General features: G+C 44.1%; 1 protein-coding gene across 1 annotated transcript; it reads right to left on the bottom strand.

Moving 5' to 3' along the window:
* Nucleotides 1-20,341: 20,341 nt before the first annotated feature.
* BEST3 (bestrophin 3) lies at nucleotides 20,342-58,762 on the bottom strand. Its single transcript, XM_031463133.2, has 9 exons — nucleotides 58,508-58,762; nucleotides 55,259-55,353; nucleotides 54,545-54,778; nucleotides 42,016-42,170; nucleotides 40,635-40,712; nucleotides 40,384-40,536; nucleotides 36,099-36,179; nucleotides 34,110-34,261; nucleotides 20,342-22,517 (listed from the first exon to the last, which is right to left on the bottom strand). The coding sequence occupies exons 1-9, from the start codon at nucleotides 58,657-58,659 to the stop codon at nucleotides 21,578-21,580; spliced, it is 2,040 nt and encodes a 679-aa protein (XP_031318993.1). The 5' UTR covers nucleotides 58,660-58,762; the 3' UTR covers nucleotides 20,342-21,577.
* Nucleotides 58,763-59,759: the final 997 nt, after the last annotated feature.

The following is a 59,759-nucleotide window of genomic DNA, read 5'->3' on the forward strand; positions in this document are numbered from 1 at the left end:
TGCAGGATGCCCCACAACAGAGTCATCTGGCGCAGAAGGTCGGGAGTGCGAGGGGAAGGGCCCCTGGGCTATCCCGGCACCAGAAGTCCCCCCAGGGAAGCGCATCACTGTGGTTGTGATGGGTACAACGGCTCCAATTTTATCTTCTGGACTAGAACACCTTTTTTTTTTTTTTTTTTAAGCTGTAGGGAAGATTTTTTTTCCAACTTAATAAAGTGAGGTGGGACAAGAGAGAAACACCCCATAGATAATTATACTTTCAGGGATTTACTCTGCCATTTTTTGATATTCCTAGATCTTCCCGGTAAGTAAAGGGTGGATAACAGGAAAGCAGCGTTGGGTTTGGACCTGTGAAATCTGAGTCGACTATAAACTTTATGAAGGGGTCATGAAGTCTCTTGTAAGTTGGGTTTTTTTTTTTTTTAAAGTGAGGGTAAAGTGTGTGACCTTTTAGTGCATTTTCCAGTAAATTAAGCTATAAATGGTGATATTGCAGGTTAATCAAGAGTTCGCTTAATCCACAGAACAGTGGTGTGGTGATTACATGGCGACTGCAGTCTCACTGACTGTTGTGTGTAAGATGCTTTCTATGAGGAAATGGACTCTGAGCTATAGCTCAGGCATCGGGTCCAGTCACTAAACGTGACTTCAGAGGATGGTCAATGCTACTAAACTCTGGGGCCATCCGGACCTGGGCACCTTACTGCCCCTCAATGCAACCACGTCAACAAGGCAGAAAGGAAGTGTTAGGAAACCAACACCACCTGCCACAGGAAGGTCTGGCGGGTGCGGGTTGGCAGTGAGGTGGGTCTGGGCTGGGATGTGTGTGTGTGTGGTGGGGGGTGATTAGGTTTATTTACTTATTTTGTGAGGGGGTACTGGGGATTGAACCCGGCACCTTGTGCATGCTGAGCATGGGCTCTACCACTTGAGCTATATTCCCCCCAACCCCTGGGCTGGGATTTTGGTTCTACCACTTCCCTCCTTTCTGGCCTTGGGCAACTCACTGCATCTCTTTGAAAGTCTTTCTGCATTTGTCAACTGGAGATGATATTAATATCACGTGGGGATTAAATGACAGTAAATATCCAGAACGCAGAAGCTTAATACAGGTTGACTTCTCCTCCTTCCACTGCAAACTTTCTTAGCAATCCTTGCTTGAGGCCACCTCACATTTTTAATGAATGTCAGTATCTCTGCCTGAGTCTGTGGTCAGCTCCAGCCCCATCATTAAAACCACTGCCAATGTAGAACCTCCTGGAATTGATGGAACAGACTCACGACTTTGGGAACCAACAAGCTCTCAAAAAGCCCGGTGAGTAGTGAGCGACCCCTGCACCAGGCCAGTGAGGCTGGTCCTGGTGGCGCTGGAGTGCCTTCAGGTCATCGTGGCACCGAGAGGTAGGGGCACCTGGACACAGCCGGAGGCTGTGACATCATCTCTCCTTGACTGACACCTACCGTCCACCACACCCTGCTGAGTTGACGCTGGAATGAGATGAACTGAAACTCAGGCTGGGACTGACACCACGCGCTTACCCCTCCCTGTCTGTCTTTGCAGGATTTCTTTGATCCGAGGCGAGTCCAGCAGACCTCATCTTGGAATCTTGGAGAAGCAGGGGCCCTGCAGGAGTTCACGGAAGCCCGCCAGCTGTAAGTTTTTGCTTGTAGACACCTGCGATGCTGCCCTCAGGAAGTATGTTTATAGGGGAGGATGACAAGTGAGCCCTTGTGTGATTACGTGACTAGATCATATGGGTAAATTGGCTCCGAAAGGCCACAAACCAACCTGGACTCCTCTGTGCCCAGGATAGGCTGTGCTTTGCTTTTGTTGGAGAGTTTCTCCCGTTTACTCTGGGTATGCTGGTGGCATTGGCCCAGTACTGCCCTATCGCGCATGTCTTTCAGACAGTAAGGCTCAGTCCGGGTCTTGCCGATGGGGTCGGGGTGATGTCGTGGGAAGGGTCGCAGACTTGGACGCCACGGGGCTGTGTTTGAGTTTCTCTCATTGCCGTGTGACCTTTGTTGAACTTCTCACGCTCTTCTCTTCCTCACGTGGAGACAAGAGCATTGGCCAGGAGGGTCTCCAAGGTCCCCATCCAACTTGGAGGAGGAAACTTCCCACTGCGTGACTTTGGTGTCAGCAAACATGCATCACCCAGCCGCACGTGCAAGGGCAAATGGGGCGGGGACTGTGCTTGAGAAAAATACCATTATTTTGGTTTGAGTTTAAATTCTGAAATGCTAAGTTAAAACGACCAAGAGCCTGACCCAGATTTCCTTTGGCATAACCTCTCTCAGGCTCTTAGTAGGGCCGGCACGACAAACGCAAAGAGGATGCATGAGGTTTGGAGTCAGAAAAATTTGAGTCTGTGTATCAGCTTTGCTATCACTCGGGTTAGATGAACAACTTCTCTGAGCCTTAGTTCACCTCTCTGCAAAACTGAAAAGTAACATGGGATTTTGCCCCAAGGTCAATACGATAATGTGTTTATTTTGCAGATATAAGGTGTTTGAAAAGGGTCGATATTATTATCCCTTTATTATTATATTATTATTATTATTATTATTATTACTATCATTATTATCAGCTATTGGGCTGCGAATGTTCCAGGCAGTCCTAATGGATATCCACGTGAGTGGAGCCCTGAACCAGCTCTGGGGCTGCTTCGCTCAACCCCTGGGCCCGTCTGGCCTCCTGGCTTGGTGTAGGGAACACCTAAAGCTGACTGGGTCAACTAAGTGACCCAGCGTTAGTCCTCCCAGCTCCTAGTCCCACCACAATGATTAAAACATAAATTATTCCTATGGTCTCTCAAGCCGATATTTGGCTCCTTACAGAGGGAAAGAAAAGGCTTTTATGGACCTCTTTTTTTAATGTTTTATTTATCTATTATACTATTTAATTGCTTTGTTTTAGCAGAGGGGGGCGTAATTAGGCTTATTTACTTTTAGAGGAGGCACTGGGGATTGAACCCAGGACCTGATGCGTGCTAAGCATGCGCTCCACCACTCGAGCTATCCCCTCCCCCTTGGCTTTTATGGACTTTAAATGGTATCCTTTGAAATGTTGGCGAGCTGCTGTTGTCTGAATAGTCTTATGTCCTCCTTATGTACAATGTCTCATGTCCCCCTTTCCTGGCCTGAAAGCAATATCACACTGGGTTCTCCCCCTGGGGAATGAGCTGGCATGTTATAAGTCCCTTGGTGAAATACTTTGGATGGTGGTCTGCAAACCTGCCGAAAAACGAGCCCTCGGGCAAACCAGTGGAAGAGGCTTGATGTTCACCGGCTACACCCTGGGACAGAGCGGGCTTGCTCCTTTGTCGGGAGCACAGCCCTGGAAAGAATGCCTTTCTCTAAAAATAGGACAGTTGGAGGCATAACCGCACCAGCAGATAGTCTTCCCAGCAGCTCTGGGACCCGCCAGCTGATAAGCTTTCTGCTCTGGGTGCCCCAGATCACTCACAGCTGTTCTCCAGACCGAAGGGCCCCAGGGATGCTGGGCCGGCCTCATGCCACACGTCAGGGGCCCTTCATCACATACAACACAAAGGCAGCGGTCAGCTTCATCAGCCTTGAAGTCCTGCCTGCCCTCTGGAAAGGATGAGGAAGGGCTGGAGACCTGAACTGTAGGCACATTCCAAAACGCAGCAATCTCTTTGCTTTACTTCGTATGTACATTTTTTTTAAACTTCTTTCAAAAGTTAGATTTTTCCTTCCATTAAGAGGTGGGGGATGGTAAAGTCCAGTGGATATAGGGGTGCACCCTGGAGCCAACCTTCCTGGATTTGAAGCCTGTGCTTTTTTTTTTTTTTTTTTTAATTAAGAAATTGTATTTTTAAGAGAGGTCTAACATTCACAGAAAAACTGAGCAGAAAGTACAGATATATATATATATCCCCCTGTCCCCACAACCACACAAACCTCCCCCTACTATGGACATCCCGCACTACACGGTACATTTATCCCAGTCAATGAACCCAGATTCACACATCATTATCGCCAAAGTCCATAGTCTAATTGGGGTTCATTCTTGGTGTTGTACATTCTCTGCGTTTGGACAAATGTATAAGGACCTGTATCCACCATGGCAGTGTCATAAGAATAGATTCACTGCCCTAAAAATCCTCTTGGGTGTTGCCTGTTCATCTCTTTCTCTCCAGAAATGGGCAACCACTGATCTTTTCATTGTCTCCATCGTTCTGTTTTGTATGTCATGCAGTTGGAATCGTGCAGTATGTAGCCTTTCCAGATTGACTTCTGTCACTTAGTAACATGCCTTTAAGTTTCTCCCAGGCCTTTTCATGGCTTCACAGCTCATCTCTCTTTAGCATGGACTAGTATTCTATTGTCTGGAGGTACCACGGTTTATCCAGTCACCTACTGAAGGACATCTTGGTTATTTCCAAGTTTTGAGAATTAGCAATAAATATCTGTGTGGATATACACTTTCAACTTCTTTGAGTCAATACCAGGGAGCCGGATTGCTGGATTATATGGGAAGAAAAATGCTTAGTTTTGTCAAAAAACGACCAGACTGTCTTCTAAAGTGGCAATAACGTCTTGCATTCCCACCAGCAGTGAGTGAGAGTTCCCGTTGTTCCACACCCTTGTCAGCATTTGGTGTTGTCAGTGTTCTGGATTTTTGAAGCTTTTGATGATGAGGCCAGTTGCTAAACCTCTCTGCCTTGGCCTCCTGGTTTGTGAAACCCAGTGAACAGGAGCATCTCCACTATTGGGTTGTGATGAGGATTAAGTAAAGTAACCTATGCGAGGCATTTGGCCCAGGCTGGCCTGTGTAAACTCTCAAGAACCATCGGCTCTGATGTTTGGATTAGCTTGGATTTCTGTTCTAAAAAGCCCTTGAGATGCTTGGGCACAGCATGATGTTTAGGTTGGGGCTGGATTCCACAAAGTCACTTTTAATAATGAGTTGACTCCATGCCATTCACCATGCTGAGGACTTCATATACTGTCTCATTTGAATTCCACTTCTGTGCTCCGGAGTAGAAGCCAGCATTATTTTCCATTTTCAGATGAGGACACTACAGCCCAGAGAGGCTGAATTAACTTAGCCAAGGTCACCCAGCTCAGAAGGAGAGCTGGGACTTGAACGGGAGTTGATGTGATACTGACGTCCAGCACTTAGCCGCTTACGACACTGCCCCAACCTGGTCTCCCTGCCAACCTGATCTCTGGCTTGGAAATTTAGATTTACAGGGTTACAGTTGTCCCAAACCATTCTCTGGTTAAGCATGAAGCCAGGCCACATGTTAGAATTAACTGCACCCCAAACTTGACACATCAACACGATTATATTGAAGTTCAGGTCTATTTTGTTCTACTGGCAGCTCAGCCAGTCTCCAGTCTGCACGTGCTGCTCCCTGCCTCCCCCACCTCCTCATCTGGCTGGCTCTCACCCTCACATCTTGGCTTAGACATTACTTCCTGCAGCGAGACTTCTGGGTTAGGTGCACTCCTTTGCTCACTGTTGTGTGCCGTGCCCACAGGACAGCACCTGGCACTTAATGTGGACTTCACAAGTATTCGTAGAATAAAAGGCTGAACGGGCATAGGGGGCTGGTGTTGGGCTGCAGTTCTGGGTTTGGTGTACTCTTCTCGCAGGCCCAGGCTATGGGGCTGTTGGCACTGACACCCCAGCGTAGAAACTCACTATGGTGCTTGACTTAGCATAGTCCGTCTTCTGGGTCCCTGTCTCTACTGCACCAGCAGGGCATGCAGGAAGGAGTGACATGGATAGGGGTGTTTTAGCAGCTGAGTAGACACTTGAGCACTGAAGCCCTTCTCCCCAGCTCACTTACCCTGCAACAGGGCATGGGCTCCAGACGGGCTTAATACAGCCTGTGGTCTCTATGTTCTTCAGGGGTGGGGTCCCACCATGACCTTCCCAGGGTCTCAGCTGGGCATAAATCAGCCGGTACATGATGGTTTGGCCATACCAGTTGTTAAAATGTAAACCGATATGTCCATATCAGTGGTAAAGAGCCCTTGTCCAGAGGCAGCTGCATATTCTCTGCATTGCTCCAGCCTCCCTGGCCCCTTTCCTGGGACCCCTCACGTCCCCACAGTCCAGGATACAAGGTGGTAACACCTGGGGCAACAGGAGGCTCCCAGGACCCTGTTCCAGCTCCAGGGCTGGCACCATATTGCTTCAGCCTGAGTCTTTACACAGTCTGAGTAATATGCTCTTGGGAAATGGGACAAGGAAGAGGGAGAGAGGCGCGGGGGGGTGGGCAGGAGACGACTCAGGCAGGTCCTGGCTCCCCTGTCACTTGCAGAGAACTAAGGGAATGCAGGAATTTGAGTGACACTGCAGGTGGGTGATGAGTTGTTTGCACATGGTCTGCAGCGGCCCACAGATAGCTGCTCTGTCCCCTCCTTCACCAGCATCTGCAGAAGGTTTCTAGGACGACAGCCACCATCGGCTGAGCGCTCTCTGCGCGCCCAGTACTCAGCTAAATGTCTCTTCTCCCGACGACTCTGTGCGTCTGAGCAATCACTAGCTTCGTTTTCCAGATGAGGAAGCAGGTCTGGGAGGCTAAGCTGATGCCCGGGTCACGGAGCTCACAAGTGGCAGAGTTGGGAGTCTGACCCTGGAGGCCCCACGGGGACTGCACTGGTAGGAAGTGTCTTAGTTCTAAGGTGGAGGCACAGAGGCTTCCAGAGAGGGGAAGGCACTTTTCAGTAAACAGTGCCGGAAAGTGAAACATTCATGGAGACAGGGCTGCCACAGAGCCACATCCCTCTGGCGGCCAGAGGGAAACTTCCCAAGAATCTTAGGTCCTGTGGTTGGATGGGGCTCTCCATGCTCTGAGCCTCTGGGCTGACAGAGGTGAGTCAGCTGCAGTCCCCAGAGTTCCCTCTGGGACACCGGCCCTGAGGGCAGTGCACTCAGCTGACTGGCTCTGTGACCTGCCCTGAGGTTTCACACCACACTCGGTCTCCACAGCAACCCTGGCTCTCTGGGTAGCGCCCTGGGGCAGGCTGGGATGTTACAGAATTCCTGGCTGGGAGCTCTAGGTCAGTCAGCCTTCCTGGATGTCCAAGTAAAAGCCTGTTGCTTTGACTAAAAAAGTGTGAAAATCACATCTAAGAACAGAAAGTTCTTTTTGTTTTGTTTTTTGGTTTTCTTGTTTCTTTCTTTTTTTTTTTAAGTTTTTTTTTGTGTGTATATATGTTTTTATTGAAGTAGAGACAGTTTACAATGTTCTGTCAATTTCTCATGTACAGCAGATTTTCATATTCTAAAACAGAAAATTCTTGAAGGAAAAATATCTTAAAGAATATTCTTCAATGAAGAATTTATACCTTGCTTATGATTAAGGGCAAAAAAGATAGAAAGGAAGTATGTTAAAATGCTGACATGGTTTTGATAATAGGCAATTTATTTTTCTTCCCAGTTTTTCCAAAATATGTAATGTGTTTACTTTTTAAATGAAAAACATGTGTATTAAATTCCCCCTTTCCTTCTGGGATGGCTTATGTCTCTCTATAGGAGCTGGAGGGGAGAGGTGACCAGGAGGAGACCAGCCAATCTCCTCTACCCTTTGTGACTTTGAGCAAATCCCGATTGCTTTGATCAATTTCTCATTTATAAAATGGGGAAAACAGTAGAATAGCAGGACTTCATAAGATTAGGATGAGCAGTGAATGGGTTAATCTGGGTAAACTTTTTATTACAAGTCTGGCTCATGATAAATGCTCCTGGTAAGTGTTAGTTATTCTGATCACCAGCTAACGAGCTGACGGTGTTAGTCTCATAGTGGTCAGCGCTACTTTTGACCACCAGGGGGCACTCGTGTCTCTGGGAGTCCACCATGGGGCACCAGGATTCCAACACTGTGTGCCTGTCTTGGTGAGTGGATGTGAGAAGAAAGCACACAAATGCCCCTTTCTCGCTGGCTGATCTCTGAAAGTCCAACTATGTGCTGAGAAAGAAATCGGCTTTAGAGTTGGAGGTGGCTGGCTTTCTCTAGCAGTGGGAGAAGCTGACCATGTCCCTTCCAGAAATGCACACGATTCAGATCTTTCCTCTGGAGTCCCCATTGACAAAGAGGGCAGTACACTCCCTTGTGTAAAGGATGGGGACCTCCCAGGGATGGTGGATGGAGGGGGGGATGGGGAGCAAGCCTGAGGTCTCTACTGCTTGGGTTGGGGGTGGGGCACAGAGGAGAGGCCCGTGTCCTCTGTTCTGCTGGTCGCTGGCTCTGGAAGGCCACGTGGAAAGAGGCTGGAATCCTGGATCAGCTGAATTTCTAGGCAAGTTCATGCAGTGACGTAACTTTATTCTCTGTGAATTGGTGTCCGCATGCTCTCTCTCCAGCCCTGACCTCTCCTCTAAGCTGCAGATTTGTCTGTCTATCCAGCTGTCTGTTTGATATGTCTACTTGGATGGGGTTCGTATATCCAGAGTAAAACTGTTCCTCCTGACCGTTAACAACAAGCACCAACTACAACTACAACAAAACCAGAGTGAGCCTGTATTTTCAAAATGGCATTCATTTACTAAGCAAATACTCCTTGAGTGTCTAGCAGTGGACCAGACAGCAGACAGATCTTTGCGGGGCGGATACAGCAGTGAACAGAACAGGCCCAGGTCTCCCCATCATGGGGCCATGTGAACAGAAGCCCAGTGTCTATAACAAGGAAGCTGATTTGGATGGGGCCATAGTGAAACTGACACACCCAGCAGAGAGAGATCAGGATGTGAAGAGACTCAGGATCATGAGATGTAAAGAACAACTGGGGTCTTGGTTTGGCAAGATTTGGTCTCAAGAAAAGGGGTGTGTGTGTGTGTGTGTGAGAGAGAGAGAGAGAGAGAGAGAGAGAGAGAGAGATAGGGGTTATTAGGTGCAGCGTAATGGCATTCCTCAGACGTCTGGGGCTGGTCCTGAGTGTGGAGAAGGATGGGATAATTGGGGATGGACCCAGAGGCAGACTGAGAACCCATGGGATCTGGTTGCCAGGGGGCACCTTTCCCCTTGTTGTGGACAAGGCCGTCTCCCAAGTGTGATGCCCCAGCACACAGTAGGTCGCCTTGCAGAGGCGACTTGTCTTTCACTGGAGGGATTCGGCTGGATGAATCTTGGTAGGAAAGCTGTAGGCAGAATTCTATCACTCACGCTGGGGCACTGAGCTAGACGAGCCCTAAATTTTCTTCCCATCCCAAGGTTCTAGAAACTGGCAGATCGTTGGCAAGGAGACCCAACATGAATGTGTTTACTGTCACCTGCCTGGTGCTGGTAGGCCGACAGCAGCCTCTCAGGTCTGTCCCTGGATGTCCTGCAGACAAAGAGACTATTCCTAATGTCCCATTGATTCCAGAAGAGAGAAGCAGCTGGATCTGAGGGGCCTCGAGATGTGATGAGGCCGAAGCTCCCAGCTCTGCTCAGACTGGGGCGTCCGCCTCCCAGTGGTGCAGCCTTGCCCTCTCTGTCCGCACCCGGATCTCCCTCCTTGACCTGACAGACGCCCGCCAGCCCGAGTGCACCCAGGAGGGGGCTTGTTCAATCACCTCCTTCATCTCAGATGGCACACTCATCTTTATTACATTTTCCCTCCTGATAAGCCCCTTAGCTGCCAATTTCTTGGCTGTTTTTCTCTTTGGTAAACAACCTATTTGGGAGAGATTTTAAACGTTAACAAAAGTTTTAAGAAATAAAGTGTAGATGCCTGGGCTGTCCTTGGCCCCCATCTGGTAATGCCCTTGGATTGGGGGTGGGGGCTGCGGTTCAAATGAAAGGAGGGGCCCGGCCGCCCAGGGCCCTGGGGGTACCGAGTGGGCCCGGGAGGCAGTGTGGGAGACCCCTCCCCATTTTTGTCTTTCCCTCTTTCCTCACATTCTACACCCATGCTTCCTTCTTTTATTTTCCCTTTTGTCACCTTAGACCGGGGACCATTGCTCCTAGCAGGCCCCTCTGCCACCTGCGAGCCCCTCCGTGTTTTGGAACACCTCACCCTATGGTTTCTCACATTCAAGGCCTTCCCTGGGGCTGGGACTGCTCGGCCGGCAATGACACCAGGGCTGGGCGCTCACAAGCTCATGGGGGTGTCCTGCGGCCTGAGGCCAGGCCCTGGTTCCAGGAGGGATCTGCCTCACCAGGTCTTTTTTTTCGTTTCCTTCTTTTTGCTGTGAGATTGGGCCTTCAGAAAATACACGCTGATTGGGGGTGACTCGAATAGTTGTCTGACCCGGGGCTTCCAAAGCGCCACGGGCTAACTGCTGCCCCCTGGCGGCAGGCCGCGGCTGCGCCGTTAGGGGAAAGCCCGCTTTGGCCGTTGCTTCTGCAAGTGGAGTTGGCTCTGTGCTGTTTTATCAAATGGGCCGAAGGCAGGAAATTGAAGAAATTATGTACCTATGTCTTTGACTCAGCAGAGAGGTCATTTTTCTACTTTGGGGAAGAAACATTAAACATTCTCATATCTTACTTTTGTTCCAATGTCAAGCCCATTTCATTAAATAACAATAAAAATAGTTAACAATTACTGGGCTGTAACTTTGCTCCAGGCCCTGCCTTAATTGCTTTAAATCCACTATTTCATTTAATTTTCAAAACAACCCTACGAGGAGGGTAATGGCATTAATTTCATTTTACAGTTTATGAAACTGAGGCTGAGGCACGTCGGGTAACTCGACCAGGTCACTTAGCGAGTGTTTGAGCCTGAATAGAACCTGGTGTCTCAGCTCTTAATCACCATCCTCTTTAATACCACGATGATATAATAATGATAGCAAACATATAAAAGGGGGGAAGGGATAAATTAGGAGTTTGGGATTAGCAGATAAACGCTAATATATATAAAATAGATAACAAAGACCTGTATATAGCACAGGGAACTATGTTCAATATCTTGTAATAAGCTATAATGAAAAAGAATCTGAAAAAAAATGTATTATATATATAACTGAATCACTCTGCTGACACCTGAAACTAGCATTGTAAATCAACTATACTTCAATAAAATAAAATCAAAAATTTTAATTTTTAATATTAAAAATTCTAAATATAGAAATCACACACACATTTATTAAGTGCCTACTATATGACAGGCAATGTGCTATGAGTTTTGTATGTATTAACTCATTTAATACACACAGTAATAGTATTGCTATTATCCTCATTTTATCTGTGAGGTAACCAGGTCGGAGGTTAAGGAACTTCACAAACAGGGATGGATCCGGGATTTGAACCCACACAATCTGAGTCCAGAAGCTCACGTTCTTACCCTTATGTTCTCTTGTTGGCACACGGTGACTAGGCCACATTTGAAGTTTGGTTTTATGAGTGGAACATAAAGTGAAAATAAGAACTTTGTTTTCTGTGCCCTTGGTGTAGTGTGGACCACAAAAGACTATCAGTGTGTCTTGCCTAACCTTTACCATTGACACACGGAAGTCCATCCTGTGTGCCGAAAACTACACCGGAAAGGCGCGAGCCTGGTCCCCATCCTGCCTCGTGTCATGGGTGCAGGGCGGCAGTGATGCCCACGTGGTTCCCATCTGCTGTTTTTGATCCCAGGAGGCCCTGCGGGATGGGATTGTGTGTACCAGCAGTTTTCAAGATCTAGATGTCACCATCAGCCCTGGGCAGCTCTGGATCTTAGGAGCTGTGTTTATATCAGAATTGTATTGCGTATTTGATGGGGTAACAGCAGGGTGGGGTTTGCAAAAGCTGTGGCTGGGGGTGGCACCCACCTCGATGGCCTCGGGTAACAGGCAAGGCAGCTGCCAGCCCCCCAGGGTGGTGACGGGACAGAGGGAGAGGGTCATTTCCAGTCTGACACTGGGCTTCCTACTCTTGGTTCTTAAGCTCTTGGGCTCCTCCCACAGGCTCTCTGAGTAACCCTTGGCGTGTATTCTGAGGAGAGTGACTCTGGACTTAATGTTGGCTAAACACAAGCCAGTGCCCATCTGGGAAAGCGTGACCAGCAGGGGACAGTTCTGCCCTCTTGGATTTGGTGTTTTTCCCAACATCCGGTCTTTGATCAACTTCTGGCCCCATGTGGCTTTTAGAGGTTTTCTTTCCCAGGCAGTGAGTGGGTCTGATTTCTTCCCAGCCATCATTTCCCCGCTCCAACAGGGCTTACCAACTGTGGTTTAGCTGTTTCTCCTTCTTCCACTGACTGACTTGCCCTTTTTCTCAGGAACATGAAGCTGGCTTCTAAAAAGTATACATGCTTTCAGCTCCCCTCCCCCGTGGCGCTGCCCCTGTCACATTCAGTGCTCCGTGCCGCTGGCTCTGGAGCTGACCTCAGAGTGACTGATGGGTCCTGAGGCCGATGGCTGGAAACAGCAGGGGGGCTCCAGGCTGCCTCTGTCCACAGCAAGAGACGTCCCACCTGCCAGGGCCTGGGACTGGCTGCAGTGGAGAAGCTCGGGTCTCTCCAATGGGGATGACACAGATTCGACATGCTGTCTGACATCCCTGCAAGGCCTGCTGCCAGCAGGGCCTGTCAAGCTAGGTTGGTTAATGTCCTGAATCCCTGCATCTTGAAATGAGCTGCGCTGTTGGTGAGCCAGGGAGAATAAGACCAAACAGTTCACCCAGAGAGGCAGGTCGGAAAAGAAATACAGATTTAACGCATCTCAGCGGTCGCGTGGGGCTGCTGCAGTTTATAGCAATAAGTAGAAAGATGCTCTGAGACTGTTATTCTATTCTTCTTTGCACAGTTTAGGGAATTCACAGTCACTGAGGTCTCCATGGATCTGCTGGTGCTTTATTAGTAAAAGAACTGCAAATTCAAGATACCCAACAGGGCCAAGGAGGTAACCACTGATTGAAGCAGGCCTAGTGTAGGGCAATAGGGAGTGGTGGCGACTGTGGTAAATTAGAGAATCCTGGCCAAGCACGAGCTATCAGAAAATCAGATTCAGAACACCAGCCACCACTTTCCCACTGGGGCTCAAAGTTGTATATCTAACTTTGTCTCTGACTGCGAAGTCACAGAACTTATTACTTGTCATTATTCTGCTTAATGTGAAAAAAAAAAAAAAGAACAAAAAAGCAGATTCAGTAAAATTGCTGTAAGTGCTTCCAGTGTTGCACTTTCTCTTCATGGAAACTGTTACTTCTCAGATGCCCCAGTACAAATCCTCGGGTCATGATTATATCACTGTGATCTCATGCAGAACCTCAGCCCTGAAGTCAGGACATAATGAGAACATCAGTGGAATGAAAACGACCGTTGAAAATCTGTTAGGGAGGGTCCATGTCGGGCACTTTATTAGTACCTTTCTCAGGAAGTCCATATGCCTGGATGTGAAAAATTGTTGGAAGTCGTTCAACTGGATAGCAGATGAAATGGTAGGCTTGTGTTTAGGAACCAAGTTGTTTGGGAAATTCTCAGGGGAATCACTCTCAGTGCATTGGGACTGATTGAGTGGGATTTATGTCTTCCATCTCCCAATCACTCCGAGGGATGTGTTCCGCAGGGAGAAGTGATGAGGGCCTTTTCTTTATTTTTTAAACTGAAGTATAGTGGATTTACAATGTTGTGTTAACTTAGGTGTACAGCATAGTGATTCAGTCATACATATATATATTCCTTCCTTTTCATATTCTTTTTCATTATAGGCTATTATAAGGTATTGAATATAGTTCCCTGTGTTACTTAGTAGAAACTTGTTGTTTATCTATTTTATACATGGTAGTTAGTATTTGCAAATCCGAACTGTCAATTGATCCGTCCTCCCTTTTCCCCTGGTAACCATAGGTCTGTTTTCTAAGTCTGTGAGTCTGTTTCTGCTTTGTAAATAAATTCATTTGTCTCATTTTTTTAGATTCCATATATAAGTGACATCATATGGTATTTTTCTTTCTCTGTCTGACTTACTTCATTTAGTATGACAATCTCTCGGTTCATCCATGTTGCTGCAAATGGCATTATTTTATTCTTTTTTATGGCCGAGTAGTATTCCATTGCTCATATATATGCCACATCTTTTTTATCCAGTCATCTGTCGATGGACACTTAGGTTGCTTCCACATCTTGGCTATTGTAAATAGTGCTGCTAGGAACATTGGGGGCGCATGTATCTTTTCAAATTAGAGTTTTCTCTGGAAAACTCTACATATGCCTAGGAGTGGGGTTGCTGGATCATAGGGTAAGTCTATTTTTAGTTTTTAAAGGGCTCTCCATACTCTTTTCCATAGTGGCTGCACCAGGGCCTTTTCTTTCATCCTTTCTTCCTTCCTTCCTTTCTAACCTGTCTCAAATAGATTTACTTATTTATTTATTATTTTTATTGAAGCATAGTCAGTTTATTAGATTTTTTTTTATTGGAGTATAGTCAGTTTACAGGGCCTTTTCTTTATGCATGTGTATAAGTGCTTCTCTTCCCCTTGCCGAGCTCACATAATCAAATTCATGTAAGTCATACACGTGTAATATGATTCCAGCACACAGAAATGTTGGAACCAGCATTTGAGAGGGACCTTACATCACTTAGTCTCGCCACTCATTTCAGAGCTGAGCAAGATGAAGTCTGGAGTGTTCCAGTGACTTGATTGAGTCCACACAGCTCAGATTGTTGGTGACATTTGATTGAGATTTCCTGGTCTGCTGACTTTGGATCTAGATCTAGTTTGGTTTATTCATTCATTCATTTTTTTCTTTCTTTCAAGCACTCATTCATATATTTTTTTGAGCTGTGTCAGGCACTGTCCTAAGCATGGGGACACGTGGGTTGAACAAGACACTGAGTGGAAGTAACGTCCCAGTGGAAAGGGCATGGCTACCTCCTAGGACAGGTCAGCACATGCCCCATTTCGACTGTACCCATGAGGGTGGCATCACCCCGTCCGACCTCTCACAGCTTATTCCGAACCCTCTTCCTTGGCAGAGTAGCAGGGGACACACAGCCTCTGAATGGCGACCAGGAGGTGCAAGCTTATGTTGAAGAGAGGTGTACCTGTCATTCAGGAACTTGCCTGTGTTCTCACATTCTTTAGTGATGGACTCCATTTTTACTGGAAAAAAAAAATGTGATGGGTCCTTTGCTTGAAAGTGTTTTTCTTGGAGGAGGGTAGAGCTCAGTGGTAGCGTGTGTACTTAGCATGCATGAGGTCCTGGGTTCAATCCCCAGTTCTTTCATTAAACAAACAGACCAACCAACCTAATTACCCCCACCCCCCAAAAAAGAATTAAAAAAATAAAAGAAAGTGCTTTTTAATCTTGAGAAGTGTTCCTCCCATTGGAGTTTGTAAGGTCCCCTGACTGTGTGTGTGAGTAACAAGCTCACCATTAGTATCAAGAAGACTCCCTACAACCAATAAAAAGTATAGAGGCCCCCGTTAGCTAAAGGGGCAAAGAATCTGAAAAGGCAATTTTCAGAAGAGGAAAGAGGAGTCCTAAAAGAATTCAGCACGTGAAGAGACACTTGATGTCATTTGTAAACCAGGTGAATGTCGTATAGTCATCGGGAATGTTCAACCGGCGGGTGAATGCCGGGCAGACATCCAGCAGGCGCTACTTCACACTTGTGGGACTGGGAAGATTAGAAATCTAGGTGCTGCCAAGCATGTGGTGGGGGTGGGGAAGGAAGTGGAGATACAGCGAGCTGCTGGGGGCGGAGATGGGGTGCCAGTCTGTGCTGTCATTCTGGAGAGCCTTTCGGCAATAGAGTCAGGTTCAATATATTCAGACCCTGTGAGCCGGAGACTCTGCTCATGCATGTGCATCCCAGAGAAACTCTCCTACAGGGTTATAAAGGAACGTGTCCAAGGGTGCTTCTGTGGAGGGGATGGAGGCAAACTGGGAAGCAGATAAACCAGCTATAAGACACCTTAGAGCACACAGGAGTGAGTTAGAAACAATGGATTCGATGTACACAGGAAACTGGGGAGGATCTTAAAAACACTGTATGGAGTGAAAAACAATCCAACAAACCAACAAAGAAGCAAATGAGGCCTATAGTATGAACATCTGCATAAGCTGAGAATACTTGCACACAAAACACTAATATACTTTTTGTAAGAATGTACACAGACATAGGGCTTTACATTAAACACATTAGGATGGTTGGGAGGGAGAACAGGATTGGGGATGAAAGGAAACAGACAAACAAACATACAAACATTAAGCTGGTGGACTTCCGAGGGCATTTTGATATTTATCTATTTATCTGCAGAAGAGTGACAGATGGATGAGGGCGGGAAGAGGGGCCCAACACCCACCCACTCAGCTTTCACTGAATGCCTGACACACAGCAGTTGCTTAATGTTTCACGAAGGACTATGAATAAAAGTCCCCCTGGAGACATCACCCAGAACTTCACCAGTTTCCTCATGTTTTTCTCCTGGGAGTGCTGGAGGCATGCAGGAGGTGGGGGAATCCATGAGCTTCCTTGGCTCATGGGTTCACAAAGGAGGTAGACAGATCCTACCCAGGGCACCTATTTACTAGTAAAAATATAAATGCCAAATCATCTGCCAGAAAATACGGTTTATTTGGTCCTAAGTAAGACATATATAAAGGCCAAAGCTGGATCCGGTGTCCATCCAGTGTCTAGCAGTTTATTGGCACTAATTCTTATATAATATTTGGCATCATAAATTGTTGTCACCCTTTATATAAACTGCATTCTCAGAAGAGTCTAATCATGCTAGCGATGGCATTTAATCACTCTTCCTGGTGAGAGCCATCCGAGGCATTCCCTGAAGGTGCCCCTCGGGGCTCCCATCTGATTTTTCTGGATTTGATCCTTTAGCATCAAGGGAGAAATGGTTACTAGTTCATAGCCTGTGCACAGAATAGGAACTTCGCCACTCACTGGGTTTACCTGTTCTCTTCTAGTTCTGTTTCTTTCTCTAGTTCACCTCTCTTCCTTCATCTCTTTGTTGGTTGTCTCATTTTTACCTTCCCACTGGCCTAACTCAGGTTTCCCAACCTGTCTTGGGCTTGATGGTTGTTGTGGGCGTCTGTCCTGTGCTTTGCAGCATCTCCGGCCTCGACTCACCTAGATGCTGGTAACACTGCCCAGCATGACAGCCCTGAATGTCTCCAGATGTTGCCAAATGTTCCCTGGGTGCACAGTCACCTCAGGGGAACAGCCACTAGCTTGGGAAAGAACTTGGGACACACCCGCATTTCTGAACAAGACTCTGTTTTAGAAATGCTCTTATCTGTTTTCAGGATCCAGGAGACAACATGCCTTTGGCTGCCTCTGTCAGGCAAACGTCTAAAACGAGAAATTCAGAGACGATGCTTGCAGGGAACCACCCGGCCAGATCTTCCTGTGCTGAAAGGAAGAATTGGGCCTGTTCTCTAAACTAACTCAGACACAGAACACAAAACCTGCATCTCCAGTTGGAGTTAATTGAGTAATTAACTCAATTAACAAATACGTTATTTGTGCCTCTATTTCCCAGGGTCATTTTTTCAGTTTTCTTTTTGCTACAACAGGGGATGAGCTGGCCACACACACCCTTCTTCTGGGTCTTCTAAGATCAGTTCCAGTATTTGTGAACTGGTTCTTTCGACTCAATAGCCATTTCAGTGGAAAAGACTGTCCTAGAAGTCAGGCTTCATAGAACTAAGGAAAACAGAAAGCCCTGTGAAAGGATTGAGGACCCGAGATACGTCTGATAAGACAAAATGAGGAAAATTCTTGGTTATTCCTATTCAGACCACAGCACTTCAGAAAAGGACTGTGTCGACCATGGAGATGATGATTGTGAACAGGGAAGGGAATTAGGTTCTAATTTGCCTCTTGCTTAGGAACCTTTTTGGAAGTTGTATTTATTATTCCTACTTAGGACCAGGAGTAGGGAGATTTGATGCTCTAAGAGGGTCCTTGTCTAATGGCAAACCAAGGATGCTAAATCCTCTAGAATTACAGTGGAAAGAACAAAGACAATTAATTTTTCCCTAGTTCCACATTTGGATTGAGGGGACTGATACACACGATGGGTTAGGGGCAGAAGTGATCGCCGTGGTGCTGCGGCGAGTGAAGGAGTGAGAAATAACACTGGGGAGAAGGAGGAGAGGGGAGAGAGGTTGGGAAGTGTATGAAAGAAAAAAAAAATGAAGCCAAAAGAGAAATGGGGAGCATTCTGGATGAAAGAGATGAGAATCTTGGAGAAGAGAGGAAGGCGTTCCTACAAGCAAATGCCTGAATGAAGATGGGAGAACGAAGTCCTTTCTTCTGTAGTCGGTGGTGAATCCCCCAGGGCACCTGTCCCAGCAGTGTCCGGGGCTCCGCGCCTTTTCACATCCACTCCCTCCACTCCTCACCATGGCCAGCGAGACGGCGCAGAGAAGAGCCCATTTCCCAGATGAGAACGTGAGAGACTGAAGGGCGGGGCCTCGTTCAAGTTCATAAAGCTACTCGAGGGGAGTCACAGGCTAGGTAGTCCCCGTTCCATCACCCCCATGGCTGCCTGGGTTCAGCAGATTCTGAGGGGAGACTCCATTTTTAAGAAGATCTCAGAATGATGCTTGAGGATTGAACCACTTTCCCTGGAGACAGTGGAAGCTGGAGGGGAAACACTAAAAGAGAGGGCTGTATGTTTGAGTCTTCTCTAAACCCATGGTAAATTTGATATTTCCCCATTCTACTTGAAATGTGTTTTGCACAGCTTAGCTGACCTGGGCCGAAATGGATGCCTGCCCCAAGAAGCAGACCGTTAAAAGGGCAGGGAAAATAGCCTTCTTTGTTTTGACGGGAGGAGAAGCAGTCCTCCCTAAATTCTTGGAGGACAGAGAAAAGGTTCATGGGCCTTTATCTTTCTGGCCTGTGGACCCCGGCATCAGGGCAGAGTTCTCATCTCTGGAGTCGAGAGACTGCAGTAGGGGGCCTGGCCACGCTGCGCCCCTGGCTGGCGGGTTACTTTTAATGCAGACCAGCGCTGAGCCTGTTCTTGGAAGGAATAAGCCCAAAACACTAAGCCGCTGGACGCTGTGACCATTCACCCAATGGGTGGAAGTTTCCAGAGCTCAGGAGGAAATGGCCGAGGCAGTCAGTAAAACCAGGCACACGAGAAGAAATCGTTCTGTTTTTGCAGCTTTGGTCCGTGTCGGGTAAAACCTGAGTTCCACCACGTGGGCTCACTGAACAATCATCATCCAGTTTGCGGTGCAAGGAGTAAACGGAGGCCACCTCAGATGTTGACGAAATAGCAAGGAAATGAAGTGATTCTTTGGATGAAGGTACCTAAGGGATGGATGCAAGCAGAGTTACATGGACTCTCCTGGTCCTCACAAAACGTGTGACTCTGTGTGTAATTTATCACGTTGGATTTCGGAACAAAAATCGATTCTATTTCCAAAGCAGCTAAGTAGAGACTTATTTGAATTTGAGCAACAGACAAAGCCAAGAGAAGAGAGTAGAAAACTTCAGTTGAAATGTCCAGGAAGATAGGATGAAGAGGCTGGGAGAGGGGTAGGGTTCCTGCATGTTAGCCGCGGTGTACGGGGGCTTGAGCGCATAGTCCAGGCACAGTGCTTTGGGGATCTGGGTGCTTTCCCCGCTGCTGACGCCACAGACCGACACAGAGAACGACCAGTGTGTAGCATCTCTTCCAATAACGTACTTCCTTTCAGTGCTTTGAGAAAAGCCAGTTCAAGTAAATGTCGTTGCTGTCCTGCAGCTGCGGTGGCCCAGTCAGATGCGACGCCTTGTAACAAAATGTGCTAATTATAACATTGCATATTGGGAGGAGTTGGGGGAAGGGAGGGTCCTGCTAACTTTCTTCTGTTAGAAAAATAAAGGGGACCATGGCTGGGCTCCAAGGTGGGGCACTGCCATCCCGGACACATGCATAAAAGACCCAGGTAGACTTAATTAAACAGGGAGGACCCAGACAGGCCTCCAAGGCTGGAGAGATTTGGGCCTGGCTCCTGTGGGGCATTGTCCGGAATTCTGGGCAAACTGCTGGCAGGTCTGGGACCCTCCATTCAGCACAGCCCAGGGATGAAGTGCTCTGGGTGAAAGAGTGGGCTCTTCAGTCAGATGAACCTGGGCTTGAATCCGAGCTCTGCCATTTCTGGGCTGTGTGACTTTAGTCAGATTACTTGCCTTCTCTAAAGCCTCCGTTCTCTTCATCATTTTTTTTTTAATTTTTATTAAAAAAATTTTTTTTTAGGGGAGGAGGTAATTAGGTCCATTTATTGACTTACTTTTTAAGTGGAGGTGCTGGGGATTGAACCCAGGACCCTGTGCATGCTGGGCAGGCACTCTGCCACTGAGCTATCCCCTCCCCACTCTCCTCATCTTTAAAATGGACATAATGGTATATCAATTCTTAGGATTGCCGTGAGGATTAGTGGGATTATCTGTGAACTTTACACGCTGCTGCCTGGGACTCTGAACACTCAGTAAGTGGCAGTAATTAGGGCTAGTTTATTTCTTAAACCATATGCAGTCAAGCATCTTCACATGACAGAAATAGTGAGAGCAGCATGGCCTTCCAGACAAAGTTGGGAGACCCCAACACACAGCCACCCTAAGAGCTCCTCGGAGGAAGCGAGGCCTCCCCATGGTACGGTCCTGGACCGCCTTCACCTCCCAGCTCCAGTACCCTACCGCATCCCAGCCGACCCAGCCGGCACGTGGTCCCATGCCGCGACACGACCGGGACTCCTGCTTTATTTAAGAGCCTGAGTGAGACCATTTCAAGCCTTGCTATTTGGTTCTGTGGCATCTGGTTATGCAGGTTGCATGTCCTCTTGGCTTCGGTTTTCTCCAGTGTTCAAGACCTAAGAGATGACGCCTGGCGGCCCAGGGTGTGGTGGGCAGCCGCGGCATCCACACCGTTTCCGCCGCGAGGCTGGACGGTGTCAGGCTGGCTTTGCTGACATCTTGACTGCTCTGCGGGAGGCCTTGCCAGTGCCCGGGACTTTGAAACCCATGGCAAGAAGTAAGCAGCAGAGATGGACAGAAGAAAATATTATCACCTGAAAGGTGGGGCAGATGAGAGTCACTGGACGAGCAAGAGCAGGGAGAAGAGAGGACAAAAGGCCGAGAGAACAAAGGGGGGAGAGAGGAGCATGAAGTCGTGAAGGTAGAAAAGGAGACTGAAGGGAGATGGAGCTTTCTGATGCTGGCGAAGCTTAAGAATTAGGAAATGATAACAGATACAAAAGTGAGATTGAGATGGTTAGAAAGCCTCAAACAGGGAATCGTGATTGCGGAGGGGCTTTTGAGGCATCACATGATCCATCTCTCTGTCTTTATAACTGAAGAAAAGAAGAAAGAAAGAAAAAAAAAGGAGGAAAGAGAATTTTTTGCCTCCCTATTGGCAAAACTAGGGGGACTGGACTATGATCTGTAAGGCCCTTAGCACAGCTAACAATCTATGAATTTATAAGGCATGTGCCTATTTTTAAGTTCCCTTATTTGGTTAGGACACATCACTGTGGCCTGCTTAAGTTCCACGAATGTCACTTTGTGATAGTGCGAATGTGTTTGATTTTCTCAGTTCTCAAAAAGTCAGGATCATAATGCCCTTCAAAGTTTTCAGTAGCTTATACGGTGTGATCGTTTAGAAAAAAAATTAGCTGTCAGGTATGCTCTGGAACTAATGCTGAACTTTCGGGTAAGTAAGACTCAAGGCTAGAACCAGGTCCTAGAACGTTCTGGCTTTCCGTTGGGTGACTCCTCTGTCTGCTCATTGTTAAACTCGATGATGTCGGTTTCCTTGGTGTCCAAGTTTTCCATTAAATACAGCACATCAGGAGAGACTCGTGAGCCAGCCACAGTGTTGATTCCACTGGTCTCTGAGGATGTTTCTGTGTCAAGTAAAAGAAGGGGCTCAGGGCTCACGGGATGTGGACTTCGACCTGCCAGGGAGGTGCGGCTGGACCCCAGGAGCCCTGGGAGGCTCCACCGTTTGGGGGACATGTCATTGTCGTGAGGGTCTTCCTGGGAGGCAGACATGAGGATGTTTCTCTCATCTTTGGTTGAAGTTGTCTGGGAACTGGGGTCCGTCGGAAGTGATCCTTTCTCGGAGGCAAACAGGATCAACCCCACTGGGTCCTCCTGCTCAGTCCTGCTCGGCTGAACCCCAGTAAAGTCAGAGCTCTGGATGGAGGTGGTGGAGTCGTGGTGGTCGCCCTCCGCCGGGGGCACCCGTGCTGTGACCTGTACCTCGGGGACCCGTGGCATTTTGGTGGGGGAGCCCATCACACTGGACTGGGGAGTCAGGCTCTGTATCGTGCCTGTCTGGCTGGTCTCTCGGATGGTGGACAGCTCTCCGAGGCTGGAGTGCAGTGGGGGCCCCCCCTCGGGGGTGTGGGCTTGCTTCCAGGCAGCCGAGGCACGGTGGGGGCTTCTCGGGGGCACGGCCAGCAGATCCCTGGCCGGGCTGAGGTCGCTGTGCGGGAGGAACATGGAGCTGTCGCTGGCCTGCCTCCCGTAGCTTCTCCGCCTGGGGCTGGAGGGGTGCTCGTGGGCGCTCAGGAACCTCTTGACTCTTCTAATCACGGACCGGCGGTGGCCGGGCTTCTCATAATCCCACAGCCACTCCTCGCTGGGCAGGTCGGACCCGGACAGCCTGAAACACACAAGGACGAAATGCAGGCAGAGCAGCTTCAGGGGCCCAGCTCTGGGGCCGGAGTCTCAGAGTTTGGTATTTTTGCACTATGGTTTTTGACATGGAGGAGGGAGGGGGACTTCGGCTTGAGATAGTCTAGCAGAGGTTCTTAAGCTTTTTGGTCTTGGGAACCTTTTAAACTTTTAATAATTACTGGGTACCAATCAAGGTCCATACAGATCCAAAAGGAATCTGTTGGGAAGAGACATACCCCATACCACGCACGCATCTCCAGCTGGAAGTGACACTGTTTTACTACCATTGCCTGCGGGAGGAAGAACGGTTTCTTCCCTACCTGGCAACAGCTCAGCCAATGAGAGACCGTCACAGCTCAGCCAATTAAAAGCCATTATACTTTGAACTCCCAGTTTCCTCCAATGGACTTTTTATCAAAGCCTCTTCCAACCTCCCCTTCTCCTCATAAAAGAGTTTGCTTTGCTTTGCTTTGTTGGATTTGCATATGGTTTGCATAGTTGCATGTTCCGCATTGCAGTTCTTCACTGCTCCCAAATAAACCCATTTTGCTGGTTGAAAAAAAAAATTATTGAGTACCCCAAAGAGATTTGTTTATGCGGACTATAGTTACTGCTCGTTACTGTGTTAGAAATGATGACTGAGGGATATAAAAAAAAGCACAAGAAAGTACAGGCACACATTCCATTAACAAAGCGATGACATCACTGCACAGTGCGTAGCCTCTGGAGAATTCCACCTTACACTCAAGAAAGAATGAGAGTGAAAAAAGGCAAATAGCATTTTACTGTTTTTACAAAAATAGTTTCAACCTTAAGGACGTGGGTCTTGGCATCTTGATTCTTGGGGATTTCCAGAGATTTCCCAAGACTGTACTTTGAGAATCACTGATCTAGAGACTTAGACATAAAAAAGAAAAAGAAGATACAGTACGTTTTCTTTCTCCCTGTTACCAGTGCACTAGTCATGTTTTCCCAGGACCCGTGTGAACCCCCAAGACAATGGGTTATTGCTAAATTCAAGGCAGTCCGGATAACAGCTAACATTTCCTGGCTGCACCTCCTGGGTATTCATTCATTCAGTTATCACAGTAACCGTGCATGTTGGTATTGCTATTACTATGCACACTTTGCAGGTGAGGAAACTGAGGTCCTGAGAGATTCGTTAAGGCTGTGCAGCTAGTGAGGGCCAGTCCCAGAAGTCTGATTCCAAAGTCTTTGTTCCTAATCCCTTCTTTACAAAGCCGGCTGCATCAGTGTCAAGGGATGAGGTAAGAGTCCTGGCCCAGAGGTCACTTGCTAACATTCCTGGTTCAGGCTTCGCATTTCTGTCCGCTGACTCAGGGTCAAGGTAGTCTTTGTGGAAAGAGCACATCCCATGAGATGGTGTGGACTCACCACGCAATTGGGCTCCCCTGGCGATCAAGTTTGATGGATCTGGTATTGCTAAGAATATCCTGTTAAATTTCTAACATTTAAGACATAAAACAAAGAATCCTACCATTGTTAATCTTCTTCAAGGCTGCTATAAACGGATGGTTGAGATAACAATAAGGGCTACTGGGTAGCATCAGATTATATCTCTGTGGATTTGTGGTTTTTAACGAGGTTAAGAGGAACTACTCAAAGCCTTGCCTTTAAACTAGAGATGTTTCCGCTGGCCCTGGGAGCAACAGTGATCGGGCCCTCCCAGTCCAGTGTCTGTACCGACATCCACGGTGACGAGAGGCTTTAACTATGTCAGGTGCATTTTATGGGACATAAAGGAAAAAGTTGGAACAGCAAAAGCATTGGTGTAACCTGAAAGGGCGAAGTGAACAGCCAAAGAGAACATCATTCGTCCACGTTTATGAATAAAAGATGGATGATTGAGATGATTAACTGGCTAAACATCCTGGGGTGGCATCCAATTACAGCCTCGTGCTGTTATTCCAAAGCCCCAGCAGTGCCCTTGGCTACCAGATAGCCTCCTGGCCCACCCTGCACCGTGCACGGCGCAGATTCTGTTACACTGACCCGAGAAACGCGGACTCATGCTTTCAGCAGCCTTGGTGACCCTGCTCATTGCATCTCATTAGGTCAGATCTCCAGGCACACTTCAGGAATCCATTTAGTGACGGAACACATGGGAGTGGTTGGTCACTGAGATTGCCACGCTGGGCGTGCTCTGGGAATCCGAGGTGGAGCTGGCAATCTCCCTTTGTAGGACAGGTCCCTGTCCTTCATTTGGAATCTTGACTTTTTATTTGGGATTTGTCCCCCTTAACTACTTTTAAACCACACAGTCGTGTGGGAATGACAAAATCTTGCTAGGAAAAAAAAAAAATCTGTATTGTTATCACTTCAAAACTTTGTGAATCCTAAGGGAAAATCTTTCTAACGATGTGCTGATGTAGTGGGGTAAAATGATTAAGGCCATGGGTCATAAATTGGAGAAAAACAGACTGGTTGCAAAGAGCAAACTGCAAAAGGGCTGGCATTCTTGCTAAAGTTCTACTGATTGACTGACTGCCATTGGGCAGGGCTGTCGACAAGATGCTATCACACCTTCCTGCCTTGTGAGATTGTGGTGTGGACGCATGTGATTTATCCACTTACCCAGCTAAACTGATCGAGCATCTACCACGAGCAAATTTGTTGCATTAAATTCTATCTAATGTAATTTAAAAGGAGGGTGAAAGCCTGTATATAAATAGTTAAATCTGGGGGCAAAGTAAGGTCTTTGCTGGCCTTTGACACTAAGTAGGAGTCAGATGGGCTGAGAAAGGAAACAGTATTCCAGGTGGAAGAAGTGACTTGAACAAATGAGACAGTGGGGACTCTCAGGGTGTTTGTGAGGAATGGGAAATCCTCGAATTTGCGTCAAACACACAGAATAGTGTCAGGCAGAAGCTGGTGGCCTTGGACTGTGTTATGAGGAGTCCTATATACTGGGGAGAGGGATTTGGACTTGATTCCAGAGGCAGTGGGCAGCCTCTGGGGAGGGCATCACTAGGGTGCATTTGGTGGTGGTGTCCAAGCAGGAAAAGCTACGACAAAAGCAACTCTGCTGAGTGGTGTCAACCAGAAACGCCTTGGATAAGAAACATGACTCAGGAGCTTTCCACATCGTTAGTCCTAAAGGCCCATATGTGGGTCTTTGGAAGGACACTTGGTGGCCTGTGATCTGGGGGGCGGTGCTATGAGCCTCATGCTGGAGTGATGAAGGAAGCCTCCCAGCTCCTGCTGGCCGAGAGCAGCACAGAGCTCCCCGGCATGACGGGCCCCGTGACCTTTCTTCCTAAAGTTCCCGTGATGGAAGGTCTTGTTGCCAGCGCCCAGTGCCCATCTCCTTTCTCTGATACTCATGCTTCTCAATATGACAGCAGAAACTGTGGTTTAAGAGCAAAATGGTTTAAAGCTTAGAGCATGCAGAATAGAATACATTAAAAGAGTCTTTATTTCCCAGTTGGGACGCTTGGATGTACCTTTTAGGCCCTTTAAGACTTTTCCTCCTCCTTATTTGATATTTAAAGTGTACCTTTGGCACAGGGTTAGTACAGTCCAGAGGCCCAAATATAACACCCCTTAAAATGCCCCAAAACAATTATAGCCAAAACATGAGATGATAGTCTGTAAGCACCCTCCTTATGTTGCTATGTGTTAGAGAAGGTCAGTGGAAAAAGCTAGGTCTTAGGTTCTGGGATTCACTTGGACTGAGACAGGCTGGTAATTAGAGACCAGAGGACATTCATGGAAAGTGCCATGCAGCCATTAATGTCCAGCAGATGGAATTTGAGAACTGCGTCTGTGGTCAGGAAAATGATTTATTTTGGGAGCCTGCAGAGCCACGATCAGTGCTACCAAGGCTGATGCTACCTGGCTGTGTGACCTTTGGATACTCACCTAACCTCTCTGTGGCTTAGCATCATACTTGGTAAACTAATGACACCAATACTTAGTCTACCTGCTTTACGAGGGTGTTTGGAAGTTCAAAAGGAATAATATGTGTGGAAAAGCTTTGAAGAGTAGGAGATACAAAAAGGACCCTGTCAATGACTGGCAGACTTTCAGAGCTGGTTTCCAAATCATCATCGACTTCTTGCACACGGTTGGAGGAAATAATAGTATCTGTCTGAAGGTCACTCCGTGGTCTCCTTCCAGAGTGTCCTTCAAAAATGTTATTACACCTTGAAGCTGACCCCTAGCAATAAACATGTTGGAAAGGATGACTGTAACCGTCATTTAATGGTGAGACGAGGGCGTTGAGTAGATGGAGAGGAAACATAAGGACAGGGGGAAGTTGGATTTTTTTGAGAGAAAGACGGTAAGGCCAATCAGGTGGTGGGACTGCCCTGACCTCGGCTCCCAATGTCATTTTTTTGTGCCATTTGCAAACATTGTCAGATCCTGCAGTAAATGTTATAACATTATAAATCACGAATGCAGAAAGGCTGAGAGTGAGAAAGGTTGTGGCATGTATTGGGCTACTTTTGAAGGGAGGAGAAGGGCCAGCGGGGGAGAGAGAATAGGTTATGTAAAGCTCAGCAGGCTCATTGGTTCTCGTTGATTCTGGAAGGAGGGAGATCATGCATTGTTTCTATAGGGTCAGATCGATGTCAGGATTGGGGTGTGTTCTTATTTTAAACTACAATGTTTAAAAAAACCCCAACAACCCCAATTTTCAAAATATCTGCTGAACTTCTACAAAACCATCTGCCCCACGGTCTCCCTTGCCAATGGCAAATCTGAGGGCATGAGCAGCGGTGACTAAATTAAGGCCTCTTGAAAAGATGTTTGGGCTGGTCAGGGGTGCAGAAGAACACACTGCCAGTGGCCATAACAAAGAAGAGGCAGGGCACAGGACGGCGGCAGGTGGCAGCCGACCTTCAGACCTCTTAGCACGTGTCTGATGTGGAAACACCAAAACATCCCTGATGGCTTGAAAGATTTAATGCCTATTTTTCACAGCAAGCTTTTTGCAAAGTGACCCCCTTCTCCTGAGTGTGATCAGACAAATATAAAGCCTGTCTTTCTCTGTGGCCACTTTTCAAGTGGTATTTTGACAATTTAAATTCAAATAATAAGAGGTCATTGTCACAGGACTGAAATGAGGAATTTAGGAAAATGATATTTAATGCAACGAGTTCTACTTCCTCGGGTCAGATTTATTGTTTTCAAATTGCCAGCGCACCCAAAGTCGGGCGGCTGCCTTGGAGGGAACCAATAATTTGCATGAAAATCTATCAGGACAGAAGCACGTGTGCTGGAGTGTTTATTCACAGGCAAAGCAAAATGTATTCTTCAAACCCACTAGAGGCCAACACTGTTATTTTTAACCTTCTGCACTGCAGAATCTCCACCAAAGCTGTAGCCAAGGGCTTACAAAATGAGTAAATAACCCTCATGCTAAGCTGGGAGGTGGGCGGGGTGGGGGGTGGCGAGCATTGTGACAAAAAACCGGTGGACAGAAGGTTGTGTCCACCCAGCCCCCTCCCTGCTCCCCGGGCTGGGGGACAGTTCCCACTAGTGGAGCCTGATGGGAAATGGCTCAGTCCGGAGAGCTGGCGACCTTCCCGCTGCCTCTCTGTTGCCTCTCAGCTAGTTTGGACTGAAGATGATGGCGAATCTAGTTAAAGAACTGGCATTTCTAGCCTTATCTGCTCATCCCGCCTCCACTGGCTGTCGCAAAAAGAAATTGTGGCCCGAAGTGGGGGTTCACTTAAAGCCCCTGCCTCTCAATACTGTTGGATTCTATGGGAATTTTGTTAGAAAAGGGAATTACACCATCTCTACCCCTCACACCACTTTCAAGGTAAAAGCCAAGCGCCAACGGTGACGCCTTGTCGGCGTACGCAAGAATCCCTGAACAAGTTCTAAAATTATAAATTTAATGCACATTCATCTCCCTGAGAGCTTCCATCTCTCCTTCCTTTCTGGTACATTAAGTGAAAATCAATGTTCCAAGAATATATTTTTGTTGAAGTTAGTGATTCAGAATTGGAGATATTTTGGGTTGTTTATGACACAAGCGTGCAAAAGTATATATATCAGACTATGCATTTTCTTGTAAAGTTAAAATATTTGTATATAGCTGGCTAAGAAGGGATTACTGACGAGAGCATCCATCTAGAAGTCTATTTAACCACACTTCAGTAAAGTCTTTGCTTGCTGGAATATGTATTTTGATATACTTGAATTAATATCACTAAATACTTCTAATGGTACTGTACAATCTTAAATGCTTTGTGAACATCCAATACATACGTGTATAATTGCAAAAATAGTTGCATTAGTGCTAAATATTCTTAGGACTCTTGGAATGAAGATGGATAGGTCAAAGTCATGGTTTCCAGGTACATGGTCGTAGTTTCACAGTACCAAATTAATATCAGATGAATTCCTCAACTCCCAACCCAAAGGAACTCTCACAAAAATTGGAATATTTCTCCTCTTTGTCAAATGGATCCTTAACTGATGTCACAGACCCATTGCCTAAGATCACGACAAATGTGAGGACGTTTTGACATACTTGAATCACGGCAGAAAACCCAAGAAGACAGTCTCTTGGAATAGGATTGCAGCCAACAGTTTAAGGTTCCCGGGCTGAGAGTATGATTTTATCCATTAGCAAGACACAGTGAGCACACTCCTCCGTGTCACCCCTCACGACACACTTGAGTGACCCAATTCATCAGCAGCTGCAGCCTCTCTTCTCCAGAACTTCGAATCCTGCAGCTGCTATGGATGGGTGTTTTGTTAGGGTTTTCCCAGTGCCTTTAAGGGAGTATCGCTGCTTTCCAGTTGGCCATTCAGATTTCCAAGACAGGATGAAAGGGAGTTTTGAGAGGTTTTTAATGTCCATGTGCTCCATTCCTCAGAGCCTTAAAAATCTGTGCTAATGATAATCCCAAATATCTAAAAAGTAAGAATTTTGGAGTGAACTCAGGATGCTAGGATGTGAAGACAAGCACCCTGCCTCAAGCTCGCTGTGGCAGGAAAGGCCTGGACCTTATTTGTTTGTTTGTTTTAAAAAGAAACATATATTCAGCGGTGCTGGCTTGAGTTTGAGCATCCTAGGCTTGTTTTGGTTAAGTGAAATTTACCAAGCGTCAAGTGTCTACTAGCGCCCGAAGAAGACCTGTTTTCATTTCAGGATTTGGGCCTGTTTTCTTGGTGTGTGTCTTATGAATGCCTCTTTTTTGGCTGCTTGTGGGCAGTTTTCTTAATCTTGGTCGCCAGTAGCTCCCAGGCCATTCCTCGCTGTCCCTTACTGATTCCTGTCTGGTTTATCTCCTCTCCATAATCCAGACTTCTCAAAAAAGTAGTTCATGACGAGTAAATGAATTAAGGAACTATTGTGAGGTTTTTTGTTTGATTTGGGGGTTTTTTAGGCATGAAAATGGCATTGTGGTTAGATCTGCTTTACGATGGTCCAGTGGTGGGGAGGGTGAAGGTGGGTGGGAGGATGGAGGAAACCAGGCTGACCATGATAATGGAAGGTGGGTGATGGGTACATGAGGTTAATTACAGTTTGTTCTCTACTCTGTATACGTTTGGAATTTGCCATTATACAATTATTTTTAAAGTAGTTCCCACTGGAAATCTTGATCTCCTTGCCTCCCAGTCACTCCTCAACCTCCTGTAATTCAGCTTCTGCCCAACACTCTCACTTAAGTCTCCAATGACCTTAAAATGCAAACTCCCATGGTGTTTTTCAGACCTGATGTTGGAACGTCCACCACTGACCCCTAAGACAGGGCATCCTCTGGGTTCTCTTCCTGCATCTCTCCTGACCATTCCTGCTCTCTTTCAAGGACGCCTTTCTCCCTCTGGCCTACTCACCTGACCCCGTCCTTGGGTGGTCCCTCTCACTGTCTCACACACCCAGTGCTGATAACAGTCAGATGCATCCTCCCGCTTGGATTTTGTCTCTGTTCTCACTGCTGGCTGGGCCGTCTCCCTGTGAACTGTCCACAGATGCCTCAAATGCAGCCCATGCAAAAGGAAGCTCATCACCTCCCCCCAACGGCAGCTCTTCCTCAAGACTCTCTGTCACCCTTGGCTCATTACCAGCCACCCTGTCATTCTCAACTCCTCCTCTTTTCTCGAATGTGTCCCTTCCGCCATCTCCACTGTCTACACGCCTTGTAGGGTCACCCGAGTCAGGCCCTTATCCTCTCCACTCTAAACCGTACTAATGGTCAGCTCACTGGTCCCTGGCTCTGGTCTTACCCCAGCCATCCATCTTTCAGCCAGATAACCTGCCTGAAACACAACTGTGACCATGTTACTTAATAGCTTTGGGACAAGGCTGAAACGCGTTCCTCAGACTATAAAACCCTCCGTAACCCTCCCTCACCTCCCTCCCTCTCCAGATTCATTTCTTGGCTCTTCTGCTTTGCATATCAAATTGTTACTCTAATAGAAGCACAGCATAGAAAAATGGTTGCCAGGGGCTGGGAGGCTGGGGGGAAATAGAGATAAACTAGGTAAAAGCGTGTTAATGTTAAGCTGTGAGGTAAATAAGGTCTGAGAAGCTAATGGAAACATGGTGACTAGAGTTGATAACACTGAATTGAATAATTGGAATTTGCTAAGAGAATAGAACTTAAACGTTCTCATCAAATATATATATATATATATATATATATATAGTGATAGATGTGTTAGTCCACCAGATGGGGGAATCCTTCCACAATGTATACATATATCAAATCACCACAATGTGTACTTTAATTGTCTTATGATTCTATATGTCAGCTATACCTCAATAAGCTCAAATTTTAAAATATTTCTGCTTTGAATATACCATAGCTCCTTTCCGTCTTTGCTCATGCTGGCCTGCATGTACCCTCTGCTGGAACCCCCCTGCTCTCTGTGTTGGCTCCAAATTCATTCTGAAGGATGCACATTTGACTCCCCAACTCCAAGGGCCTCCTTCGACTCCCTGGACTCTGTGAAGGGTACCTCCCCTGTGTTCCCAGAAGACTCGGCATTTCTCTGTTGCTGCGTGTACCACATCGTGTTATAACTTGTCTCCTCTTTGTGTCTGTGAGCTTAGAAGGTGTGTTTTTTGGTTTTTTGGTTTTGTTTTTGCCTCTCTCTAGTGTCTGACATAGAACCTACCATACAAGAGAACCTCCAAGAAATTTTTGCCTGAATAAATGAATGAGTACGTTCCGTATGTGAAGATAAAAGGAAAAACATGGTCAATTAAATTTGTACTTGAGATAAAAGGTGGGCGGAAGTTATTTTATTTCGATAATGTATATTTGGTAAATGTGTAGAAAGTAGGGCAGTATTTTGAATGTATTCCTGAATGTAAGGAACAAAGGAATTGTCTCCAAGGAGTTTCCTTTTCATGTGGAAATGAGTAGTGCTCTGAATGTGAAAGAAAACAGGAGACAGAGTCATCCCTCAGGTTCCCTGGGACGGTACTTCTGCTGAGTTATTGAAGTGCCCTTTCCTCGCTCTTGGAATTTCTGGGCCATTTCTGGGAATTGTGATTTACACACCTGAAAGGTTGATCTGAAAAGATAAGGCAAATTTGATTTCCGAATGAAATATGCTGGGAACCTACATCCTAAATAGAATAAGAAAATAAAAAAATCCAGGAAAGGATATTATATGCCATCAAGCAGCAAACACTGACACGTTTGCATCCGTACCACACTGACACCTTGTCTTCCTCCTAGTGCCAGGAGCTCGCTGGCTCAGGCATCACCAACCTCCTGTGCTACAGAAATCCTTACTTCTACTTCCCTTTTCCCTGAGCCTCGGTCAGATGGTTTACTTGGTACTGACATGGCACTTGGTGAGCGAACAATTCACTGAGTAGGGAGTTACCTTTTCGATTTTAGAGGACATCTCTTGTTTTTGCCAGCCCGGTAGACCATTCGCCCTTCTCCTGGTAATAGCACGCTGATTTTGCTCCAAACATCACCTACTCTATATGGTTGGTTGGGGCTGACCACACCCCTTGGTCCAAAGATGGACACACAAGGCAACCTTAGCCAATCAAAGTATTGTGTCTTCCTTTTGATAGCTGTTGGTTCAGGAATGGGCATGTTAGCCACGCCCAGCCAGTCGTCATAAATCCCAGTGCTTTAAAGAGTTGGAAAAGAGATGTGCTCTTTCCACAGGGTTTGCTGAGAAGATAGGCCGGGCGCTGGGAGCTGCTGGCTGCCATCTGGCCTTTCTGCCATCACGAGGGGGAAGCCTGCCTGACACCTGAGCCAGTGGAGAGAAAAGTAGGATTGAGGGACAGAGAGGGCCACACGGGTCCTGTCTGATGAGCACTAGTTAGGTAATATGCCTGCTAGACCCCTCCATGGTGTCTCCATTGCAAGGTCACCCACGCACTTTTTGGCCTGGTGTGACTTCCTTATTCCTGTTGCCTCCTGCCTAGAAAAGTCCTTCCTTTGTCCACCTCCTTGGAGCACCTTTCTATCTGCTAGGTTGGATGCTGCTCCATTCATGGGTCATTAAATAAAGACAATAAGATCTTTAAAATTGACACAATTGAACTTTAGTTTTTAACAGTAGGGAAAGAGGAGGGCTCAACAGTGTGGCGGGAAGAGAAAGAAAGGTCATAGGTGGCGGCAGCACAAGCTTGCTTCCCAAATCTGCTTAGAGCTGGCCTCAGGGAACAATGAACCATAGTTTTGCCGAAAATTATGAGAAAAAATTTGCAAAATTCTACATTTTTTTAGAGGGCTTCTTTTTACTTTCCTAAATCTGTCCACACTCTTCTCTTTAAGATACTTGGAAACTGTGGCGTCTGCCTTCAGCAAATATACTTAAACTCCCCCACATTCACACATCTCTCCAAAACCAAATACATTATCAGATTTAATAAAATTATTCATGAACTATACATGTTTTACTGCAGGCCCCAGCCCATTTATTTAAAGCTCATAGCACACAGGGACAGATTGTTATGTTAAAACCACTGAACAGAGACCGGCTTGTATACTAAACGTGTCAGTTTCATCAGATTATAATCTTCGAGAAAATTTCGGATAAAATTTATCTTATTCCTGAAGGCTTGCTTGTCTCAAAATAGCCTAACGCAGCACCTGCTCATGGTATATGCTCAGTAAATACTTGTTAAAATACATTTAACTCTGATAGTCATAATTAAATAATAAACAATTTTATAATTAAATAAACCACTCTTCAAGGTGGAGGGGAAGAAGAGAATAGTTTTATGACTATTGGGAAGTTTGCTGTGGTATAAGAGCAAGGTAAAATGCAAATTACCTCCAAACACACACACACACACGGACACAGACACATACAGAGACACAGAGACACACAGACACACACAGACACACAGACGCACACACAGACACACACACACACACACACACACACACACACACACACACCCTATTTAAACCAACCAGAAACTATAATCTCTTTACTTTCTCACTCTCTTGGGCTTATTAATTATGTCTGAAAATTTGAAAAGGCTACCATTAAAAGATACAAATAATTGAGAGTTCTCATGAAAGTAACTTCAAGACCGGAGCATAAAGAGATCAGAACAGTGATCTACTTATTTCTCCAATATGGATGGTTTTTAAAATGCACTCACCCCATTTGGATTGTTGACCCCAGAAACGAGGGTATGCAGTAGTCAGCAGCTGCCAGCGTGTACGGCGGTCGAGCGGCAGAATCATCCCAGTAAATGTCCTTCTTCATCTTGGGTAAGCTCATGTGCATTTCATCCACGGCTAAAAGGGACACCTAAAACCACCGTTACCGTATTAGAATAATTCACATGTGAATTGTATAAAGGAAGAGAGTAAGTTCCAGTGCGTGGATGGGGTTTGGAGTGAGGTAGAACACAGTCTGAATGAGTGAATGTACAACTGTCTACAGTTCATATTTGCTATAACCAGGGCTGCTACAGTGAGTTGTACATGGCACTTACTGCACGAGACCACTTGGCAATGGGGGTCAGTGGGGCCATAAGACTGCCCAGACTAGGTTTGTCAAACCCCATGCCCCACAGTGGAGGTGCATCTTATCAGAAGCAGGAAAGACACCTTTTTCTTCTTTGCTCAAAGTTACCTTACTGTCTAGTGGCTATTCTGACAGCAACCACGTAATCCTAATGTTACAAGGAGTTGAAGATTTCCATACCCCTTTCATTGATCCAATAAGTACGTTTCTTCTTCTCTTTCTTCTTCTTCTTCTTCTTCTTTTTTAATGGCAGTACTGGGGATTGAACCCAGGACCTCATGCATGCTAAGCATGAGCTGTACCCTCCCCACAAGACACATTTATTCTTGATATCATTTCTTATGTGCCCTGAATTTTTATTTGTTTACAAAAGTCTATCAACAAGCCTATACCACTCGGGGTTATAGTGGTCTCTCCTCTTGACTTTGACAAAATGATGCGTGAATAAATTATTAATCCTCTGGGAATCCCATTTTTACACAAAGTGAGTGACGTGGGCGTTACGCTTCCTCCTTAACTGGCTGACAGTGTGATTGTTGGAGGTCATCTAGAGGTCATGACTTGCCCAGTGAGCTGTGAGCTGGACCAGGGCAATCAGAGGCTCCTCTCCGCCATCTTTGGAACATCCATTCCACCTACCGTTCCCGTAGTGGGAGCCGCTTTAAGGACACAACCTTGAGAGAGTAATGTGTTTTGAGACTATCTGGACTGAATACCTAACTGAACCCCAGTAAGGCCTCTGTATCAATTTTTGAGATCCTGGTGGGTAGGTGTGGAGTTCTGTTCATCTCACATCCACCCAAGACAAGCCTCTTAAGTAGGCTCCCTTGCTTATTAAACCTCCCACCTACCAATCTGGAATGGTCTGCCTTTTTCTTTGGTCTCTCCTTGCCCTCTGTGTACGGGGCCAGTTCGTGAACAGACAGTGATGTATGGTGAAGTGTTTGACCCTGTTTAAGAGCTAAGCAAGGGCTTGAAACCAATAAACAAGTTGAAGGCCTTTCTCAGTCTGTGATTCTCAGAGAAGAGAATGGTCTGAGGAGAGTCTTGCCTAAAATGAAAATTCTCTTATGCTGCTTCTTCATGAAAAACCTCTCTGGAATAATGCCTCGGGGTAAAGGCCCCATGGGGTCCATTTGGTGCAGTTCAAGATTTGAGACATAGGCTAGTGTGACCCATGTTCCCAGTATCCGGCTGCTGGACATCTGAGTGTAGGGACCTACATGACATGAGCTTGGGAACTCGCACTGGATTGTGTCTGGCTGCTGTTTTATGTCACTGTTAACCTTTTTAGGTGACAATAGGAAACAGAATAAAGAATGAATTAAAATATTATTCTGTACTGAGATGGAAGAAGCTATGTGAGGCTAATAAAGAAACTTACAAAGAAAACTGGCTTGAAATTCTACTTCAAAGGGTCTAAATTTCACTAGCACTGAGATCCAGGACCTGTGAGGTTCCAAAAGGACCTTGACACAACGTACTTAATAGCCAAACTTCCTTCATCTGAGGCTGAAGCCCTCAAGTTCAGGGGGCTGCAGTTAGGGCCTGTTTAGATTCAAAACATCACATGTGATTTATTATTAATGTTCGTAAAGGAAAGAAAAGCTCCTCTCACCTGCAGGTTTCTGTCAATGCACCAGTTAGTTTCAAAATCATCATCATCTTCTCCAAAAGGGTTGATGAGCTGCTCTGCTACCTGCAACAGAGAACAAAGGATAGGTCTGCCATGGGGCTCGTGAGGACCGAGAATGGAGGTTGAAGACGGTTCCTGTTTCACTCTCTGCTTTCTCTCGTAACAGGAAGCCAGGAGGGGAGTCGGCTGTTCTGCAGACACAGGTATTTGCGAGCAAGCGAGGCGGGACTGTGAGACCGCTAATTGCACACCCGCATAGGCCCGCTCTCCCACGGCTCTGCCTGTGCCGCCGGCCCCAGCTGGGAGAAGCTCCGTACTGCTTAGGGGCCAAATGATTGCTTCTCAGGTACGAATCAAGCCAGTGAACATCGAAGGAGCACTGACGACATGCTACGCACTGTGCTAGACAGTTTGAGGGGTACATAATCTGTGCTCTTTTAAAAAAAATTTTTTTATTGAAGTGTAGTTGATGTACAGTGTTAGTTTCAAGCATATTGCAAAGTGATTCAGTTGTACATATACATACATACATATTTTCTTTTCAGATTATTTTCCATTATATATTATTACAGGAAACTAAATATAGTTCCCTGTGCTATATACAGTAGGTCCTTGTTTATCTATTTTATATATAGTAATGTGTGTCTATTAATCCTTAACCCCTAATTTATCCCTCCCCGCCCTTTCCCCTTTGATAACCATGGTTTGTTTTCTATGTCCATGAGTCTGTTTGGGTTTGTAAATAGAATTTGTATCTTTTTTTTTTTTTTTAAGATTCCACATGTAAGTAACATCATATGATATTTGTCTCATAGCCTCTGCTCTTCAAGAATTTACAGAGGCCCAGGTGACCAGATAACATGTAAACACAGGGAATGTTAAACAGCAAAGAAAGACTTAAATTATAATTAAAGAAAATAATACAAGGAGATTCACAATTATTGGACACGACTGCTAAACAAATGAGTCAGAGAGCGACTAAGTCATAAAGCTGGAATTTGTCTTACTTAGTTTTACCTTAAAGGACTTACTGCCATCTAGTAAATTACTCAGAAGTTACATAGCTTCCTGTATCTTCCAATAGTTGGTCAACATTAGATGGTCTTACCATGTTCCTGAACTGAGTAGCCTTCTTGATGAGAGATTTATATGCCAAGTATGACTCACCTATTATTCTCCGTTTTGATTAATTACTTTTACTTTTTATTATCTGGACACGTGTGTGTGCGTGATTTTACACTGGGCCTAGACGCGAAAGACGTTCAAGTGTATAAAATAAAGTCACCATCGATTAGCTGAGCTCCTAGATTCTGAGACTATTTGGTAGAAAACCTACCTGTGTGTCTTTTTAGGATTTAAGTCTCACCACTTAGAGCAGTTGTGTTCAACCTTGGCCGAATGTCAAAGTCACCTGGGGAGCTTTTAAAGAAAATTGATGGCTGGGTCCCTCCCCTAAAGACTCTGATTGAATGGGTGTGAGGTGGAGCCCAGGCATCAGAATTGGGTGAAGCTCCCAGGAGGGTTTAATGTGCGGCCAGCGTTGAGAACCACTGACTCAGAGGAGTACGTGCCCCTTGTTGTGAGGGACAGCCCATGGCGGGGCCGGGGCCCCGTGTCAGTCAGCCTCACAGTGATGTCCACGTCCACGTCCTTCACTGCACGTTCCAAGGGGCTGTCTACCCTTTCCTGCCGGCGGTTTTCCTTAAATTAAATGGGCCACTGGATGGGTCCTGAAAATACTTTTGTCATATCCAGAAGTTCACTTTTATGGAGTCAGTCTTGAATATCATATCAGAGTCCACATTTAACTACCAAAATGATACCCATGTCTCTGAGTTGACTATGTCACAGAAATACCCTCTACTCACTGGGAGGCCCCATCAGCAACTACTGAGTAATACACTGTCCATAAGATTAAGATGGGTTTTCTGTACTTTGAAAAGCTTTATAAATATTACAATGGTTAAGACAAAACAGCTGTTTAGAAATTGAGATACAGAGCACTGGGTGGGAAAGCTCTCTTCTCTTAGGACGGCCTACCTCTTAATGGAGCTAAGACTGTCTTCCCATACTTTGCCTTCAAGGAAAGGAAAAGAATGTTAATGTTTTAGAGAGCACTTCGGAAGGCAGGAGCTGCTAACTGTTCCTTCCAGGCTGGCCGAACACCTCATTCACATGGACACAAAGTGAAGGGCAAAAAGCTCATCACAACTCAGGGGAAAGGACAATGAAAGACCAGCATGGCTGAGTGTTTGGGCCAATTGTGGTGATTTTCCGTTTATAAAAGTAGAGTCTACTTTTTTTTTTTCTCTAATGGGAAATGAGAGCTGTTGGTCTCTCTTGCTTTTTCTCCATCTCAAATGGGTAAAAATAATTGAGTCACTGTCCTCTGGCTAAAAATGGTTTTGCCATTTGTAAAACACATGCCTCTACTCTTTGGAGCATAATTTGAAATGCTAACATATAAATTTTTCCTGGTTAAGATTCAAACCCATGAAAGTAAAGGCATCTGCAGGGAAGACGCTGCCACAACCTGGAAGGCCTGGACCATGCCAGTGGCAGGTGGCTACTGGGAAGGTCAAAAATCTGAAAATTCTGTTTTGGTAAAGTTATCTTCCAACTGTCCTTAGATTTCCATTAACTTGGTGAAGCCACTGTCTCTGATCGTTTTCTATCACGTACGAAAGAGCGGGAAGATTCAGGCATTTGATATTTACATATACATCTAAGGAGGGGTGGGTGGGGGAGATGGTGGTGGGAAAAAATGAGATTCTACCCTGATGACTGGACTAGCTGTTTTCAATACTCTGGCCTGTTTTTAATTTCATGGCAAATCAAACTCCATCATTAATCCTGGTCTTTCTGACTTTATTTATTCTTTTTTTTTTCCCCCAGTGACTTTCTGATTTTATTCTGATGAATTTTTTTAATTGAAATACAATTGATTTACAATGTTGTGTCAATTTCTGGTGTACAGCATAGTGATTCCATTATACATAAATATATTCTTTTTCACTAGAGATTATTGCAAGATATTGAATGTAGTTCCCTGGGCTATACATTAGGACCTTGTTGTTCATCTATTTTATATATAGTCATTTGTATCTGCTAATCTCAAGCTCCTAATTTATCCCTCCCTACCCTTTCCTCTTTGGTAACCATAAGTTTGTTTTCTATGTCTGTGAGTCTCTTTCTGTTTTATAAATAAGTTCATTTGTATCATTTTTTTTTTAGGTCCCACATGTAAGTCATATCACATGGTATTTGTCTTTGTCTGACTTATTTCACTTAGTATGATCATCTTTAGGTCAATCCATGTTGCTGCAAATGGCATTATTTCATTCTTTTTTATGGCTGTGTAGTATTCCATCATATCTCTCCCCCCCATAGATAGATAGATAGATAGATAGATAGATAGATAGATAGATATAGATATCCGCCACATCTTCTTTACCCAGTCATCTGTTAATGGACATTTAAGTTGCTTCCACATCTTGGCTATTGTAAATAGTGCTGCTATGAGCATTGGGGTACATATATCTTTTCATATTAGAGTTTTCCAGGTATATGCCCAGGAGTCGGATTGCTAGATCATATGGTAACTCTATTTTTAGTTTTTAAAGGAATCACCATACTGTTTTCCATAGTGGCTGCACCAAATTACTTTTCCAACAACAATGTAGGAGGGTTCCCTTTTCTCCACGTCCTTTCCAGCATTTATTATTGTTCGTGGACTTCTGATGAATTCTTTTGAGTCTCAGTTCTGGTTTTGAAAATGGGATACATTTAAAGTTGTGGGACAGCTAGTGGGATTTCAGGAAATAGAAGCTATTTACAGAGGTGAGCAGAACTAAGATAATAATATAGTCCTAATACTTAAGTCTGAGATACAAGGATTCCTATTTACTCTCTTTTACTCTTCCTAGTTGCTTTTTGTGGCATAAATATCAATGCAGTTACAGTTATTACCTTAATTACATCATCGTAATCCTAATGGGAGCGCACAAAGACTTAAAACAATCAATAGCCCTAAAAGACTGTTCTGGTAATGTCTTTGCGTAAATGAGCTGCTTCAGACTGTCCCACAGTACTCACCACATCCCTGTCACTTTAATCCCCAGTTGAAAAGTGATAACATCTCTGAACTAATAAATGTTAAATCTACCTTTGACTCATGAATGAGAGATTCAGTTAGGGATCAGTGTGCAGAGTTTGGAACATGATGAAGATTACAGAGCAGGTCTCAGACACGGAGACTGTCGGCTACCTTGAGCCATCCTGCGTAGAAGAAGAACTGTAGGAGAGTAAAGACCGGGATGTAGAGGTCCAAGTCATGCCCCGCGTAGCCTTTGGTGGGATCCAAAAACTGGCGTCCAATCAGGCACGCCAAGAAGAAGGTATAGACAGCCAGTGTGACAACCTGAAACAGAGAAACCCGAGTGAGAGCCCAGAGCTGGCTGCCCACAGCAAGCAAAGCGGGCAAGGAGAAAGGAAAGTCACGTGCCAAGTGTTCAATACCTGCGTGTAAACCAGCGGAATCCCAACCCAGTCATAACCAAATAAGAGGCTGCACCACGAGCGATACCGGTTCATTTCCTGAGCCAGAAACAGAGAAAACACGGGTGACTAAAATGAGGGGTGTAGTCATAAATATTTACTGACTCAGAATGTGGCCATACCTTTTAGGAATATGCCTGTAAAATGGTGGTTCTGAAGGCCACCCCAAGAGGAACATTTTGAAAATCATGGGCTACCAACATCATTCAGCAATGTGCAAAAAAAAAAAGAGTAGAGTTGGACATTTTTAAATATTAAGATAAATCAGAACTGTATAGAAATATCCCCTATTCTACTGAATCCATAATTTCCAACATATATATTGGTCCAAAGTGGTGGTGGAAAGGCAGTGGTTAATATTTTAAATAAGCCACTTCTAGCCATTTTGGTAAATTATGTGGAAAGCAGATTATTTTTTGATTCTCTATCTCTTTCAAAAACATGCTTACTATAGATCTTAGAAAAAAGAGCTAAATACATCCTTAACCTTTCCCCCAACAAATGAAGACTTTAGAATGCTGATATCAACAGAAAATGTATCTCTGGAGCAGGAAGTACTGGGACCCATTGATTTTTTTTTTCCTCTATTGAACACAAGTTATTATTTAAGACTGGGCAAAAGAGTATATGTTAATCTGGGAGCTATTTTTAAAAAATTTTTTAGGAAGGAGGTAATTAGGTTTATTTATTTAATGGAAGTCCTGGGGATTGAAGCCAGGACCTCATGCATGCTAGGCAAGTACCCTACCACTGAGCTATACCCTCCCCCAACTGGGGAGCTATTTTTAAATCATTCACTCCTTTTAGCCTAATCCAGGCAGAGGGCTGTCATGGCACAAATCTACCCAGCTCTTCTATATATTTGTTTCTCAAATGAATTCAGGGTTCTTTCATTTAGTGAAAACACAGTTTGGTTTCCAGGAGCGTCTGGAAAGCTGAATTAACCCTGGGAGATTCCAGTTTGGGGGAACTGACTGGGGAGGTTTATTTCTACTCGAGATTTCTTTCTCGGATTCTGGAGTTAGGGATGGCAGAGCCGCCTTGTGGGTGCCAGATCCTTCAGAGTCCTGGGTAGGCAGTGATGATCAATCAAGGAACACTTTCTTACACAGCCTATCACAAAGCCTAATTCGGCTTAAAACAGAGCCTCTAAGCAGCCAATTAACCTGAGTTAACCTGTGTACCCTTGCCCTCCCGCATGGTGAGGGTTCTGATACCCACCCAGTCTTTCCGGTTCCTTTGGAACCAGGATTGAACAAAGCAGACTTGTCCAGGTCCAACCTGTTGCATCCCGGTCCCTGCTGGTCTCTGATCTTTTACTGACAGTTTACGATGTACTTACAGTCATCAGTGACTGCAGATCAACACTGTCTCTGATTCTGCCTTCTTTCCGGGCTTTAGCTGCGAGATTTCCAAACCAGATGAATGGAACCCAATATTTCAGATGAGGAGATTTGAGGTGGTCGAATAATTTTCTCTCATCTGCTGTCATAAAACCTTTACACAAAATAAAAATAGTTAGAAATAGCTAGAAATAGTTAGAAATAGTTAGAAACTACAGATGTAGTTTAGCATTAATATGTTTCCATAAATATTTCAGCATCTACTATGTGATCATATAATGGGGGATATTAAAGAAGAATAAAATAAAGGTTCCTGCCTCAAGTAGTTTATGCTTGTTTTAGAGATAAGGAATTTGTACTCACGAGAACCCCCACACACACCCCCACCCACCCACCCACACACAAAGTTATACATCAGTATACAAGGCAATGCATATGAGCAGTCCCTAACAGAAGCGGCCAGTAGGAAGTGAGGCGACATTAAATGTGGACTAGAACATCTGGGGAAGATTTCTTCAGGTTTTGGCTTATTCATCTAAAATTGGAAATAAGCATACTCTGAATTGATAGGATTAGAAGTAAAAAGGTGATAATGTACAAAGCACTTAGTATAGTGTGAAGTTGTGAATCACACTTTTCCTCCTGACCCCTCCCTTCAGAGTCTTAATTAACCAGGTCCTCTTCAGCCATTCTTGCCTTGATTCCTTCCTTTTCCTGCCCTAGGGTTTCTCCTCTTCCAGGCTCCACTGTGATGCTCTTTCTTGCCTTGGATTATGGTCACATTAGACATAAATGTTTCCCCCGCTAAGACCCTTTGGAAGGGCAAAGAGCATATTATCTTCATAGACCCCACTGCATTTTGCATACACCTTAAAAGTGCTTCTTTGATTTTGTGAGCCTCTGTGTGTGTGTCTGTGTGTGTGTGTGTCTGTGTGTGTGTGTGTGTGTGTGTGTGTGTGTATTTGCTTGAGCTTGCTGTGACCTCTCTGAACCTCCGTTTTCTCATGTATTAAAGAGAGATGATAATATCTACTTCACTGGGAAATTGTAGAATTACCTGAGATGAGGGATACATGTCAAGAGGTTAACACAATGCTTAGCACACACTTAGCACTCAGTCAGTGCCAAGGCATAATCTATTATGTGAAACTTTAGTTATTCACCACCCTGGCAACCTGCACACCAAGAAAAGAAGAGTTTTGAACAACAGGAGAGGAGAAATAAGGTGGCAGGTTTATTTAATAAACATTTATTAAATGTCTGCTATGTACCAGGGTTTGTTCCTATAAAGATGTAGTTTAAAAGCTTACAGTTTACACTTGACTTTTTTTTTTTTTTTTAAGTTGCTGGATGGGATGAGGGTATAGCTCAGTGACCGAGTGCATGCTCTGGTGCCTCCTTTAAACAATAAACAAACAAACAAACAAACCTAATTATCCTCCTCCCCCCCACCTCAAAAAAAGAGGATTAAAATTTTTTGATTTAGTGATTCAAATGGTACAAAAATCCAAAAGGGCCAAAGGAATTTTAATGGGGAAAGTGAGTCTCATTTTCCCAACCAGTTTCCCTCCCTGAAGGAAACCGCTACAACCAGGTTATTGTGTGTCTTTCCAGGGAAATATCACAGATTTCATACAGGCCAAGTTTTTAAAAACAGAAATGGCTTTATATTCCATCCATATCTGCCATTTGCTTCTATTTTTCAAGTTACATCTTAGAGATCTGTTTTGGTTAATACATAGAGAGCAGCAGCATTCTTTTTAATGGCTGCATTCTACCTAGCCATGTACAATATTTTATATAACTAGTCCTCTTCTGAATAGACTTTTAAGTTGTCTAATTTTTTTGCTATTAAAAATAATGCTGCACAACATGGATGGACCTAAAAATGATCATATTAAGTGACGTAAATCAGAGAAAGACAAATATTATTTGATACCACTTATGTGCGGAATCTTAAAAAATATGACACAAATGAACTTATTTACAAAACAGAAATAGATTCACAGACATAGAAAACAAACTATGGTGACCAAAGGGGAAAGGTGGGGGGATGGATAAATTAGGAGTTTGGAAAAACAGATACACATTATTATATGTAAAATAGATAAACAGCAAGGACCTACTGTATAGCACAGGGAACCATATACAGTTTCTTGTAATAAGCTATAATGGAAAAGAATCTGAAAAAAATATGTATGCATTTGTGTAACTGAATCACTTTGCTGTACACCTGAAACTAACATTATAAATCAACAATGCTTCAATAAAAAATAAAATAAATAAGCCCTTTAAAATGCTGCAAAAGGGGAGGAGGGTGTAGCTCAAGTGGTAGGGTGCATTCTTAGAATACAAAGGTCCTGGGTTCAATCCCCAGTCCTTCCTCTAAAAATACATACATAAGTGAACGTAACTACCCTCCGCCCCTAAAATAAATTAATTAAATTAAAAAAAAAATAAAATGCTGCAATGTGCAGTCCTTGTACTTACCCCATTGACTTTTTATTTTAAGGAGACATTTACATGTTAATTATGATTTAGTATAAATAATGTTTTCTGAATTAAAGCTTATTTCTAAAACTGACTTTTGCTATATATGAATTTTGAGTTACTTTTGATTCAGAAATACAATCTGCTTATGAAATTCTGATCACACCTTCAGATGAAAATCAACTTTTTTGTTTGTTTGTGGGGAGGTAATTAGGTTTACTTATTTATTTTTAGAGGAGCGACTGGAGATTGAACCCGGGACCTTGTGCACGCTAAGCATACATTCTACCACTCGAGCTATGCTCTCCCCGCCAAAACCAACTTTTACCCTAATGTGACACAGTTTGTATCTATTGGTAATCAGTTTATGAATTTGGTTTTCCTGCTTAACGTAACCCTCCCTCCTCACCATGCAGACTGAATTTTTTTTTGCAGGGGGAAGGTAATTAGGTCTGTTTCTTTGGTTTTTCAGTGGCGGTACTGGAGATTGAACCCAGGACCCCATGCGTGCTAAGCATGTGCTCTACCACTTGAGCTATACCCTTCCCCCCAGACTGAGTTATATTTATGTGATGTTGCTATGACAGGAAAGAATTCAAAGTGAGACTTGCCCGTTTTGATAGTCACTGATCCACAGAGCTTTGGAGTCACCTAGACCTTCGATGTGATCCAGGCCAGTGTATTGAGAATAGGGTCCACAGGTCATGGGCGTCTGAATCACCTGTGACGCCCATTATATATGGAGAGGGCGGGGCTCCACCCTTACCTGCTGAACCAGACTCAGTAGAGCAGTTCTCCACCCGGTGTTGAACCTTAGAGTCTCATGCGGATACTTTTAAAAAATACCAGTGCATTTATTTGCCTTATCCCCAGAGATCCTGATTCGTTTGGTCTAGAGTGAGGTCCAGGCATAAGCACGCCTTTAAATCTTCCTGGGTGATTTAATGGAATTGGGTCCAGACAGTTGCATGCTTACCAAGTTCTGCAGGAAATTCTAATGTACAGCAGTGTTTGAAAATCACTGCCTCACTAAATGAAGATTCTGTTTATTCAGTCTTTGAAATAAACAGAGTATCAACTACAAAGCCAATATTTACCAACAAGAGACTAGTTTTAGATAATACCCAGGTTATCTGGGAAGGGAATTGGACTCTCTCTGGCGGTCAGAAATAAGAATGAGCCTGAGAATTCTTGTCTTCTTCCTCAGTTCCTTTCATAGTTGCTGCCTGATCCAGATAATCTGTTTTTTTTTTTTTTTAAGACCCACACCGTGATTACATCTTATCACAAGAAGTTAATAGATGAACTTGACCTGTCTTGGCTCTTTGCTTAAAGACTTGCTGCCGTGGTTCTACCTTTTTCTGGAAGCCTGTTTTCAGACATTTCATGCCAATTGTCTAGCAGTTATATTCTTGGGATTTATAGTGCAATTTAAAAAAAATGACCCCATTTATATACTGGCTGCAATCTCTGTCATTTGACCAAAGAATAACTCTACCTCTGGTTATTTTTTATTCAGGAGTATGGATCAGATTGTGCTGGCAGGTCCTTTCTTGGCTTCTCAGTGGAAAGCAAATGTGCAGAGTGAGGGTTCATTTAATGCAAACACTAAAACCAGAGTTAGGTCCGCCCCTGCCTCATGTGGCACACCCACTGACGGGAAGGGGACGTGGAGAGCTAGGAAAGCAGGTGATTTCCAGTGTTCAGCCCAGACGTACTGAGGACTGGGCTAGGTGCTGTGAAAGATGAACCAGACATGAATGTGTCCGCCGAGAGTGTTTAGGCTGAATAATGTTTATTTCCCACAGGGTTGCACATCTTATCCAAAGTAGCCCCATCTTTGGAAGCTGAATTATCGGTCCATTGAAAGAAAAGTCTAGATGGTCGGTCACATCAATTCAAGGGGCATTTGTTATGAAATGGAATGTTATCGCCGTCAGCACTTCAGGTCATTCTAACCGCAGACCAACGATCTTTTTCAGAATGTGGTCATTATCCTCATCTCTAAAGCTATGCTAACCACAGGTGTTGATCTGCTACAGTTTGGCCCTACTATCAGCTGGCTGGTCCTCGCGTGACCCGGCCTCCATCACATGTCTGTCTTCATGCCCCGCTCCCTCAGACCCTGGCCACACCCCTGACATCACTGTTTTATCTTGCCATTACATCTGCCTTGAATGTCTTGCTATCTCTTTTCCTTCTGGCTTTCTGGCTGGTTCAGCTCTGCTCAGCAATTTTCATATTGCTTATCCCAAAGAACCTTCCTTAGTATTTCAAACCAGAGTAAAAAAAAAAATATATATATATATATATATATAAACGCACATATACATATATGTTTGTATTTACTTGTGACTTGAATTGTGGTTTGATAGAGTAGGATCTGCTACTTTAAGGGAAAATTTTATGGCCTTCAAACCAAAGGACCGCTGAAGTCCATTGATAAACAATATTCTGGGAATCACAGATTCGGTTGAAGCTGAGGCAGGTTGTTGTTTTTTTTTTTTTTTTTTTTTTTTGCCTTTAAAGCAGAGCGTGCACATGAGACTCTATTAGCAGAAGAACTGAAAGCTCTGTGTCTCAAAACTTTCAGGCAGAATGGGTTTATTGCCCATTCTTTCTGAAAGAGAAAGCTGTGCATTCAGCATCTGAGCCCTTCTCAGAGAGATGACTCGCTCAGGAACATTGCAGCGAGCCTGGCTCATTTTCTCGCCGTGCTTTTCAAGTGAATGGAATGAAGCCACCAGATTCAACTACAGCTGTTCTTTAAGTTCAGTGTAGAAGTTTAGAAATCTCTGTCAACTGGGAAAATGAAGGAGAGGCAAAACGAGAGTGAGAGAGAAATGGAATCAATATTGTGAAGGCATTGGGTATTTTCAGGCAGTATTCAGACTTTTTTTTTTTTTTTTTTTTTACCATGAAACCCAGTAAGATATATAGTTGTAGTTCCCGAAACAATTATTGGCTCTTCTGCATGACGTGTTCTCTGATATTTGCTGTTCTGTTCCATTCCATTCCGTAAAAGATGCTGGCTGAAAGCCATTACAATGATTTAAGAACCTAATAATAAGTTACAACTCACAGTTTGAAAAGCTGGAAATAGGATATGGTTGAGTAAAATCAGTTTCTGGGGTAGCAACGCTGAACGGAGACCAAGAAGCTCCTCTGTTTTCCTAATGTGAGCAAAACATCTCTAGTCAGCCATATTCCCGTCTCTAAATTAGCATCCTATTTGCCTTCTACACAGGATGCACAGGAAGTATCATTCATAAAATCTGTGCTGTCAACTCCTCGCCTGTCCAGGTGGCCCAGAATTTGATTTGCTTTGGGTAAACATGTTTGAGGCAATTTTGCAGATAAAGTTGGAAGAGTTAATAGATACACTCTGGTGCAGTGGTTCCTAGACTTTGCTGCATGCTGGAAAGGTCTGGGGAGCCTTAAAAACTCCTGATACCCAGGTTGCTGTGTGTGCCTACTGCATCCTAACGTCTGGGGGTGTGAGCCAGACATCAGTACTTTTAAAAATTGAAGTATAGTTAATTTACCATGTTGTATTAGTTTCTGGCATATAACAAAGTGATCCAGTTATATGTATATATATATATGTGTGTGTGTGTGTATATGAATGAAATCTTTTTCAGATTCTTTTCCATTATAGTTTGTTATAAGATAATGAATATAGTTCCCTGTGCGATATAGTAGGACCTTGTTGTTTATCTATTTTATATGTAGTAGTTTGTATCTGCTAAATCCAAACTCCTAATTTATCCCCCCCCATCCTGCCTTCCCCCTCTGGTAACCATAGATTTGTTCTCTATGTCTGTGAGTCTGTTTCTGTTTCATAAATAAGTTCATTTGTATCATATTTTAGATTCCACATATAAGTGATATCACATGATGATATTTGTCTTTCTCTGTCTGACTTAGATTACTTAGTATGATAATTTCTAGGTCCATCCATGTTGCTGCAAATGGCATTTTCATTCTTTTTGATGGCTGAGTAGTATTCCATCACACACACACACACACACACACACACACACACACACACACACACCCCTCACAACTTCTTTATCCAGTCATCTGTCGATGGACGTTTAGGTTGTTTCTATGTCTTGGCTATTGTAAATAGTGCTGCTATGAACACTGAGGTGCATGTATCTTTTTGAATTAGAATTTTCTCCAGATATATGCCCAAGAATGGGATTGCTGGATCAGATGGTAACTTTATTTGTAGTTTTTTAAGGACCCTCTATACTGTCCTCCATAGTGGCTGCACCAATTTGCATCCCACCAACAGTGTAGGAGGGGTCCCTTTTCTTCACAGCCTTTCCAGCATTTATTGTTTGTAAACTTTTGATTATGGCCATTCTGACCTGTGTGAGGTGATACTTCACTGTAGTTTTGATTTGCATTTCTCTAATAATTAGTGATGTTGAGCATCTTTTCATGTACTCATTGGCCCATATATCAGTATTTTTAAAAGATTCCTAGCAATTTCAACTTGTAACAAAGTTGGGGACAACTGCCCTCGTGCACAGAGTCACACAGCAATCTGGCCTCTTTAGTCTTCTTGGTCTGTGTCAAACATAATTCTTCTGGGGAGCTTGTTTAAAAGTGGACTTCTAGGTCCTAAGCCCCAGAGATTCACATGTCATGGACTGTCTGGGAATCTGCAATTTAAACCAGCATCCCTGATAATTCAATGAATGTGGTGGTCTATGATCATACTTAGAGAAATATTGATTGGCACATCTTGATTTAACTCCTAAAACAGAGCTGTGGGGAGCCTTCAAATACTGGGCTGAGACTGCCCATCCATGGTGTTAATTCAAGGAGGGTGTTTCTACTGTGCAGTTTCTCTGCTGTGTAGAGCCAGCATGCATAGGTGAATCAAATTTCTCTCCAAGGGTGATGTTCCATCTGTTTTGGGCTCATCGTGTGAGACTATAGACTCAGCCTGTAAAAGTTCAGCCAACAGAGAAAGACTGGTACAGCCATGAATGCCACCGTCCCCTTGATCATCTCTCCTGGAACACAGAGCAGTGGGGGATTTCAGAGAGACCAAGGAGTCCCACAGCCACAGAAAGAGGCAGGGAAAAACTTGAACGGCTGACCACAGGGCAGAATGTCAATATTAGACAAAATCCATTGGATTTGACTTAGGGAGAGAAGATCACAGATAAGTGATCTAAGTGTGGGGCTAGCCTTCCCGCCAGAGCATCCAAAGTTAGAACTTTTCTCTCAACAGCCCCTTGGCAACTGGGCTTGCTTGGTTATGCCTGTTAGCCTAAAACTCCTGATGGGGTCTTCACAGGCTCTCTCTCGTCATAGCGGAAGCTCAAGGAACTTCATGTTAAGATTCCAGGCCTTTAAGAAAACAAAACAGTGCCCTTGTCTCCAATTTTACTGTCTTTTAACCACTCCTACAGGCTACCAAGCACAGAAGGAAACTGTTTTAGAGCGATAGGAATGCAATGGAGTGATGTGAAGTCCAGCCATAAATACGTTTGTGCTTGTCTCTCAAAATGATTCATGGGAGAAAAGATTTGTAGTGATTTTTCCTGATCCTTGAGGACAGGGATGGTATCCACTCTTGCTTTTAGCCGTATACTGTATACACTCAATAAATCTTTGTTAAATCAGCAAAGGCATGACAGACTTAGCAACAGATTTAGTAATGTTTCTTTTAGAGGAACGTATATAATTTCCCATTACCTATTTTTGTGCTTCTGGTGCAGAATTTTGTAGGGAAAGATTTTCTTCTCTTGATCACTGTAAAACCCCAGAAAAAAAAGTTTTGACTCAGTCTCATACCATGACGTAAGCACCCAATTAAGGCCATTACTTGAATTGGCAAAGGTCTGGAACTGTGCACCTGACCGGATTTAGACTGAGACATCTTCCAGGAAAGGTGATTGAAATGACTGGAATTTTCCAGAGCAGGTTTGTAGCCAAGAGGGAAAATGACAGAGACTCCTTGGTTGCAGCTCCTTGAATAAATATAACTGTTTGATAACAGACCAGTTTGGAGAATTTTCAGCATAATAGACATTATTCTGCATTCAGTTGTTATATTTCTAGTTTCATGGGAGCATAAACAGAGAACTTTCAATTTTTAATATGAGAAATTTAGCCTATAACATCAAAGCATGTGTATTTCCCAGAGAAATGGTACTTTAATTTCCTAGAATAATGTAACTTGACCGTCCAACTTAAAGCAAGGAACGTTCAGGGACCAGCAGATGAGTGACCTAGCTCCCAGCTCTAGTCAAACAATTGCCAGATGCTTCAAAAGGAGGTGCTGGTCTTCATTCTCTCTGCCCTCTCACTCATTTCCTCCTGGCCAGCCCTGAATCTGGGGGGCAAGGGTCCTTCCCAAAGCAAAACAAAGAGGTTGGAGGGAAACTCCCATTGCCTTAAAGCCCACTGTTTCTCAGAGTGTGATCCAGAGACCGCCCCCCTCCGCCTCAAAATCTCCAGGAACTTGTTAAATACACTCATTCCTGGACCCCACCCTAACCCTGCTGAATCGGACTCTGGGGCTGGTGTCTTGGGATCTGCGTTTGGAGCAATATTGATTTTTTTTTCTTTTGGGGGGAGATAATTAATTAGATTTTTATTTATTTAGTAGAGGTACTGGGATTGAACCCAGGAGCTTCTGCATGCTAAGCGTGGGCTGTACCACTGAGCTATACCCTCCCCCCTGAGCAATATTGATTTTTAACCATCTCTAATGGGCACTGAAGTTTGAGAACATGTCATTTCCCTGACAGGTGGTTTTATGGAGGGAAGTCACCTGACACAAGGTTTTTGGTGCCTTCAACATTGCCTCCTGCCTTTGCCCCCACTCCTTTGGGGCCCCTGGGCTTTACTTACTAGCCCTCTCTGCCCTCAGGCAGAGCAGGTGCACTGGCTCTGGGCTCAGGGCATCTGCCAAATATTTCCCGCCATCCCTGAACTCCCTGTTCTTCCCAGAAACCTTGGCACTGGCAGAGGACAGTCAGAGACTGGTGGAGGCATGTGCCCAGCTGGGAGAGCCTAGACACTGACCCCACGTGCAGACTGAGTCAGCCTTCTCTGTTGGGGAAAGGAGCGGGAAGGCCGGTCAGTCCGGGCCGCCGGTCAACAGAGAGGGTGCCCACCCACGTGGGCGGCCATCGGGCAGCCAGGAAGGACCCGGACTCCGAAGCATGTCCCCCAGCTTGCTCAGGCAGTGGCTCAGAACCTTTGCTCCACCACGTAATATGCAAATCTTGCTTTCCTGCGGGCAAGCAGATCCACTACTCTTCTGCCTTTCCTTTTAGGAATATAAGAGATTAACTGCGTTAATCAGTGCCGGCCCCAGAGGGCACTTGCAAAGGCTTTAGCCCCGCCCCCTGTCTCCCTCAGTTCTCTTCCTCCTTCAGACCCGCCGCACAAACCGCCCAAAAAACTGAAGCGAGAACGATGCTTCTTGAATTAGTCCAGGCAGGTCTAACTCAAGTCTTCTAGATGGTAGCTCTGATCAGACGGCTCCCCGAAGCCGCCCTCCCATTCTGGAGCCTCCAGCACGGTCAAAACCTTGAATTCACCCCCTTTTCTTAACAGTCGCAACTTTAAAAAATATTAGTAACGAATTATTTGATGGATGCCAAAGCCTTTTTATCCCAGGGGTGAGAAAAAGGGTTAGAAAAACAAGCATCTCAGAAAAGACTCAGTACTTCTCAAACTTCAGTGTATTAAAAAAAGCAATGTCAGAGCATGTTTAAAAGCAGGTTTCCTAGGCCTTACACACAACAGTTCTGATTCAGTAGGTCAGCGGTGGGGCCCAGGAGTATGCATTTTAAATAAACAACTCAAGTTATTTGAGATGTAAAGGGTCTGTGGGTCTGTGGGTCTGCGGATCACACTTCGAGACACACATGCTCGTTTCAATGCGCATCAAGGAGAGATGCTTTCCATATGCCCTTGGAATAGCTGGGGGTGTTGGTAGTTGGGGAGAGAGAAGTATTCCAGTGTTCCAAATGCCTTGGAAAGGGGGAAAGGGTGGATGCAAGTACCTGACAGGCATTTGTCAAAGTTTGACAAGGAGTGAGACTTGATATTATGAAAAATGCTCCTTAAGGAAACGAGTTCACGGCGTTCTCCCATTCATCGCACAGTTTCTACTTCCTGCTTAGACCTGAGCACAACTCAGGCCTCGTTGAGCCCAGGTCTGACCAGAGGCCCCAGAGGCCTCTCCATCGCCAGCCGACCCTGGCTGCCTCCCGGCCTGCTTTCCACGTGGAGGTGACGCTGAGAGGATGAGACTCCCTCTGAGAGTTGGGCCTGGAGTCCGATTCCTGTCAGAATGCGCTCTCTTCTTTCCAAGGATGCGTCAGGACTAGAGAAATGTCCCCTTTATTCAGCCAAGTAAACCTCAGCCCTCACTCATCCATTTGGAATGGGCCAAACCTTTGTCATTTGTTTTCAGCACTTTATTCAGAGGTCAGAATTCTTACTGCATTTGATTTCTTTAGACATCGGGGTGAGAAAGTTAAGTTATCAGTTGGCATTTTCAAGTTGGTCATTCTGAATCCGTACTCAACCGTTAAATTTCAAGGAGGTGTGGCAGTTCATTTTTTTTTTAAAGTTCCAGCTGGTTTTATATCATAATATACCTGTGCATTTGTGAGGCTATTTGTCCTCTTCATCTGAATCCTTAACCAACTCTTTCCATCCCATTACTTTCTCAATACCCCTAATAACATCCTCCACACTCCTCCTTTCGTAGTTCCACCATGACTTTCCCAGCCTCCTGGTCACAGCAGTTGAAGAAGACCTGGAATGTCGTATCAAATGGGTCTTCTAACGTGACCAAAGGGCTATGTGTGCCATTGGACTAGATGATTTCATTATTAACCGCAAGAACCCATGTCACACCATGTGCCAGGTGCCGCTCCAAACACTGCAAGTATTAACTTATTTAATCCTCACAACAAGCCCATGGGAAGTGTATGAGATAGATGCTGTTATAAATCACTATAAACTCATTTCATGGGTGAGGAAATTGAAGCGTAGAAGGACTAAGTAACTCAGACAAGGTCATGGGGCAAGTAAGTGGTAGAGTAAGGATGTGAACTCTTACTCTGGCTTTTTAATCCCTGTTTATATCACCCATCCAAGAAGGCAAAACCAAATCAAACAAAAGCCCCCCCAAACCTCCAAAAACAAACAAAAAGTGTTTTTCTCAAAAAATCTATTTTCTACTGTATGACATGGGGAACTACAGTCAATTTCTCGTAATAATGGAAAAGAATCTGAAAAAATATATATACATATGTATATGTATAACTGAATCGCTTTGCTGTACATCTAAAACTAACACTGTATATCAACCACACTTCAATACAAAATACAATTAAAAACAGAAGCCACCCCCCAAAAAAAATCTATTTTCAAGGACATTTTAGAAAAGAAGACTGGATATTGCAACCTAACTTGAGACTGTACTCAGTATAAAGGCAGGATCATCTCATGGTTCCGGTATTTTCTGCTATTTGTTGATACATTCCTACAAACTCTCAGATCTGTCAACAACAGGAATGGAAATGTTGGCTCTCTAACTAATGACCAATGTGATCCAGGGCAGGTCGTAACCTCTCTGAAATCTCTCTTTTTTTTTTTTTTTTTTTGAGGTCCCAATGAAATAATATTTATGAAAGTACATAAACTGTAAAGTGCTAGGAAATTAAGGTAACATTACAGATGGCTTCAATAAATAATGATCATAATTATTATATTTACCTAAAGACCATGTGACTGTCCCCGACTTCATTTGAGGTTGACTGCCGCTTCCTTTGCTCCACCCCCAAAGTAAACTTCCTGAGGGCAGGAACCATGTCTTATTCATTTTTGCCTCTTAAGACTGTTTCTGGCACGTGGCAAGTAATCAGTAAATGTTTCTTGAATGAATGAATGAATGAATGCATAAATAAAAGGAATTTTCAAAGGAACTCTGAAGGTTCTCACAGGGGCTGAGTGGAGCCCCGTGGAAGGAAAAGCCATTCACAGTACCTGCTTCCACCACATGGTCCATCGTCGGGAACCGCTTGTACACAGCCGTGCTCACGGAGCGGAAGATGAGCAGGGACGTGAGGTTGACGTAGCGCATCAGCGTCCTCCTGAGCAGGCGGCCGTGCTCGTCGCTCCCGTGGACACTGCTGGAGATGAGGAACATCAGCCTGTCCGGCCAGGGCAGGTTCACAAACTGGTTCCACCATCGGTTCACTACGAGAGTGACATAAAACCCTGTAGAGTAACAGGAAACTGTAAAGCAGTTTCTTCCTGCAGACACATTGTCGACACTGATGCTTTTAGCAGATTTTTAGCCTTTTTAGGGATGGGGGCGGGGGCGGGTGGTAAAAATATATCGTTATCCATATCTAATGGTTTTGCCCTCCAGAAAAAAAAAAAAAATGTAATTTGTGCCTGGCAATGCCGTAGCACCCAGTAAGTGGCTATTAGAACTCAAATATTGATGGCAAAAATGGAGCGTTAGTCAAGAGAAAGCTTAATTGTCCAAGAGCAGATTATTACCTCAGACTTGTTTGGTGTTAATTTAGCGAAAGCCACCCTGAAGGTCAACCTTAAGGATGATTCTGGTTTGTACTGCAAGCACTGGCTTTTCAGGCATGCCTCTCAGCTTGGAAACACTCCCATGCAGAGTCATCGGTGTCATCGTAACGGAGACAGCTGTGTGGCTGCATTCTGCGTGTGACCTATACTTACCAAGCACAAAGGTTACTGGAATTTGTTCAGCATATCTGTCACAGTAAATTGATAATTTTTCAAAGTAACGTTTTTGGGCTCCTGTAAGTAAGAATCTGGAGCAAAAATAAAATGCACAGCCCTTTACGATATTATACTTCTGCACCTGCTTTGCAAGTGACATTCAGTGCAAACAATTAAGCACAAATAATCTCAATTTTTTTTTTTAAGGAGCGATAACTTTTTCTTTTCTACCAAAGCTGATGTATTTCAAAAGCTTTTTAATGGCTGAATGTTTTAAGTACTAACGTTTTTAGTACTTAAGTGTTATTGGCCATTAGACAATGAGACATATTGACCATTTGATTTTTAAATACTTTATGTTTTTAAATTTTTATATGATTAATGTATTGGATTTGGAGCAAGATACCTCACAAAAAGAGTTCATTTTTCAATTATTCATCAGATGTACTTTAAAAAAAAAAGAGCATCTTAATTAAGTGGATTACACTTATTAAGTAATTATTAAATAATAACCCTGGATTTGACATTTTGATCTTACTTCCTCCTGAATACACTGCTTAGCACATGCTTGATTACACATGTTGTGCTTCGAGGGATGTTATGACTGTTTATTTTAAAGCCTACAATTATTTAAAATATAAAACAACACAGACTTGACAATTAGAAGTTAAATTTTTATTATTATATTTGATGGGTTTATATTTCTATAATATAAATATTAAATTTATATTATAGATCTGATGCAAACCCATTTCTGGTATTGTTAAACATAAATCCATTTAATGGAGCTATTATTGATATTTATGTGGCGAGGAGGAGATTCAGACTCAGAAGAAATGTCTCAAGGCATGTTAATAATAATGATTAAAATCCTGAAAGAGAAGCAACACAGATGAATTCGTGTAAACAAATGGATGCAGCTGTTCCAAGGGAGGAAGGATCCCTTGGAAACACTCATTATAACATGTGTCAGAGGACTTTGGGTCAGCAGAGCTTTGATGAAGGAAGCAGAGGGATACTGGACAGTGAGCCACCAAACAGACTGCAGATGAAGACCTGGGAGCTGGTGCTGACCGAGGTGTGTGGGGTGCTGAGTGAGCTTGGAGTTCCTGCCTCAGCTTCGGAGGAGATGTCAGAAATTCTGAAGTCAGGAAAAGCTGACAAGAGAGGCATCACCTGGTGGACAGGCCTAGCAAGGTGATGCTGATGACACATTACAGTTGGAATGGTTGCTGGTACTCAAATAGAAACAGTCAGAGAGGATTTAATGTGGAGAGCACAGACCGTAGTGTCTGACCACGCTAAGTTTGAATCCCAAAACCTGCCACTTACAGATTTGGATTTTGAGTATATTTTTAAATCCCTCTCATTTGTAAATGGGGATAACAGTATCTATGTATCAGGGGATGTTATGAGAATTAAAATATGTACTACATTCAAAATCACTTAGCATACGGTATCATCCTTAATCAAAAATAAAGTGGTTGTTAGTATTAATAGTTGTCCAAAGAAAAATATATTTAGCTAATAGACACAAAAATTTTACAGAAAGCGATTATTTTGTCTAATCCATCCCCAAATCAAAAGAGATATAATCAAATTAATGAATTCTGGTTCGGTCTTACGACTTTTTGCTAAGTCTAGCTATTTGCTTGTAACAGGATTAAAGACTTGGGGTCATTGGTAGACATGAGAATAAAACTATGTCTGTACATGTCCACAGGTGTGTCTGCCTTCCTTGACAAATCCAGCCTGTTGTTCGTGGTAGACCTTTGATCAAGATATAAGGATCTATTTTAACAAGATTTACATTTGAACTTTAAAAAATGAAAAGTGACTTGAACTAATGCTTATTGTTATAAATGTAAGCACTCTTTAGTCTTTAGAAAAAATGTATGTATACAATTTTGTGGGGTATAAATAAGATGTTGGAACCAAAGTTAAGGCCCCATGGAGCATTTCTGGTTACGACCAACTGCTCTAAGAGTTTTCTATTCTGAGCAGCAGTAGCAGCAGTAAATTCACATCAGTAAAAATAAACTAATGAGACAATTATCCTGAAACGTCATGTGTCTTCCACCACTTCACAGTCTGGAGGATTAAATGACACATAAATAGTCCAAATAATATCATATGGAGAAGATATATCTAAAAATTATGAGGTTTTTAATAAAAAATTTCCCTTTAAATATATTTTGCCAATATGTATACCAATATATACATTTGTTTGGAGTGATAGTTTTGATACGTATTTTACTTCTGGTCATTATCAGCCAGCCAAATTAATGTCCCTCTTCTTCCCATGGGGTCCTGTGGCTGCAAGGAAGAAAGCCGGTGACAGCAATGGTACCCAAATTTGTTCACTGTACGCAGAAGGAAAAGCACAAACTGATGTGCACAGAACAGGTGGAAATACAGCCTCAAAAACCTTTAGCTTTTCTCTTTTAAGTTTTAACTTCTCCCAGAGAAGAAATGTATGCAATCATTATTAATAATTTAAAAAACTCATAGAGCTTCCCATTTATAATACTGATAAAATTTTATTGACTATAATTTTTAGTCATAAAAGTATTTCTTGGGCATAATGTTGCTCAAATGTCCTGTCAATCTGACAGGCATAGCTTGTGATGTTATAAAGAATAAAGATCTTCTTTTGTTCATATAATATGCCTGAACTCAGAAGATATAAAGAAAATAAATTAATTTTCAGGCCTTTTCTTTCACTGAGCTATTGGTAAGTTGGGGGGGGTGGGCACCATCTTGGATAAGATTTTGTCATTCCAGGAAAAAAGAAGGAACATTCCCTGAGGTACACCATTCACAAACATGTTCAGTATGTAGGCAGTCGCTACAAGTTGTCAAATCACCAACTCAAACTATGAATGACATAGTTGAGAGAGAGGCACAAATAATTATTTGTCTGTGGACTTTTGCCTTCAAAACCATCACTTAGTGAGGGTCTACGGATAAATCTTCCATCTTATGCCTACAGCAAAATTCTGGAAGCATGACTAATACCAATTAGCACCAATCATTGTGACCAATAAGAGTCTATTTGACATTGTAAAAATGGTTAGGTGTGGATTAAAGTGCCCTGTCCCAGGGAGAAGAAGGCAACAGAGGATCATGCAGAGGAGGAGGTCACATAATGCAAAAGTCAGTGGCAACTGAAAGGCTTGGATTTTTGAGACTGTATTCTTATACGATATTTGTTGGCCATTTAAGGACACATGCAAAGGAAAGTACCTGTATGTCAAACTTATTGCTGTGTAAAGAACAGCAAAAACAATAAATTCTCTGTACAGCAGTTTGTAGATGCTGCCTCTCCACTTGAGGAGTAACCTATGAAATCCAAAAAAAGTCGCATTTGCTACTTTACTGGAGTAAGTGACAGTCATCTTGGATAGTTTATTTTTTCTAGAAGAGCAAGAAGACAAAAAAGAAAAAAAAAACAAGTAAAAAGCAATGTTTAGGACGGAACATAGATCGGTATCTCAAAAGAAACCCTCACCAGCAACCAGTCAGCCATCTCTACTTTTTGCCTTTCTCAGCTTGAACAGTTTGGAATTTGAACAGTTTGGGATTTGCATCTCAGTGCTAAATCTTTTAGTAGAAAAGGTGGGGGGGGGGGTGTCTTGAAAAAGTAGTATTAGAAATCTTAAGCTTACTTTAATTTCTAAATATTATTTTCAGATTGTATAGCCATTACTCAATAAATATTTGAAAAAAAACACATGAGCTATATGGTCTATGTCACAAGGCCCTCTGTCATATGTTTTCTTATTCCATGGGAAGATTTAAGGTATTGAGCTGCTGTATTAATTGGCATTTTCAAAAGCAGTGGCCAAACTTGTTTGGGTCTTTATTTGCTAAAGTATATAAAGAGGTATTTATTTCACCCTTAGATCTCCTAGAAGAAAGTTATGGCTCTCTTCTTGGAAATCAGGAGATATTGTTGGAAAGAAGCAAGCCCCTTGTGGGGATTTAATTGATGCGTTACTTTGGGTGGTTTTAATTTAAGTGTCTCTCTGCTAGAGCTCCAAGTGCATAGTTAGCACTCCACGCACCTCTAAAGGTAGACAAAACATGGGGCCACAGTGATACTGAGAAAGGTGCATTTTCCCACTGAGAAGTCGCATGTAACGTGCTTAGGGATGGGTCACTTTCTAGTTGGAGCTGAAAAAAAAAAAACTGAGGCCATTATTTAGGATTCTTTCCACCTGGATCTGTTCCATGGATGTGGATAGGACAAGAACTGGACCCCAAAGCCTAGTTTTCAGTGAGTTCTCTGGAATTCCATTGCTTTTCACCAAGACATTGGTAAACATTCAGGTTTTCAGAAGACGCCCCAAAGCTAATCTTTGTTTGAAATCCCGTTCCACAGCTGTCTAACACTGAGCGTACGCAGAGAAAATGAACTTCCTTCGGAAACTTTGGGGTTCAGAAGGGTCTATGAGGAGAGACTTACAGAGATACTTAGACTGAAATTATGGAGTTT

This window comes from Camelus dromedarius, chromosome 11 (assembly GCF_036321535.1).
Source record: "Camelus dromedarius isolate mCamDro1 chromosome 11, mCamDro1.pat, whole genome shotgun sequence".
NCBI lineage: Eukaryota > Metazoa > Chordata > Mammalia > Artiodactyla > Camelidae > Camelus > Camelus dromedarius.

Bases quoted from the DNA above. Each gene is read 5' to 3' on its own strand.
- BEST3 (XM_031463133.2), bottom strand. From the start codon at position 58,659: ATGACTGTCACTTACTCCAGTAAAGTAGCAAATGCGACTTTTTTTGGA. The intron at 55,354-58,507 runs GTACTTTCCTTT...TTTTTGCTCCAG, and splicing joins GCAATAAGTTTGACATACAG to ATTCTTACTTACAGGAGCCC. The intron at 54,779-55,258 runs GTAAGTATAGGT...GTTACTCTACAG, and splicing joins TCCAGTAACCTTTGTGCTTG to GGTTTTATGTCACTCTCGTA.